This window comes from Homo sapiens, chromosome 2 (genome assembly GCF_000001405.40).
Source record: "Homo sapiens chromosome 2, GRCh38.p14 Primary Assembly".
Lineage (NCBI taxonomy): Eukaryota > Metazoa > Chordata > Mammalia > Primates > Hominidae > Homo > Homo sapiens.
Genome location: NC_000002.12, coordinates 6,074,950 through 6,147,038, shown reverse-complemented (window position 1 = coordinate 6,147,038; position 72,089 = coordinate 6,074,950). Strand labels below are relative to the sequence as shown.

General features: G+C 37.8%; 2 annotated features.

Moving 5' to 3' along the window:
* Positions 32,819–33,320: an enhancer, noted in NCBI's record as "NANOG hESC enhancer chr2:6253851-6254352 (GRCh37/hg19 assembly coordinates)". NCBI's record gives its function as "activates a minimal SCP1, AML or CMV promoter by ChIP-STARR-seq in primed H9 embryonic stem cells {active_cell/tissue: H9 hESC(primed)}" and the evidence as "EXISTENCE:reporter gene assay evidence [ECO:0000049][PMID:30033119]".
* Positions 53,550–54,749: an enhancer, noted in NCBI's record as "CDK7 strongly-dependent group 2 enhancer chr2:6232422-6233621 (GRCh37/hg19 assembly coordinates)". NCBI's record gives its function as "activates an origin of replication core promoter dependent on BRD2, BRD4, P300/CBP, MED14 and CDK7 cofactors, with strong dependence on CDK7, by STARR-seq in HCT116 cells {active_cell/tissue: HCT116}" and the evidence as "EXISTENCE:reporter gene assay evidence [ECO:0000049][PMID:35650434]".

Sequence of the window (72,089 nt, the reverse complement as noted above, 5' to 3'; positions counted from 1 at the left end):
AAGAGATGGGAGAGGGAAGTGTCCTGACACCATGCCTTGTGTCCACTAACACACTTAGAGGGCCTTTCTAGAGAAGGAAATCAGGTCATAGCCCAGAAGGTGAAGAAATAAGAAAACACTAAATAAATTGCTTAATTTTTCACTATGCATAGATGAGGTTTGCAAGTCATTATAATTTCCTTCTTAAAGATGGAGTAACTCTGAAGCATCATAAGATTTGGAACATGCAGAGGATGGCCTCTGGGTTTCCTACAGTGTCTTATCTAGTCCTCTCAAAAACTCCATGTGCTAGACTTTATTATCTTAGTGCTTCTGTATTAGTAAAGATTTTGGGGTATGCTCAAGGTTCAGAAACCCAACCAGACCTCCAGAAATATAGAGAAAATTTGAGATAACAAGGGAGAGCAATGTGCTGATAAGCTCCAACGTCACCAGGCTCCTTTCCTCATCTCTCATGCCTATGTCTCCTTCCAGGTCAGCCTCATTCTCTCCAAGTAGCTTCATAAAAAGGTTGAAAAAGTGGGTTTTAGCAAATGCCAAAACTCATATCTCAGAGCTCTGTCACCAGAGAAAAACTGGTTTCCTCACTTCACCTTCTTCAATTCAGAAAGGTCCTAGGCAGGGGCCTGTCTTGTTTGACTTGGGTTCAATCTGGTTCTTAGATGAATCAACTTTTATGGAGCCAATATATATGCAATTAACTTCAGCTATTTTCTCATGCTGGCATAGGATGAAAAAGAAAAGAAAAGGAGAAGAAAGAAGAATAGGAGGGAGTGGGGAAAGGAGAGACATTAATGGGTATCCTCCTAGCCATTTCATTGACTAGGTGACTCAAGGGAGTCTACTGCAGGAGTCTTATCTTCCCCAGTTAGTCTTGGGGGCTGTGGCCCTGTCAGGAAATGGATATCTTTCCAAGCTGAGTCTCTACCACATCAAAATATGATTTTTAAAGCAGGATTTTCAAACACAAGCCAACTCATTTATGTAATGGTCACTTGAAGAAACAGCTGTCTTTTCCAGTCCTGGGGGAAATTCTGTCTATGTTGGATTTATTGATAAATACTATGTTACTATATAATTTGGAATATAAATATTGGTCTTTTTAATATATTTTAAAGACAATTCAAGGAATTTCACAATTTATACTACATTTTTTCTTACACGTGGCCTTTGAAACTTAATTTTTTGAAATCCATTTTAACAGAAAATAGATTAGTCATTGCTTAGGCTGAGTGGATGGGAGGATAGGTGTGGGGTTTGTTTTTGAGGTGATGAAATGTTTTAAAAATGACTGTGGTGATGGTCGCAGGTATCTGTAAATATATTAGAAACAACTGAATTATAAAATTTAAGTGGGTGAATTATAAGCTATGTTATTTATATCTCAATAACACTGTTTTAAGAAACTTAATTTGTTTTACTAAATTAGATGCTATGCTAGTATAGAAGAATGGGGTCAAATACTCAACTGAGTGGGTCAATAAGTCACCGACAATAAGACATGGTAGGGATATTAAGAATAGTGAAGGACATTGCATATCATTATGACAACTAAGTAGGGAAATCATTAATGAAACATTTCCTCAATGATGCAGGCATGAAAATGGATCTTATTTCTTTATTGATTAAAGATTTACTAAGTGTCTTTTAGCTAAGAGGAAACAAAGGCCTCTAGGAATAGAAATACCACGAGTCCAGGCTCTGCCATTCAAAGTTGCCCTAAATCCCCTCCTATGTCTTCTCCTGTTCTACACGGCAAATGTCCTCAAGCTAAAGTGATATTTGGGAAAACAGGATTGAAAGAATGAATAAAAGGCTGAGTACAGGAATAAGTATATGAAACCATGTGGGTAAATAGAACTGGGTGTGGAAGAAGAGAAAAATACTGTGACGTTGGAGAATGTGAAGGTCTTCTGGGCAAACTTCACTTCCTAAGTGTCCCAGGCAGTGCAAACCTTCACATTCAATATGCGCTAACTGAGGACAGTGTGTCTGGGTTGAAAGCACAACGGGGTGAGTGAGAGTAAAAGGCTGGGATCCTATTAAATAGGAGCAGATGGGAGGAAAACTGGGGCAGGAATTACAACCATAGATCTAAGGTGAATTGATTAGGCAAAAAAAAAAAAAAAAAAAAAAAAAAACCCAACGAAAAAAGTCACATGTTTTAAAAGGGGGTTACTATAAAGAAAGGCTTATGAAGACCCTGCTTCAGTCAGAGGAGTGGGAACTGTCAACAGGCCAGGAAAACAAACTAAGAGAGCCACGATAGCCAAGAAGTAGCCTGGCGCTGGACAGGAATGTGCAATTGCCATCTCTAAACTACCTAATGAGTCATAACACATGATGCTTATAAAAAATCATTGGAAGAGGTCACTAGACCATCGAAGACTGAAGGAACTATTTGGATTTTCTGAAATGAATACATAACATATGCAATTTAGAACCTTGGTAAATTCTGATGATTGCCTTTTTTTCTCTATTTTCTTACCATATACAAATTTTTGGAAAGCTTTAATTCTAAAAATGTTACATTAAAAATTACTTTCCCTAAGGTGCATCCAAACTTGTAGAAAACTAGGGTAATGGGCAGATCAAAATGGCTGGTGCATCTGGATGATTAAAGTGAACAGTACTGTTTTGTCAACACTAAGTCACAGGAAACACAGAGAAAGGGGAAGAGAGGTAGATTCATTTTGTTATTGGTCTCAATCCATTATTTCTCCCTTTTTCTGTTCTCTGAGCTATTTCCCTTTGTGGTTCTTCTGAGTAAATAAGTAAATTTTCTTTCTTACCCCTTGACTTCTGATGGTCATATGACCAGCTTTGGCCAATAGAATGCAGTGGAAGTGATCATGTGCCTCAAGACCTTTGCCTTTCTACATGCTTGCTATAGTGGAACAAGCTTGAGCTCACCTTCTAGAGATGAGAGACATGTGGAACAGAGTTAAAGCTTCTCAGCCATCCAGAGTGGCCATACTAGATCAGTCAACACTCGGCAGACTGCCAGACATGTGGTTAAGCTTAGCCAAGACCAGGAGAACCACCCAGCTGAGCCCAGCCTAGGTCTTTGACTTGAAGACTGCTGAGCTAAATAACTGCCTATTGTGTTAAGACACTACATTTTGTGTTTTGTGTTATGAAGAGTTATTGCAGCAAAAAGTAGTAGCTGGCAACTAACTTTAGTGAGTATCTCAGATTTTTTCTGGTGCTATACTTGGCCCCTGCACTAGTGTTAGCTAAAACTATCGCTCTCATTGTCTATGTTCCACAAATAAGGAGTCCCATAGAAAGTAAACAATTTTTCCAGATCACTGAACTGGCAATACAAAAAAGATTTGTCTGACTACAAATCCGTGACTTACCTTTTTCTTACAAGTTTGTTTTCTACTTTGCTTACTTCTGTTTTGTAAAAATGATCATCTAAGAGAAAAATCATTTAAAAGCAAAAAGACTGAATTTCTAAGACCATTAGTATGTTTGTGCATGTTCTGTGCATGACTGTAAGCTCCTAGCAACTTGATTAAGCAAACTGTAGCACCAATAGCTTAGTGGGAGTGAAATAACATATTTAAAATTGGGCAAAAAGTGGCCAAGATTTTTGTGACCTAATTGTGTTCTGATAATTTTGAATGTCAGTTGATCACATACACAACCATGTGGGCCTATAATTGAAGAATTCTCAGATATTTCACATTTATACTATATGAAGTATGAACAGATCTGGATTCAAATCCAGTTTCTGCCACTGAAGGGCTGTATGGTCCTGAGCAATCACTAAACCTTAGGTCTTGTATCAACACAGATTGAACTCTACATTAAAACATAAGTAAACCTTATAATTTATCTAAAGTAGTCCAATTTTTACATATGACAGATAAGAAAACATTAAATTCTCGTTCTAAATAGTGTGGAAACACCCCATGCTATTGATTTCTTAGCATATCCAGTAAAAGACGGGTGCATGATCACTTCTTTACTGAAGTTGTAGACATCCTGAGAAGTACCTTGTTTCCATCTGTGACAATGGATGTGAGATGAGAGTGGCTTAGAAACCATGACATATTTTGTTTCTGCACATTTTTAGTCTGGTTATCTGTAACAAGTTGGCTGGTGCTTTTGCAGGCCTTAGATCACCTTCTCAATTCTTGGCCTGGCCCTTTCTTCTTCAATTCCAGGCAAAGCTGGAATGAATTAGGGTAGGAGTGTGTGGCATTCTCTCTGAGTCTGATTCTTTTTCTGCTGGTGTAAGCCAGTGGTTTAACCTTAATTTAATCTCACTAAGCAGCACTTTACCAATGCAGGATTAGCTTCCTTTTTGGAAGAAAAATTTCAAAGTTTCCATAACTAATAATAAATGGAAGTAGCATGAGAGTCACATACAAGTCTATTTTACAGGATTATCTTTCTTTTAATACCATAAAATATTGGAAGGAGAAGGGACCTTAAAGACAAGCTTGTTCAACACTTTCTGTAGAGGAGAAACTGAGAACCAGAGAAGGAAATGTTATTTCCAAGGTCGTAGAGTAACATGAAAGTTGGGCAGGGCCACGCAGCAGATCTCCTAACCCTGAAGTCAGTTATATTCCCTACCATATGCTGCTTTCTTACTCTCCATCCCTCTACTGGGCTCTTCCAGAAGAGCCCTCCATTAAGATTTTTTGATTGGATATCTGTGAGCTTTCACCAACTTCTCTTAAGTGGCTCATATAATGTATATATGTCATAGTATATGTATATAAGTATATACTCTTCTATGTTAGTTTTACGCTGGCCAAATAATGTGCCTCGCCTTGTCTAGAAGGTGTTACCAGGAGGCCTGGGGCATTAGAATTCCCTTATTCATTTCTTATTGTAGACACCTAAGAGATGTCTATTCAATAATATATTGACTTAATAAATGAGAATTTTATTCTCTGGTAACAAAATGGAATACATGGTTAAAAAACCATTGGTGCATTAAAAATTTATATTTATGTTTTACACATGGCCATATGTGAGGGTTAATACTGATTGTCAACTTGATTGGATTGGAGGATGCAATATTGATCCTTGGTGTGTCTGTGAAGGTGTTGCCAAAGGAGAGTAACATTAGTGTCACTGGGCTGGGGAAGGCAGACCCACCCTTAATCTGGGTTGGCACCATCTAATCAGCCACCAGCAAATATAAAGCAGGCAGAAAAACGTGAAGCAATGAGATAGGCCTAGCCTCCCAGCCTATGTCTTTCTCCTGTGCTGAATTCTTCCTGCCCTTGAACATCAGACTCCAAGTTCTTTGGTTTTGGGACTCGGACTGGCTCTCCTTGCTCCTCAGCTTACAGCCTATTGTGGGACCTTGTGATCATGTGAGTTAATACTTAATTAAACTCCTCTTTTATATATATATATATGTATATATATATCTTATGTTTTATCTTAATTAAACTCCTCATATATATAATAGGATATATGTATTATAATAGGATATATATATATATGTCATTGTGTATCCCTCCTCCTCCTGCCAAATGTATTTACTTTTCAACAAGTATAGTGTATTAGTCAGGGTTCTCTTAGAGGGACAGAACTAATAGTATATATATATATATATATATATATATATATATATATATCTCCTATAGGTATCCTATAGATAGTGTATTAGTAGTCAGGGTTCTCTTAGAGGGACAGACTAATAGGATATATATATATATTAGTCTGTCCCTCTGAGAGAACCCTGACTAATACACCATACTTGCTGAAAAGTAAATATATTTGGCAGGAAGAGGGGAGATACACTATGACATAAAACTTTAGGCCATTAGGAATTCCTAGATCTGACATTTGCCTCAGAGTTTTTTGCCCATCCCTTCTGACCTGATGCTACTGTAGCTTTCAATGATCAGAAATAGGAGATGTGAAACAAAGTAAGACATGGAGCCGCAAGTCACCTGACAGAGTGAACACAAAGCCTTTCCCGAGAAGCACACTTAACACAGTTCAGATAAAATTTCAAAGAACATGGACTCATAACCAAGAAACTCCAAATAAATGCAGAAAGAGAAAATATCAGAAAGGAAATAATAACAATTAGAGCCACAAAAATGATAGATACCAGAATAATTGGCTATAGAACATAGAATAAGTACATAAATTTGGGCAAGAAAATAAAATAATGCTTTGAAAATTTGATAAAAGCATAAGAAATTATCAGGAATTCCTCTAAAGTTTCCAAAAATTTAACCAAATTCAATCTGAAAATATATGTAATATTAAGCATTAAAGATGTGATAGAAAGATTAAACAAGATAAGACCCAGCTGAAAAGAGAATTAGTAAATAGGATGATAGTTCCGAAGAAGTTATAGATCCAAATAAATAAAACATTGAATTGAGAGAAACAACAAAAAAAGAAAAGGCTTAAAGGACATCATTGAGATTAAAATGGGAAAACACAAATCAAACCTAGTTAGAATACCAAAGGGAAATAATATAATAAGATAAAAGAAATACTCAAATAGCAAATGGCTGATTATTTCAAAAATTGATGGAAGAAACCAATCTTCAGAGTTAAGAAAATCAACATATTCCAAAAAAGATGAATAAAATAAAATAAACATCTGTACACATTGTAGTGATATTGTAGGACGTTCAGGCCAAAAAACGTTATTAGAATATGCTGGTTTGAAATATAGATTATCTGCAAAGAAATAACAACATTAAAAATAAACATTATATTTCAGTTATACTGAAAACTGTCCACTCAATAACAAAAAGTTTGGCCTAAAAATTTCTATGGTTATTTAAGCAAGAGTTTACCAGTTTCTTAAAAAGTTAAACATAATGACTAACATATATAACTTAGCCATTCCCCCCCTCCAAAAAAATGGAAAACATATGTCTCCACAAAGTCTGCTCACAGTTGTGCAAACAACTTTGTTTGCATTTGCCAAACACTGAAATAAGCCAAACATTCCTAACAGGAAAATGGATAAATAAGTGATAGTAAAGACACACATAGAATACATTAAATGCTACTAAGGGGAAAAAGCGAAACTAATGATACACCTAAGTACAAGGACAAGTCTTCAAATTATTATTCTAAGTAAAATAACCATAACTGCAAAGAATAAACACTGTACAATTCCATCTATTAGATATTCAAAAAAAATACAAACTATCTATAGTGACAAAAAATAGATGCAGTGTTTTCCTGAAGTTGGACCTGGAAGATGTGGATTAACACTGTATAATTTCATTTATTCAACATTCAAACAAAATAGAAACTATCTATAGTGAAGAAAAATAGATGCAGTCAGGCATCTATTTTCCAGAAGTTAGGCCTGGAAGAACACGTGGATTGCAAAGAGGCCAAAAGGAGCGGTTTAGGTACTACATAAATGTTCAGAATCTTGATTGTGTTGGTAGATTCACATGTATGTATATATGTGGCAAAACTCACCAAATTGCCTGCTTTCGATATAATTAGAATTCAATAAATTTGTATAAAAAGACATGACTATTTAAATACAAAATCGTTGCTTTGTGTTGTAGAGTTTAGTATGTGTGTCTATGTAAGATATGCCTACACAAACTCAAGTAAAGAAAGGAGTGAATTGTCTTAGTTCATTTAGTGTTGTTATAACAGAACACCTGAGGTTGGGCAATATTTTTAAAAGAGACTTATTTAGTTCACAATCCTGTAGCACAGGAAGTAGAAGAAGAATGGCACCATTGGCTTCCGGTGAAGGACACATGCTAGATGGAAAGGGGAAGCAAACCCAAGTGAAGAGAAAAAATTCAAAGGTCATCCTGGTTTTCTAATAACACTCTCAGGAGCTAGTGCATTCCCACAGGAACACGTCTTCAGGGCAAGAACTTACTCACTCCCTGAGAATGGCACCAAGCCATTAATAAGAGATCCACCTCCATGACCCAAGCACCTCCCAACAGGCCCCACCTCCCAGCCACACTGGGGACCAAACTTCAACATGATTTTGGGTGGGAACTAACAAATCATATCCAAACTATAGCATAAACCTATACCATTGCAAGATTTCTATAACTTATATATACTAGTGTCAAATAATTTAAAATAAAATTAATAAAAATCGTAAAGTACTTGGGAATAAGTTTAGCAAAAGTCTAGGACTTCAACATTAAAAAAATGGAAAATATCATTGTGAGAAACTGAAAAGTACATGAATAAATGGAGTGAGAATTAATGTCATGACACCTCTTAAACTTTTAATTTGAGTTTTTCTAATGACTAATAATATTGAGCATCTTTTAATATACTTATTTGCCATCAGAATATCTTCTTTGGCAAAATGCCTGTACAAATATTTTTGACTTTTTTAATTAATTAATTTGTGTGTGTGTGTGTGTGTGTGTGTGTGTATATATATATATATATATATTTTTTTTTTTTTTTTTTTTTTTTTTTTTTGAGACAGAGCCTCACTCTGTCATCCAGGCTGGAGTGCAGTGGCCTGATCTTGGCTCACTGCAACCACTGCCTCTGGGGTTCAAGCAATTCTCGTGCCTCAGCCTCCTGAGTAGTTGAAATTATAGGCACATGCCAACACACCCAGCTCATTTTTGTATTTTTAGTAGACTCAGAGTTTCACGCTGTTGACCAGGCCGGTCTCAAACTCCCGACCTCAAGTGTTCCACCCACCTCGGCCTTCCAACCTTCCAAAGTTCTGGGATTACAGGCGTGAGCCACTGTGCCCAGCCATTTTTGATGATTTTTAAATTTGTTATTTTTTATTGCTGATTTTTGAGAGTTTTTTATATATTAGAGATACAAGACCTAGATCGGATATGTTTTGCAATAGTTTCTCCCTGTTTGTGATGTCTTTTTAGTCTCTTAAAAGCGTCTTTCAAAGAGCAGAAGTTTTTAAATGTATTCTTCTATCTATCATGCTTTTCGTATCATATATAAATTATTGTCTAAAAATTCTTGTCTAACTGGAAGTCTATGTTTTTTTCAAGAAGTTTTGTAGTTTTAGGGTTTACATGTGAATCTATGATATATTTTGGTTTAATTTTAATTATGGAGTGATCTGGGCATAGAACGAGTTTGCTTTCATTTTATTTTTTTACGTGTAATGTGCAATTGCTCGCCACTATTTGTCTAAAAGTCTATGTGTTCTCCATGGATTTGACTTTGCAGCCTTGTCAAAAATAAGTTGTCAGTGTACATGTGGATCAATTTCTGAACTATTTTCTTTGCCATTGATGTATGTGGTTTTTTTTCTCCAATTGTACACTGCTTTGATTACTCTAGCTTTATAATTCTTGAATCTGGTATAGTCCATTAACTTAGTTCTTGTCTTTAAAAATTCTGATTCCTTTTCTCTTTAATATGAATTTTGGGATGGGTATACTTTTATGATTTGTTACATGAGAACAGAGCACCACCCTGAGGAGAGCAATTATTCCTCCCTATTGAAGCATGACCTTCCGTGTCCTTGACCCAATGCACTATGAATCTTGAGATTTCCTGCCTGGCTGGTGGGAACAGGCATTGTCTCTGGCCGTGTGTGAGTACTGGAAACTGTTAACTTCATGCTTTTGGTGCTTCATTCCTTTGCCTTGATTGGTATCCTCACATGCATTTGCTGATCTATGCTCAGCTGTTGGTTTGAGGGGACCTTCTGTAGGCTTTTGGGATTCTGCTTCTGTGCAGCTGTCTCCTCTCCAAAACTTGTCCTTGAGAATCTGAACAGCTAAGGTCTCCCCAGATTTCCAATGTGTTTTAAAGTTGACACTGTGTTAGCATTTAATTGGAGAAACATACTTTTTCTTAGTGGCCATCTAAAAAGTATATATTACAATAGGATTTATATTAAAGTAGAAAAATAATGTAGTCATGTATTATTAACCCTGGTCAGATGCCACCTCCTCTGTGAAGCCTTTTCTACCAGCCGTAGTTCCTTGCAGTGCTTCCAAAGCACTTAGCAACTGTATTAGTCTATTCTCACGCTGTTAATAAAGACATACCTGAGACTAGGTAATTTATAAAGGAAAGAGGTTTAATTGACTCACAATTCAGCATGGCTGGGAAGGCCTCAGGAAACTTACAATCATGGTGGAAGGGGAAGCAAACAATTCTTCTTCACAGGGAGGCAGGAAAAAGAAGAATGAGAGCTGAGCAAAGGGGGAAGCCCCTTATAAAACCGTCAGATCTCATGAGAACTTACTCACTACGACGAGAACAGTATAAGCAACATGAGGGTAACCTTTCCCATGATTCAGTTACTTCCCCCTGGATCCCTCCTCCCACAACACATGGGGATTAAGGGAACTACAATTCAAGATGAGATTTGGGTGGGGACAGAGCCAAACCATATCAGCAACTGATTTATACTTTGGAGAAAGTGGAAGGAGAGGAGAAAGGGAGGGGGAAAGATGGAAAGAGGGAGTAAAAGCGGAAGGGGGAGCCCACGAATATCTAAACTCTGAAGTATCTTTTTAAACACTTTTACCCCTAAGCATAATTTTTAATGACTCTGGGACTTCTTTTTTTTTCTTTCCTATCAACTCTTACCTACTGACTATAACCTTTAGCCAGAATTTTACATTATTTAACCAGCAGTTAATGCAGAATAAAAGGTGAATTTATAAAGTATTTAGTCCTTTGGAACTTGAGACAATGTTTAGACTACCTTTTTAAACTATTCTCATTACATGCACAAGCAAATTTATGACCAAATGGAGGACTAAGAAAAAATCACTAGTGGCTTGAAAAGACATTTTGCAAAATTTTGGGAACGTTCATTTACATCCATTTCATTTAAGTGTTTCTTAAATTAGTTCATTTGGTAATACATTATTCATCAAACCAGGTTATAAAGTGTACTTGAATATCTTAAGTATGTATGTATTTGATATGCAATCATAGTCTTCTGTATCTTAGAATTCTCACTCAGCCCCCACACCTCCATATTCCCAGTGATCCCATGAGGTTTCATGGAAGTTTTGGACTTTTTCTAGTAGTTGAGCAGTAATAATAACACTTAGTATTTACTGAGCACTGACTTTGAGTCAGGTACTATTCTCAATGCTTTCCCTGTACTACTTCATTTAATCTGAGCTATCCCTAACCCATTTTCTTTTTTATCTTCCAGTGTCTTTGTTTTTTCATTTTATTTTTCCATAAGTTATTGGGGTACAGATGGTATTTGGTTACATAAGTTCTTTAGTGGAGATATGTGAGAACCTGGTGCACCCATTACCCGAGAAGTATACACTGCACCATATTTGTTGTCTTTTATTCCTCGCCCTGCTCCAACCCTTCCTCCCAAGTCCCCAAAGTCCACTGTATCATTCTTATGCCTTTGCACCCTTGTAGCTCCCACATATCAGTGAGAACATACAATGTTTAGTTTTCCATTCCTGAGTTAGTTCATTTTGAACAATAGTCTCTAATCTCATCCAGGTCATTGCAAATACTGTTAATTCATTCCTTTGTATGGCTGAGTAGTATTCCATCATATATATATATATATATATATATATATACACACCAGAGTTTCTTTATCCACTCATTGATTGGTGGACTTTTCGGTTGGTTCCACTATTTTGCAACTGTGAATTGTGCAGCTATAACCAGGCATGTTCCACTATATTTTTTGAATAATGACTTCTTTTCCTCTGGGTACATACCCAGTAGTGGGATTGCTGGATCAAATGGTAGTTCTACTTTTAGTTCTTTAAGGAATCTCCACGCTGTTTTCCACAGTAGCTGTACTAGTTTACATTCCCATCACCAGTGTAGAAGTGTTCCCTAATCACCACATCCATGCCAAAACCTACTGTTTTTTGATTCTTTGATTATGGTCATTCTCACAGGAGTAAGGTGGTACTGCATTGTGGTTTTGATTTGCATTTCCCTGATCATTAGTGATGTTAAGCATTTCTACGTATGTTTGTTAGCCAATTGTTTATCTTTTTTTGAGAATTGTCTATTCATGTCCTTAGTCCACTTTTTGATGGGATTGATTGTTTTTTTCTTACTGATTTGATTGAGTTCTTTGTAGATTCTGGATATTATTCATTTGTCAGATGTACAGATTGTGAAGATTTTCTCCCACTCTGTGAATTCTGTTTACTCTGCTGACTGTTCCTTTTGCCATGCAAAAGCCCTTTAGTTTAATTAGGTCTTAGCTATTTATCTTTGTTTTTATTGCAATTGCTTTTGGATTTTTGGTCATGAAATCCTTGCCTAAGCCAATGTCTAGAAGGGTTTTTCCAATGTTATCTTCTAGAATTTTTATAATTTCAGGTCTTAGGTTTAAGTCCTTAATCCATCTTGAGTTGATGTTTGCATAAGGTGAGAGATGAGGATTCAGTTTTATTTTCTTACATGTGGCTAGCCAGTTATCGCAGCACCATTTGTTGAAAAGGGTGTCAGAATGCAGTATACAGTTAGGCAGCTATGAAATATAGCTTTGTGAGGAAAACTGCAAGTTGATAAAAGGGAAACATACTTTTGTAAAATTTGAATATATAGATGGATCTTTACATCAGGCATTTCACCTAGGCCTTGCTGAATTATTTACACTTCACTTGTGAATGTCCATTGAAGATGAATGGCTGTCCAGAGCTGAGATTTTGTCCTAATGATAAGTACATAGTACACAGTGGGTGCTAAATTAATGTATCTTGAAATGAATCAGTCTTTCTAGTCCAATAATCATTTTAAAGTTAGTCTGTTCTAGGATTTATCAAGCTGGTTTGGACCTAAGAATGATATGTGGTGACTTCTCACCTCATTTCTTCCTCTAACTCATAGGTCAACAAAGGGATTTTGTGAAACCGAAAAGTCCAGGGTGTTTATCTGGCTTCAGCCTGAACGAAGTCAAAATGTTTAAATGTTGTAATATTAGTGCTCTGCTTCCTTCTGTTGCTTGACTGCTGACAAATTCAGCTTTTTTTTGGCTCCCTGAAGGAGAATTTTATCTATCTGTCTTGTCCGTTTGTCAGCATCATTAGCTATTGTCTTAGTCAGTTTGGGCTGTTGTAACAGACAACCATAGACTGGGTAGCGTATAAACAACAGCCATTTATTTCTCATGGTTCTGGAGGCTGAGAAGTCCAAGGGCAGATTAGGTGTTGGCAAGGCTCCAGTTCCTGGTTTGTAAGTGGCCGTCTTCTCACTGTGTCCTCCTTTGCCCATTTTCTGATGAGAAACTGGAAGCACCATTAAGGTGTTGACAAATATTTGCATAACTAAATACAAACCCAGGGTTTAGCAGAGGCTTCCTGGCTTACAACACTGGTGTCATTACCACTGGATGATATTACTATGAGGGGTTTTGTTTGTTTTTGTTTCAAATGTAATGTAGATTTTCCTGAAAACTTAAAAACAAAGTTTTGCCAAGACAAAGAAAAGCATTTTTTTAGCCATCCATTCATAATTTGCTTTAGATCTCAACAAATGGGCCCAGTTTGTGTATTTGTATTTGAATACATGCGAGAGTCTATAAAATACTTGGTTAAACATTTCCACTGCTCTTTGCTTTTCTGACCTTAATTTTCAATCTCTCTCTCCCTCTATCCTTCTTTCTTTTTCTCTATTCTCTCTCCCTTTCTTTATTTCAATCTGCACAACGATTTCATTCCAAAATGAATGTCGAATTCTAGGTTCTTACGCATAAAATAAAATATAAAATAAATATTTTTAAAACTTTAATGTCAAAATTCTGGCATTGCCTTTGATGTGGCCAGAATGAGTCTCTGATTTTCTATCCAGACCCTTCCCTCCCCCTCCGTCACAGGGCATCCTGTCCCTCCCCCTCCGTCACAGGGCATCCTGCTTATGAATGCACATTCATATTCTCGGCTGGGGAAATATTGCCACAGCTCAGGTACCCACTGGGCTTTTCTTTGCTTTTGACAGAAGTTATATAGAGTTTATATTTAAAGAAAGAAAAATGAAAGGTTTTTCTGAATTTCTACAGAAAATGTTGAGCTTTTTCAATGTTCCACTCACACTGGAGCTTCTTATAGAGGAGCCTAGTGATATCTTTTGCAAACAAAGGAAGCTTTTGGTGGTGCTCTTAATATGAAGGTCAAGGTTTTATTTATATTCACATTCAATTCAGAAAGAATAAAAAAATCAATACAGATATGAAGCTGGTATACATTGTCCACAAGCCCTGGTATTTTTAAATGTGACACAAAAAGGCACATGCAAAGGGAAACTGCTGAAGAAGGATTTGGCTCACAGACACTCATGAAACTCTACACTTTGCCACCAGTAATCAAATATAGAATCTGTTCTAGTTACACTTCACTACTTCTGATACACTTCAATTTATTGATTATTTTCTCTGGTGAATGCATTAAATTAATAGTATTAGAAATAGAGGGACTTCCAATACTGGTTCTTCTTTTTAGCCATTTCCCTGTTACAGAGGTCAGAGGGTTTATGCTATGTGCATTTAATGAGACTTAGAGTTGCAATGGATCAGGAATGCTCCACGGTTGAGGAAGCCAATGATAATGCCTAGCAGTGGTAGATTTTGGCTCTAATAGCAATGGCAAAAAAAGGCCGAGGCCCTTTCACTGGTCACATGTTCCTTTGCAATGACATCTTTCAGACTATACCTGCATGGTCCATTAAGCATATTGAAAATGAGACAGAATCCCTCAGCCAGGCAGAATTCTTTATCCTCTTTTTATCCTTGGATTTTGACTACAAAGAAATCTTAAGGATATGGTAAGAATTTTCTATTTGTCTGTGGATTTGCCTTCTTCCTCTCTTTCTGCCACTAACCTCAAAGTAACATTATTGAAATTGGACATACTGCACACACAAAGCCATGTGTACACATGCGAGGTGTGCTTATATTGTCAGATATTTTGGCTGTTTTTTTCTGAAATAGTATTGTTTTATTTACTAATTTGTAATTGACAAGTACAAATTGTTTATATTTGTGGTATACATGATTTTTGATATATGCATACGTTGTTGAATGGCTAAATCAAGCTCATTAACATATTCATTACCTCACATGCTTTTTGTGGTAAGAACACAAAATCGACTCTCAGCAATTTTCATGTATACGACACACTATTATTAACTATAGTCACCATGTTGTACAATGAATCTCTTGAAATTATTTCTCTTGTGTAACTGAAATTCTGTATCCTTTGACCAACATCTCCCCAGTCTACTCCCCATCTTCTGTCCCTTGTTAAAATAGTATTTAAACTGATGGGATAGATGTGTGTGCTTGTGTGTGTGTGTCTGCGTGTCTGTGTCTGTGTGTATAAATATAGAAAAGGGTAGGAAATGAAGTTATTTGCCATCATTGTAGCTGTTCAAAACAAAAGCAGTTTTGTGATTAGTTGGGGTCAAAAATACAAATAGATATTGGCAGAGGCATCTCTCCCTCGCTCAGGGCAACGCTGGTCAGCTGCAAGAGGGAACGAGAAAAACTTCCTGTTTCCCTGGGAAGGAATCAGTGGGCCCAGGAGAACAGGTCTCTCCTGACTCCCCTGTCTCTGTGAGGTCCTTGCCAGGCCCAGCCCTGAGCAAAGAAGAGCAGAGCAGTCTGTGTACCAGGCAGCTGAGCCCCGCAGAGCAGCAATGAAGGCCCTGGGCTCTCCTGGCAGGCTCCCGGACAGCCAAACAGGTCAAGTTCAGAGAATGTTCACACAAATACTTGGAAAACAAGAATTAAGATCCTTTATCCACGGTAATCCCCAGTGGGAAATACGCCAGAATCTGAGCAGAAGGTAATAAAATAAAGGAAGCCCCCTAATCATCCACATTTATTGGCTCAGATATGAATCGTGGTTCCTGGACTTCTGACTGTTGCATAGCTGCTTCTGACGTGGATGTTGTCAGAGCCAGAGCGTTGGCCTATTGAAGGCACAGTGGAAAGATGAGGGTGGATGGAATAACAACTCAAGACGCTACTTGAAACCATTAAGGTTTATGAGCACGTTTTAATCTAATACATATTAAAATGATTATATTCTATTTTATCTCATTATAAATTTAGCTTATTTTTTCTCATTGTAAAAATAAATAATAGAAATTTTTGACACTCCAAACTATTTTAAAAAAGAAAACTTTACATTTTATCATCAGAAGAAAACTACTGTTAACATTTTTATAGTTACATCTAGTCTCTATCTGTCTCTCGTCATATTAACATATATCTGACGGTTATCTCATGGTGAATGTATCATTTTTGTGCTATGCATTTTTCATATGGCATTATATTGTGAACAATTCCTAGTTTACAAATTGTTAATGAACATTGTATTCAGAGACTGTGTACTATTGCACCCTTTGGTGAAAGATAATTTTTTAAATTATTATTCTTTAACTGAAATATTAATTTTTTTGTGATATCTCCAAAAATATCAATATTTAAGACTTTGAACATAAAATCCTAACTTACTCCTACAACAATTTTTCTAGTTTAGACTTCTACCAGCAGGATGCCATCGTCAACATACTCTCCAATATGCTTATATTTTATTACTATTATTTATTTTTAATTGACAAAAATGTATACATTTATCATGCACATCAGGCGGTTTTGATACATGTGCACATTGTAGAATGGCTAAATCAAGCTAACTGATATCAGTCTTACTCTATATACTTACTTTTTTGTGATGAAAACACTGAAAATATACTTTTAGCAATTTTCAAGTATAGAATATATTGTATTAACTACAGCCACTGTGTTGTACAATAGGTTTCTAGAACTTATTCTTTTTACCTAACTTAAATTTTGTGTACTTTAACATGGATCTCCTAATCCCTGCCCTGCCCACAACCCCTGGTGACCACCATATTACCCTCTACATCTGTGAGCTTAACTTTTCTTTTTGTTTGTAGAGACAAGGTCTCACGATGTTACCCAAGCTGGTCTCAAACTCCTTGCTTCCAGCGATCCTCTTGCCTCAACCTCCAAAAGCACAGGGATTACAGCCATGAACCTTGGCAACTGAGCTGGATTTCTTATTTTTGATACGTGAGAAAATATATTTGAAGCTGTGTATATGAGTAAGAAACATACTTCATGTTTCCACAAACTTTCTAAAAATCTGTGAAAGTAAATGTTATTTACATATATTTATATAGGTACATATCACAAATTTATACCATAAACTTTTTTTTTTAATTTTTTTGAGATGGAGTCTCGCTCTGTTGTCCAGGCTGGAGCGCAGTGGCACTATCTCGGCTCACTGCCAGCTCCGCCTTCCGGGTTCATGCCATTCTTCTGCTTCAGCCTCTCGAGTAGCTGGGACTACAGACGTCTGCCACCACACCTGACTAATTTTTTGTATTTTTAGTAGAGACAGGGTTTCACCATGTTAGCCAGGATGGTCTCGAACTCCTGACCTCGTGATCTGCTCATCTTGGCCTCCCAAAGTGCTGGGATTACAGGTGTGAGCCACCATGCCCGGCCACCGTAAACTTTTTTAACTGTTAGTTTTATTTTTTGAGAAAAATTAGAAACATACGGTTTTATAGCTATATAGACCTTATATATAATTGAATTTGTAGCCTATCATTATCATATTCTAATTTACAACTCTAGGAAAATTACCCAGCCTCTCTGTACCTCAGTTTGTTTATCTACATAACAGTGGTTGGATATGGATTTTGGGGGATGATTAAATGAGTTACCTGTGGAAATGGCCTCATGGTAAATAAAGACTATTCATAGTCATTATTTTTTTTTCCCACAAATCAGAAAACTGAGGACCAGAGAGGCTAGATAATTTTCTTAGGAAAATGTAATCCAGAAATAGATATTCTGAATTATATTCTTGTGATTTCTCTATTCCCTGCATGAAACATCTAGCAGGCCAAAACATAGTTTATCTAGGTAGCTTTCCTCCACCCTAATACTGATAATGAAAAATTGACTTACATCTTACAATTTCAGGCCTTTATTTGTTTGCAGATCACATAGTCCTATGGAGAAGGTGTTTTTATTTTGTGTTTTTGTTTGGCTGGTTGGCTTACATGTTTTCTTCTCCCTGTTAGGCTTAGTAGATACTTAGCTAGGAATGCATTTCTGGAAAATAGTAACTAGACCTGCAGTGTGACCCCAAAGGCCCAGAATAGGAACCTGCACTGCCAAGAGCATGGAAGGAAGTAAAAATCTGTGTTTGCTCTTCTCAGGTGTCAGAGTCAGTTGTTCCTGAAAAATACACAGCAATCTCAGGCCAACTGACTATTGTCTATGATTCAAGATCCCTCCTTTGCCTCCAGGCTCTGAAAATACATTTTGTTTATGTGACAGAAACACAAAAACTGGGAGGAAATGAAAAATTACAAGTCTGTACAGAATAAGCCACATCTTGTCAACTCGCATAGAATATGCTTTCGTCTCCTTCGTGCGCTCTTACAGTTGAAATTTTACATTATCCATGTGATTATTTGATTAATGACTCTCCTCCAGTCTATAAACTCTATGAAGACAGTAACCATGATTCTTAAAGTAATAATTTACTGGTGATCCTCCGTATCTACTCCTTCATCAGCAACAGTACAAGAATTAATAAGCAATGGCCTAAAAGTATTTATTCATTTATTAAATACATTGTAAGTGCCTGGAGAGCGAAGGCCATTTTGTACTTCTGTGTATTTCTTTGAACAATATTAGGACAATGGAAAGGGCAGGAGTTGCATGTAGCTGAATCTGGCTTTGAATCTCTGCTCCTGCATTTACGGGCTGTCACTGAAAGATACATGATCTTTTGTAGCTTTAATATTTTCATCCTTAAAAATGAATTATTGATGATGATGATGATGATAAGAACAACCCCAAAATTTCTTCTGAGAATTAAATGACTCTGCAAAATTGTTTATCCCACCTTGTAGACACCCAACAAATGTTACTTTATTTTCTTCCTGCATGGGGCTTGGCTTCTTTCTAATCCTGTGGCCTCAGAATGTGCTAAAATACTAGCAGACTGATACACCAAGATACACGAGTCAGAGACATTGCAGTATTGGCCAAATCTCATATTGTTTTCCTCCTAGTCTCATAGTTGGATTACATTTTCCATTATCTCTTGCAGCTCAGAGGCCACAAGACTGCATTATGATGACAGGACATAGATAGAATTGTTTTACATGCATTTCAGTATGTCCAAAGCAGTCCTTATTCATGCCTGTGTTCCCGGCATTATTATGAGCACTGTGCTTTTAGCTCTCAGAAGTGTCCCAGTTTGGATGACAAATTATACGATCACTCTAGATAGACAATCATTTTCAGGCTGGGCGGTAAACCTTCCCGTACTTCCTCCCACTCTTTCTCTTTACCCAACTGCAGTCCAAGTGTGGTGGATCCTGAGGGGAAGCCTGACTCCCAGGGGATGTGGAAGCAATCCTATGTCCCTGGATGACTATGGAGCAGCCACTGTCCCCAACCCACATTGGACTATATATAAAGTGAGATATAAATAAAACTTCTTTTTGTTGAGCTTGTGAAATTTGGGGATTACTGGCCATAGCAGCTAGACCATGTTGATTCACTAGACATACCTAAGTATAAAAAAACACAGAAAATATATGAGGATTTATGGCCAAGTAAAATATTAAAATTTCAATAAACTTAACTCATCCACAAAAGAAGCTCAAGGAAGAAACACAGAACTAATGCACACACAGGTATACTTTAATATGGTTTATTTTTAAATTTATTAATGTGTCTTTCTGAATTTTCAGAAGGATAATTATTCCAGCTATACATGTTCAGGCAATAATTGTGTATGCTTTAAAAATCTCATTTGATCTTAAATTTTACAGTTTCTCTCAATACTCTTTCATAAACTTGATAATGAAGATTTATAGTTATGCTTTTAGTCTGTTATACCTTTGCAAATAATTTTATTTCAAGGTAATACAAAGAAAATCTCCAATGGTGTTAATGTCATCTTTACTAGCCAACAGTAAGTATTCTGTAGTAAATGTCTGTGAAATTAAAGTGCTTTTCAAAATTCTATAAAATTAAATGAATACAATTTGTACATAGAACTTTATGTAAAAAGATACACCTTCAATTTACACAGAATAGTTAAAAGCTATGTTTTGAAGATTTCATTCCCAACATTTACCATCGTGACTTTGCAATGTTGGTAAAACTAGTTAATGGGTGAAATCAAAGTGCCTTTATTGGTCCAACCTCATTTCCTATCTCTCTTTCCAGATAATTGGCTTGCTAAGATCACACAGTCAGTCTTTACCGGGGCCAGGCCTGGAACGTGTGGTCTTACTGAATTCCTGACTTAGATGCTTGTTCTTCATCCTCCACACCTCTCTAAATGAGCTCAGGCTTTATAGTGCACAACACTTTGCACGTTGAAAAGCACTTATTTATTTACTGCTTATTCTATCATCTCAACAATTCCATAGCCTAAGTAGAATGCGCATTTGTGATGGTGAATTTGATGTGTTAACTTGTCTGGGCTAAGGGGTGCCCATGTAGCAGGTAAAACAGTATTTCTGGGTGTGTCTGTGAAGGTGCCTCCAGCAGAGATTAGTATTGTAATTAGTGAACTGAGTCAAGCAGGTGGCCCTCTCCAATGTGTGTGGGCATCATCTAATCCATTGAGGATCTGAGTAGAACAGAAAGGCAGAGAAAGAGTGACTTTGCTCCCTTTGCATAAGCTGAGCCATTCATCTACTCCTGGACTGGAATATCTGTACCCCTTATACTCAGGCCTTCAGACTCAAACTAAATTCACCATCCACTTCCTGGCTCTCCAGCAAGCTTGCAGACAGCAGATTATGGGACTTCTCCGCCTCCATGTGAGCCAATCCCTATGATAGATCTCATTTACATATAAAATCTCTTGTTGGTTCTGTTTCTCTAGAGAATCCTGACTGATATGGTATCATTACCCCAACTTCTACAGATAAAACTAAGACATCTCGCCACGTGACACACTTGTGACCCCTGCGGATGCTTCCTAATGACAGAGCTGGCCATGCAATGTCGAGCTACATGTGCTGACTCCCAGCAATTCCTCCTCTGTGCCTCACTGCCCCTCCCCTACATGCAGCCCTGTGTGCCTTCCAGCCCAAATTTCATCCATTGATTCTAAAATGACACATTAAACATCAACCAACAAGGGCAGTAATCCTCAGGGTAATGCTTTTAAGTAGGAGTGGGTCTTCTGAGACCAATTCTTTTAGTTAAACTTCTCAATTTCTCTAACCCCAAAATTTATAACATTGCTAAGACCCTTTCTGCAATGCAGGCTCTGGCTGTTTTGTTATATAAACTAGAAGCAGAGACTTTTCTTTGAATCAATTAATGATGATGAAGGATCTCCTGATATTGATTGAGCCTCTGAGATGGATGAGGGGGTATGAGTAAAAAATCCCTCATGCCTCCCATGATTGTTGGAAAATGTAGACATATCCTTCTCATGCTGCCCTCTTCACCCCCTCAGCTTATTAAAATTAATGACTAAGTGTGTGTGATGGTGGCTTGACCCACCTCTTTGTGAAGTGTACGCACCATGTTTTCTACTGTGCTTCTGATGGTAATTCTTCAGTTAAATAATTCATGGTAAATTACAGAAGTAATAGTATTATTGTTTCCTTTATTATGAAGGAAGAAGAGATTTACATAAAAATTATAAAAGGCCAAGGGAAAGGTTATCAGTTATTTTAACTGAAGAAAAATTATATGGTTCATTGAAAACACTGAAATAATAAAAAGTAGATTAATTATCAGCTACAACATTGATAAATATGCTAATATCAAATAAATACGTAAACCTATTGCAATCATGCAGACAAATTAGTTTCCAAAAGTCAAGATCCAAAGCAATTTATGTGCAATTTTATCAGTTGGAAGCTATAAAGAATAAATATTTTATTTTGGGGGTCATATGAATTGGGCAAAATCAGAAAAAAATGAGAAATATTGCATCACTATTAGGTGCATAAAGAAGAGAGATAGACTTTGCCTAAGATCTATGATCTAGGTAGATCATGCCAAAAGTAGTCACATTTCCTTGGCCCAGAGTTGAGGATCACATGTGATAATACATGAAAGTCCTGTGAATGTGAGAGTGAAAGGGGAACGCTATACAAATGGGAATTATTCACATTAATATCAAAACTTCAATTTAAGAATATATTTGTAAAATCTTGTGTTACTTGGGAATTTTCAGAATTTTATTTTATTTTACTTTTGTATATTTTTTATTTTTCAGACGAAGTTTTGCTCAGGCTGGAGTGCAATGGGCGATCTCGGCTCACTGCAACCTCCACCTCCTGGGTTCAAGTGATTCTCCTGCTTCAGCCTCCTGAGTAGCTGGGATTAAAGGCACCTGCCACCATGCTCAGCTAATTTTTGTATTTTTAGTAGAGATGAGGTTTCACTGTGTTGGCCAGGCTGGTCCTGAACTCCTGACCTTAGGTGATCCACCCACCTCAGCCTCCCAAAGTGCTGGAATTACAAAATAAGCCACCGCCCTCGGCCAAATTCCAGAATTTTATAACTAATCTTTGTAATCAAGTTACATAATTTTTCTATAAGCGGAGCGCAGAGGCTTTCTGTTTTCTCTACCATTCCAGGCCCAGGCTTACACTGGAGATGAAAAGTGAAACAGCTATTCTTTGTTTCCTTTTTATTGATTTGTTTATTCATTCATTTATTTTTAAGTTTTAATTATTATAGGCACATAATAGCTATATGTATTTATGTGGTATATGTAATGTTTTGATAGTCGTACAATGGGTAATGTAATCATCACAGGGTAATTGGTGTATCCAGCATTTGAAGCATTTAGCATTTGCTTGTGTTAGGAACATTCCGATTTTATTCTTAGTTATTTTAAAATATGCAATAAATATCTTGAATTAAAACGTATTTCTGTACCTTTTAAATCTAATTCTGCATTTTCTTGGCATTCTTGGTCTAAGTAGATGATAACCATTTACACACATTACCTGCTTCTGTGTGGTGCAGAAATCAGTGATTTTAATGGGAAGACAGAAAGAAAAGAAGAAAAAGACAGAAAGGAAGAAGGAAGGAAGGAGAAAGAAAGAAAGAAAGAAAGAAAGAAAGAAAGAAAGAGAAAGAAAGAAAGAAAGAAAGAAAGAAAGAAAGAAAAAGAAAGAAAGAAAGAAAAAGAAAGAAAGAAAGAAAAAGAAAGAAAGAAAGAAAGAAAGAAAGAAAGAAAGAAAGAAAGAAAGAGAAAGAAAGAAAGAAAGGAAAGAAGGAAGGAAGGAAGGGCAGAGGAGAGGAGAGAAGAGAAGAGAGAGAGAGGGAGGGAGGAAGGAAGGAAGGAAAGAAGGAAGGAAGGAAAGGAGGGAGGGAGAGAGAAGGGAAGGGGAAGAAAGGGAAGGGACAGGAAAGGAAATGAAAGGAAAGGAAAAGAAAAGAAAGAAAGGAGGGAGGGATAGATGGAGGGAAGGAAGGAAGAAAAGAGGGAACTAGGGAGAAAGGGAAAGGAAGAAAGATGAGGGCAAGGAAGGACTTTCTAAGAAACAAGCACGTTAATGCAATAAATTGATAACTCCTATTTAGTAGCAGGACAGATTGCCTTTGCCCATTACTGTCCTGTAACTTTTCAGAAGAAAAGATATTGTGAAGCAACCTTGTACAGTGGACAACAAGCCATCAGTTGAATGTTTGGAATGTCTTCCAGAAGTTGGAGTCTGGTCAAATCCTCCCTGACACGTCTGTTACTCTACGCTTGGTTCATTTTAATTCCCCTTGCCATCAATACACACGAGAATTTCTGTAAGCTACAGAAAGCCTCCAATGCTTCTCAGTAAGACACATCTGTTAAAGTTCTCAGGAAAGATGCTGACTGCTATTATGAATATTCCATGGGAAAAATGCTTTTATTAAAATATCACGTAGGTGAAGAGGGTACTTTAATCATCTACTAGGGTAACTTTGTATAAATTTCCTATCTTAATTCATTATATTCAGCAGTTCCCCTTTTTAAAAATTATTTTTAAATACATTTTGTTTTAGACCAGTTTTAGATTCACAGAAGAATTGCAATAAAAATGCAGAGTTTCCATATACCCTGTAACATTTCCCCTATACTCCACATCAATCATGCTACACTTGTTATATTTAATGAACCAAAACTGACACATATTTATTAACCAAAATCCATTCTTAATTGGTTTCCCTTAATTTTTGCCTAATATCCTTTTTCTGTCTCACTATCCTATACAGGATACCATATTACATTTAACCATCATGTCTCCTTAGGCACCTCTTTTCTGTCAGTTTCTCAGAATTTTCTTGTTTTTGATGACCCTAACAGTTTCGAGGAGGGTTAGATAGGCATTTTGAAGAATGTCCCTCGCTTGGGATTTGTCTAATATGTAAATATATTTATTTATTTATTTATTTATTTATTTATTTTTTCTTCTTATTTTTTTAAAATTATACTTTAAGTTCTAGGGTACATGTGCACAACGTGCAGGTTTGTTACATATGTATATATGTGCCATGTTGGTGTGCTGCACCCATTATCTCGTCGTTTACATTAGGTATATCTCCTAATGCTATCCCTCCCCCCTCCCCCTACCCTACGACAGGCCCCAGTGTGTGATGTTCCCCACCCTGTGTCCAAGTATTCTCATTGTTCAATTCCCACCTATGAGTGAGAACATGCGGTGTTTGGTTTTCTGTCCTTGCGATAGATTGCTCAGAATAATGGTTTCCAGCTTCATCCATGTCTCTACAAAAGACATGAACTCATCCTTTTTTATGGCTGCATAGTATTCCATGGTGTATATGTGCCACATTTTCTTAATCCAGTCTATCATTGTTGGTCATTTGGGTTGGTTCCAAGTCTTTGCTATTGTGAATAGTGCCGCAAGAAACATACGTGTGCATGTGTCTTTATAGCACCATGATTTATAATCCTTTGGGTATATACCCAGTAATGGGATGGCTGGGTCAAATGGTATTTCTATTTCTAGATCCTTGAGGAATCGCCACACTGTCTTCCACAATGGCTGAACTTATGTAAATATATTTTTAATGATTAGATTGTGATTTTTTTTTTTTGTACAGAAGACCATGGAGGTAAAGTGTCATCGTTATCACATCATATCAAGGGTACGTACCACTAACACTACTTTTCATCAATGATATTTGAGTTTGATCACTTGATTGAGGTGGTGTTTGTCAGGCTTCTCACCTGTAAAGTTGCCCCACCCTTTCCTTTAGAAAGAAATGACACACACTGAAGAAATATTCTAGAGGGATTGGTTCCAGGACCCCCTAGTATTTTTGTAAGATGTATTTCTGAACTGTTTTCCCTTCTTATACTATCTTTATTTAGTTTTGGTATTAGGGAAAGTTGGATTCATAAAATGAGTTAGAAAGTGCTCCATCTGCTTTCGTTTTTTGAAACACATTGTGAACAATTGGTATCATTCTTTTTAAAGTATTTGGTAGAATTCACCAGGAAAACCATCTGGGCTGAGTGCTTTCATCAGGGGAAAATTATTACTTATTAGTTCAATTGCTTTAATAGAGATATAGGTCTATTCAGATTATCTATTTCTCCTTGTATAAATGTTGACACTTGGTATCTGTCAAGGAATTACTCCATTTCTTCTAACTTATACAATTTGCTGATGTTTAGTTGTTCAAAGTATTTTTTATTATAATTTGACACCATATGTTCAGTAGTAATGACACCTCTTTCATTTGTGATATTGGTAATTAGTGTCTTCCATTTTCTTTTCTTGATTAGCCAAGTTATAGAACAACCAATTTCATTAATTTTTTTTCAGAGAGTAGGCTTTTGAGTTGTATTTATTTTCTTGTTCTTCTCATTTTATCAATGTCACAATTTCACCAAGTTCACTGTTGATTTATGCTCTAATTTTATTTCTTTTCTTTCGTTTACTTTAGGCTTAAATTTTTTTTTATCCTAGTTACCTAAGGTAGAAGGGTACTTTGATAATTTTACATTTTTCTTCTTTTCTAATATTTACATTTAAAAACATAAATACACTGGGTACTTTTGTGCATCGCACAAATTTTGATGTTTTATTTTTATTTTCTTTTTTTCAAAAAATTTAAACTTTGGTGTGTTATTTATAAATATGCTGTCTAATCTCCAATATTTTGGAATTTCCCAGCTACCTCTCTGTTTTGATTTCTAGTTTAATTTGGAGAAGATATTTATTCTGAGAACATACTTTGTATGACCCCAGTGCTTTTAGATATGTTAAAGTGTGCTTCATGATCTAGAATTTGGTATATTCTGGTGACTGCATTATGCAAGCTTAAGAAAAATGTGCGTTCTGTCGAATGAAGTATTTTATAAACATCAATTACATCAAGTTGATTGATAGTGCTATTTAGTTTAACTATATTCTTATTTAACAGGTCAACTACTGAAAGAAGCATTTTGAAATGTTAAACTGAAAGACTGGATTTGTCTATATTTTTCTTGTAGTTGTATTAGTTTTTACCTCATGTCGTTTGACTCTGTTGTTAGGTTTATACACATTAAGAAATGTAAGGTCTTCTTGGAGAATATATCTCTCAACATTTTTAAACTCTTTTTTATTCCTCATCATTTCTCATTCTGAATTCTGATTTATGTGTAATTAATGTAAGTACTCCAGCTTACTTTTGATTCATTTTAGCATGGTATACCTTTCTCCACTTTTTACTTTTATGATGAGTTTTTATATTAAAAATAGGTTTCTTGAAGACAACTATTGTTGGCTCCTGTTTCCATCTTTGATTATTCTGTCTTTTAATTGGTGAGTTTATACAATTTACATTTATAGAGATTATTGATATATTTAAATTAATAACTGTAATTTTATAACTGTTTTCTCTTTCTTATACTTTTTATCTTGTTTCCTCTTTTTTGACTTCTATGATTTTAGTAGAGCATTTATGATTCCATTTTTTCTTCTTTCTCAGCATAACAATTATTCTTTTCAAAAATGTTTTCAGTTATTGCCTTAGAGTTCACATATACATTTTCTACTAATCTAAGCCCATCTTTAAATAATGCTATACCACTTTATGTGATATGCAGATACCGTGTAACTGAGTAGTTCCAATATTTTCTTATGTCCTGATGACATTTGTATAATTCATTTCACTTATCTATATGCTATAATCATCCAATATGTGTTTAAATTTATCACTTTAAAAATCAGTTATACCTTTTTTATAATTATGGCTATTTTGTATTACTTCTGTCTTTTAACTTTTGGATGGGAATCAAAACTGATTTATATACCACCATGAGAGTATTATAGTATTTTTATTTGTTAATATATTTACCTTTACCAGTGAGTTTTATACTTTCATATGTTTTCATGGTGCTGTTTATTTTCCTTTTGTTTCAAGTTGAAGAACTGCCTTTAGATTTTTTTGTGAGGCACATCTAGTCGTGATGAACTCCTTCAAGTTTTGCTTGTCTGGTAATGTATTTACTTCCTTCATTTCTGAGCAAAAGCTCTGCTGGGTAAATTGTTCTCGGTTGACAGGGGTTTTTTTGTTTTAGTTTTTAATCTTTCAGCACTTTTAATGTAATACTCACTCCTGGCCTGCTAGATTTCTGCTTAGAAATCTGCTAATTATTTTATGAAGCTACCTTTGTGTGTAAGCTTGCTTTTCTCTTGCCACTTTCAAAATTCTCTTGCTTTTCTCTTGGCACTTTCAAATTCTCCATTATATGCATACAGATAATTATGTTTGTACATATGTATACGTACATACAAACATATGTATACATTATGTTTGTATGTACGTATACATATGTACAGTACACAATTACATGTATATAAATTATAATATGTATGTACATAATTATATATGTGTATAATATACAAACATAGTATAATATTTTTTGGCGAAGTCCTCTTTGTGTTGAACCTTTTGGGAATCTCTGAGCTTCATTTACCTGGATGTTCATATCTCTCACTGAGTTTGGAAAATTTTCTCTCTTCATTTCTTTAAAAAAGTTTTCTATCTCTTTCTCTCTTCTCCTTCTAGGATCCCATAATGCATATATTTGTTGTTTAATATTCTCTCATAAATTGCTCAGTTTTTTATTTTTAATATGTTCTACTTTTTTTCTCCTGTAACTGTAGAATTCCAAATGTCTTTACATTTGCTGATTCTTTCTTCTGCTTGATCAAGTCAGCTGTTGAAATCATGTAGTAATTTTTTCAGTTTAGTTATTGTATCCTTCAGCCCCAGAATTTCTGTTAGTATTTTTTTTTTTTTTTTTTTTTTTGAGACAGAGTCTCGCTCTGTCGCCCGGGCTGGAGTGCAGTGGCGCGATCTCGGCTCACTGCAAGCTCCGCCTCCCGGGTTCAAGCCATTCTCCTGCCTCAGTCCCCAAATGGCTGGGACTACAGGCACCCGCCACCATGCCTGGGTAATTTTTTGTATTTTTAGTAGAGACGGGGTTTCACTGTGTTAGCCAGGGTGGTCTTGATCTCCTGACCTCATGATCCACCCGCCTCGGCCTCCCAAAGTGTTGAGATTATAGGTGTGAGCCATCGTGCCCGGCCTAGTATTTTTTTATAGTTGCTATCTCTTTTGTTGATATTCTTATTTTGTTCATGCACTGTTTTTCTGATTTTAGTTAATTGTCTATATGTATTGCCTTGTAACTCAATAATTTTTAGCACACTTATTTTAAATTCATTGTCAAGTTATTCATAAATTTTTATTTCTGAGGTTGATTATGGTAGATGCATTTTTTCCTTTGATTGAGGCTTTAATCACACTTGTAGCTTTTATTTTCACATAGTTTTGATGTAAAGCTTGGTAAATTTTAATGTATTAATTTTTCTCAATTTTTAAAATATTTTTTCTTTATGTTTCTTATTTAAGAAAATTTTCCCTTCCCCAAAGTTACAAGTATTCTTATATTTGTTTCTAAAAGTTTAAATGTTGCTTTTTAATGTATTTGAAATGTATTTTTTATTATAACATGAAACAAAGCTTCAATGTTGTGTTAGTTCATTCTTACATTGCTATGAAGAACTACTTGAGTGATATGGTTAGGCTTTGTGACCCTACCCAAATCTCATCTTGAATTATACTCCTCGTAATCCCCATGTGTCAAGGGAGAGACCAGATGGAGGGAATTGAATTATGGGGGTGGTTCTCCCATGCTGGTCTCATGATAGTGAGTGAGCTCTCATGAGATCTGATGGTTTTATTAGGGTCTCTTCCCTCTTCACTTGGAACTTCTCCTTCCTGCCACCTAGTGAGGAAGGTGCCTTGCTTTCCCTTCACCTTCTTATATGATTGTAAGTTTTTTGAGGCCTCCCCAGCAATGCTGAACTGTGAGTCAATTAAAACTCTTTCCTTTATAATTAGCCAGTCTCGGGCAGTTCTTTATAGCAGTATAAAAATGAGCTAATACACTGAGAGTGGGTAATTTATAAAGAAAATAATTTTAATAGTAGTTTTAAATGACTCAGTTCCACAGACTGTACAGGAAGCATGTCTACGGACATGTCCAGGAAACTTACAATCATGGCAGGAGGTGAAGTGGAAACAACAACATCTTACATGGCCAGAGAAGGAGTAGGAGAGAGCAAAGGGGGAGGTTCTCCACACTTTGAAACAACTAGATCTCATGAAAACTCACTCACTATTATAATAACAGCAAAGTGGTAATTACCCCCCATGATTCAATCACCTCCCACCAGGCTCCTTGTCCAACATTGAGGATTAGAATTTGACATGAGATTTCATGGGGACAAAAATCTAAACCACATCACTCTGCCCCGACCCCTCCCAAATCTAATGTTCTTCTCACATTGAAAAATACCATAATCCCTTCTCAACAGTCCCCTAAGTCTTAGCTCATTTCAGCATTAACTCAAAAATCCAAGTCCAAAGTCTCATCTGAGACAAGGCAAGTCACTTCTGCCTATGAGTCTGTAAAATAGAAAACAAGTTAGATATTTCCAAGATGCAATCAAGGTACAAAAATTGGGTAAATATACCCATTCCAAAAGAGAATAATCAGCCAAAACAAAGGGGTTACAGGCCCCATGCAAGTGTGAAGCCCAGTAGGGCAGTCATTAAATCTTAAACCTCCAAAATAATCTCTTTTGATTTCATGTCTAACATCCAGGCCTTATCTTTCATCTTCTTTGGAGGCCTCCAAAATCTTCTGACATCTGAGCATTACCCAGTTCCAAGTCGCTTTCACAATTCCAGGAAGCAATTCTCAACTTCTGGTACTGATTTTCTGTATTAGTCTGTTCTCACGTTGCTATGAAGAACTATCTGAGACTGGGTAATTTATAAAGAAAAGGGTTATTGGCTCACAGTTTTGCAGGCTATACAAGAATCATGGCTGGGTGGCCTCTGGAAACTTTTATGTTGAAAGGCAAAGGGGAAGCAGGCACAACTGACATAGCCAGAGAAGGAGGAAGAGAGAGTGATGCAGGAGGTATTACATACTTTTTAACAATCAGATTTCAGGAGAACTCTCTCTCTATCATGAGAATAGAAAGGGGGAAAATAGGTTCACATAATCTAATCACCTCCCAACAGGCCCTTCCTCCAACAATGGGGATTACAATTCGACATGAGATTTGGGTGGGGACACAAATTCAAATCATGTGAAGTGTTATATTTTCTTTGGATAACCATTTGTCTTATAAATTACTGAGTCGATCATGCTTTCCCCACTAATTGGCAATATTAACTCAATCATATTGCACATTTTCATATACTTGAGTCCAGTTCATGATAATTCACACTGAGAAATAAATGGGATTTTTCTCACTTACTAGGACTTAATATTTAGAACAACTTGTTTTAAATTTTATTTTCATTTATAATCAGAAATATATATTATGTCAGAACAACAGTTTTCATCAATTTAATGTCTGATGAATTGAACACAACTATATTATCTAAAAAATATAATCTATTTTATCATGATGAACTTTCAATAGGGCAAATATTATAGACAGAAAAATTGATTTAAAACTCATTGAGGTGTCATTTTACTTTTGAAAGCTGAGAAGATCACTGCTAAATGTGGATTTATTTTTTATTTTATTTGTTGAAACTTTTTCCAAGTGAGTGATGTTCTCCACTAAGTAGACTGAGAACTAGTAATAATGACAACAATGACTGTAAGACAATATCTGACATTTCTTGTTATAGAGAAAAGAAGACGGAAGGGATGGAGGAAAAAATAAAGAGAAAAAATTGGAGGAAGAGACATAAGGAAGAACTGACTTAAATAAATTTATCTTTGTAACTTTTGTATTTGTAGCTTTTATAAGATTAAGTTATGTAGGGAAAAAAAAAAAAGATTTGACCTCTCTAAGTATCCTCAAGGGACAAATTTCCCAGTGGTAGCCCATTCCTGGGCAGTCAAGAAGAGTGAGAAGTCCGAGTATAGAAGCAACTCCTTGATGTCCTTCCACTTCATACAGCCCTCTACCATCATGGAGAAAGACATGTTGGAACAGATGTAACTTAGGTTGGAGGAAAAGCACATTCTCTGAACTTAGAAATATTTTCTACATTTTACTTCTTACCTTTTGCTGAAAAATAGTGTGTTATTTTGTTGCTGTTTTTATAGTTATGGTTGTATGTAACCCAACTAGTGAGAATGTCTCCCTGATAGATGCTTGTTACTTCACTTCAGCTAAATTTAAAATAAGCCTGTTTATTAAGGCAAAAAAAAAAAGAAATTGGCAACATTGATCACATAAGGTAAGTTCTTAAGACTTAGTAAATAGTTACTGGGACAACTGATTCAACAACATATATAACCAGGTTCGCTATTGAGTGATGATACTATGAAATGCAGTAATATGAAAAAAAAAGAAATGAATTAGAAGCCAGAGAGGTAACCAGATACAACAATGGTATCTGGTAAACCATAGCTGACAGGAGCATTTATACTGATTCATTTTTAAAAAAGGAATGAACTTACTAATACATTCATACAGAGTGATGAACAAGTAGAGTTTTAGAACTACTGAGATGGTACATGGATGGTATTTTGAGGGTAGTGACACAGCAAATATTTATGCCCCTGTATGCATACCAGCAAGAAATAAACACGAAATTCAAGGGGGTGTATAAGTAGGGGGCTAGAGAAGCTATCACATAAGGTTCATATAAGATTAAATTGTATAGCTGGGCTAATTGAAATTATTTGGAAAACACACAGAAAAACATTCTACAAACAAAAGACAAATCTTTAGAAAGAGGATGACTTTTTAGCCAAATAGCTAATCAGTCATTAAACTCCACCAACATATCGCGGTGATTACTGTATGCCCAGATGATTCATACTTATTATACTTGTCTCCAATATGGTAGTGCCTTGGAATGGGAGATAAAATAAAGAAAGAATAAAAATCTAATTTGTGGTAAAAGCAATTTTCCAAACAGCATTTCATGGTAGACTTGTTTGCAAGAGATGAGCATTGTTGTTAAACATAGTAATGCTGGCTTCCCTTACTCAACACTTACTATATTTGACAAGAGTTTGATCTTCTAGACATCTTCCCATGATGAGTAGATTTTAGGAGGTTGATGTTGCAGAAATCCAGACTGATCCATCTAAGCTCCTTTATGTTTCTGGCACAAATTCAATTCTGGGCTTCAGTTTTATTTTTGACACTAATCTTGGAGTTCGTAAAACATGATTTTATGAAATCCCTAAAATATATGTAAAATAATCATCTATAACCTATAAACATACTAAAAATGAGTATTTGCAGAAGCTCAGGTACATAAACAACTCTATGCTTTCTAAGGAAAGGAATAGACAGATACTATTATCCCTTTTCCTGATGTTGAGTTTAGTTTTAAATCTAGCTGGAAATTGGAAATATAGTCACACACACAAATGCTTATAATTAGAAAAAATAAACATCAAGTTTAATATTCTTAATTTAACATTAAAGGTGACGTGTAGCAGAAAAAGCAGAGTTGAGCTCAGAAACCTCTAGACTCAAACCTTGTTTTAATGCCTGTAAACTCTATGACTTAGTTGAGCTCAGAGTGTCGGATTCTCCCGTGAATAAATAGGCCTATTGTGAGGGTAAAACAAGACCATCAATGTGAAGTCTATTGAATAGTTCAGCATACATGAGTGACACTGCCCCACTGTTCTCATTCTTCCCTGGATTCTATATGGCCTCGTTAGTGTTTAACATCCCAACTCACAGCCCCATTTGCACCCAAATAAAGGACAGATACAGGAATTAGACAGTTGAAAGGATTTATTACCAATGAAGGCTAGGTGGCAAGATTTGGTTAACATATAACCATAAGGGCTTGCTGGCACTACCTGCCTGATGCCCCTCCCCTGAGTTAAATTCAGATCTTCAAATTGCCCAATAGGCAAACTCAGTGGGAAGGTTTAGATCTGCAGAGTAGACACCCATATGAAGGAAGAATGTCTCCCCCTATCTCAGAAGGAACTAGAGGAAGAGTCTAAGCTCTTCAATGCTTAAAGTTTTATAGAGTGATTCTCACCAATTAAGAAAAGAGGACCCAAACCTGTTATCAGCCAACCAATTAAGATTAACTCAGTTCTTCTTTGCAGGGAAGAATGAGTAAGGAGTGGAAAGAGGCTTAGAGGATCACTCTGATAGGTGGCCATCTGTCTAGGCAATGAATGAAACAAAAACTGAATCATTCTTTCCATTAAGCAGGCCCCAGTTTCTTCAATACATGCCGTTTATTCTCCTTCTTCTATTCTCTACTCATTTTTATACCAACCTGAATTCTCTCCTACTTCCTACTTTTCTATTCATTCTGCACTCTGTATCTAATTACAGCCCCCTCTCATTCATTCCCATGGTTCCGATTCAAATTGTATCTTTCTACCTATTTTTTGTTTGTTTATTAGTAAAAAGTATTTATAATCCTTATTACATCACAACTACTCATGCGTAACAACAGTGATCAAAAGAGCTTACATTTACTGATGATTCACCCTGCGCCAGGGACTATACTATACTTTACATGCACTAATTCATTTATTCTCCACAATGCCTTGTGATTTAGGGGTGTACTTTTGGGTTCATGTTGAGGTAATCAAGGCTTATAAATGTGAACTAAGCCCAGGGTCCTGAAGGTCTGACCCTGACTGGACAGTGCAAACTTGCAGTCAAAGGCTTGGAGGATTGCCTTCTGATCCACTCCCTCCTTGTGAGGATGGGGTACACTGTTGTTCAGATGAACATGTCAGGACTGCAGTTAAACAGCTTGTGTTAAGCAAGAACATGTGACAGAAGTAACACAACTGGCAAAACAGTCTATAAATTTTTAAAATTCATTTCACAAATAAGTTGCACCACTAGAACTGTGTCACATTTGCCACCAGAACTACGTAATGAGTGCCTTAAAGAACTTCCTCCCTCTCCACTGGTGGGTAATTAATTCTGTTAATTTCGTAGACCTAAATCACTGTCTCTGTTTTGTTTAGTATTGCTTGTTTTAAGAATTAGTCTTACATTCAGAATCATAATTAGTAAGTCAAGTGTTTATCAAAATATCAATATTGGTTACTCAAGGTTTTCTTAAATTATTTTATTTCTGCCAGGAATAATAAGCAAATTGAATCTGTCGTGATCATAATCTACCTGTATGGTGCCAAACCTGATCTAGTTACAGTCAAAGCAAGAAAAAAATAATGCAATAATTTGAATCACTGTTAAACAGTTCACACGTGTTTGTTGTCTATCCATTGCCCTAGAATTTTTGAGAATAAAGAGAGATAGAGAAAAGCAGTATATGCTAATCATGCTATGTGTCTTTCCACATACTTCATTGCCCAAGAGGGGAGACTAACTAAGGCATCTTTAATGACAGATTCTGGGCAGCTGCAAGATGTTTTTTCTATACACTAATTTATGCAGCTAAGAGATAAGTAAATTAATCTCCATTATCAATCTACCAGATAGCAAGAGTCAAACCCGAAACACCACTCCGTTGATGCAGGAAGGAAATCATCCTTATCACAGATTGCATGCTTTTTTGTTTTTTGTTTTTTAATGGATCCAGGTGCACCCATGACAGATTTTGGCAATGAGAATTATTTCCAACCCCAGAAAACCTGCCAGTTTCTGCTGCTTACTTCTGTTCATGCCTCTTGATGAGGGGCAATTGCTATGAGACAAATTACATTGTCTGTAATCTGGTCTCCTTCCCCATAGCCATGATTCATTCTGACAAGGAAAGTTTAAAAGCAACAAGTAAAATATGATAAACAATATCCATCATTGCATAGGAGAGCCTGGCTAAAAGCTTTCTGTCATTATCAATAATACTGTTTAGTTTTCAGCCTCCCCTTGTATTGCATTAGTGGCAAATGTGAATTTCTGTGAGCAGCAAAGGTCCAGTTTGGGCTACCTGTATGATTCTCGTTTCAAGTGAAACTGTGCCCAGTACCCTTCCAATGGTCCTTAATGCAGCCAACGAGACCCAATAAAGGTTAGATATGGCATAAAACTGATGGATGCAACCCAGAGTTCTCTCCTCAACTCTCACTTATTTCTGACTTGATTTACCTAATCAGCTCCTCGTTCTTGTTTCTGAGAAGCTGACCTGAGTTTTCCTTGCATACCCTTGTGTGTGTGGTATTTCCTGGATTTTTCTAACATTGGCTTTTACCTTCAAATAATGCTCTGTCCTGCTCTTTTAACTCTTGGGGTCCCAGATACCACAGAATGCAATGTTCCACCCAAACCTACAGAAACTCACCTCTGACCCCAGAAATGCAATAAGATTACATCAGTTATAGCCACCCTTTAAAAGAATTTTGCAGTGCATGAGGTTTACATGTGCAATACAGACCTTAAAAGTTCTTGGTTGAAGCATTCACAAAACTTGTATATATTAAGAAATATTATTGTCAACCCACTATGCTCTTGTCCATTTTTAATTTCTTCATTGAGCAGAATTTCACATCTCATCCCCAATGAACATTTCTATTTTTTATGGTTGAGTTTCGCTACATTTTTTTTTTCTACACACAAGTTACTTTTCTTGCAAAGTAATTACCACATCATTTACTTGGTTCTTAGAATTAAAAAGTGAGGAAGTCACATCCAGAGAACTCAGCCCTGGAGTCCAAACTGGAATCCATTCGGCAATAATTATCAGAGATCATGATCATCTCAATAGCAATTCTTCATAGTTGAAAGAGCAGATTAATAAAAAGAGAATATTAGGAGGACTTTTTTCATAGTTTCTTATTTTGTTTATGAGGCCATTGAGGCTTAAGAATGGTGAAAGACTTATCTAACCTCCCAATATCACACAGCATATAAGGGCCAAATCTAAGTATTGAATTACTAAGTTCTGATTCCAGTGTAGGTCTTCTTATGATGTCATAAAACAAATCAATATTTCAAAAAAATGGTTATTTTTAATACCTCACCCACTTCTTATAAAACAGACAATACCTGTCCTGCCCACTTCACTGATTCACTGTGAAACTATAAGATAAAATAATATATATGATAGTACTTTGTAAATGGTGTATCCTTATAGACATACATGATATTTTTATTATTAATGTGGTAGTTGTAGGAGTAGTCATAGTAGTAGCTGTTCTTGTTTTAGTAATATTAAAATCACCCCAGATTTTCAATATGACTTCATTATGTAAACCTTCATTGTTTATAAAATACTTCTATATTTTACCACTACAAAAAAATGGAAAAGTATGATCATTTTTATTTCATTAAAACCTGCTTGAAACCAATGTTTTTACATTAATCTATAGAAGCGCAATTTCTCTTCTTCCTGACAGAATCAATTGATAGATGCCCCAACTTTTCAATGCCTCCTGCATTTCTTGGTAATAGCTCCCTGGTCTCTCTCTACCATTTAGTTTTTGCTAACTAGCAAACCACCCCAAAACTCAGTGACTAAAACAGCAGAGAAGTGTTATTTACCACACTTCCATGGTCAGTTGGGAAGTCATTCTTATCTTTATCTCTGCAAGCAGCTGAAGATTGGGCTGGACTGAGTGGTTCAGCCTGGCCCTGCTCACATGGTTGGGGTTTGTAGGCTGCTTGGTCTGGACAATATCAACAGGAACAACCCAGTCGCCATGGCCTCTCATCTTCATCTTCATGAACTAGCCTGAGCTTCCTTCCAAGTTGCTCTCAGGGATTCAAATGCAGCAAAAGGAGGCAGGACCCAATAGCAGATACTTTTCAAGTGTCTATATCACTTTTAAGTGCTCTATTGGCCAAAGTGAATCATAGATCAAGCCCAGATTCAAGGGTGAAGGCATTCGTGTTGTCATGTTTGCAAACAGTCTACCACATTTGTTCATGTCTCTGATACCCAGAGGACTGCTTGAAAGCAGCTGTTGAGTATTTTTCTCGTGATCATTCCTATACAGGGCAATGTGGGGCATGCAAGGAAACATCACATCTGGAGCCTGATCTTGTAAAGACAAAGTATGCATAAAACAATTAGAGATTGAAGCAAAAGAAAATGGAATAAAATGATGGCTACTCTGGAACAGGTCAATATTCAATAAAAGAATCCAGAAAGTTAAACTCAATGGGGGAACACAGGGATGACTTTTTGTTAAATATTTATGTTTTATTAGACTTTCCCTACGTTTTTGTATGGCTTTAGCCTGACTGGTTTATTTGTGAAAGAAAACGGTGTGTGTCTGCATGTGCATGGATATCTGTGTGTGTATAGATGTTTCCTTCAGACACTGTCACTCTCCTCTTCAAAATGTCTACACTGCACTTAGTGTCAAGCCACTTCCATGTGCATAATCTCCCTTGATCCTTACAGTAGGCATGAGGAAAGCATAGTTTCCATTATGCAATGGAGAAATGGGCAGAGAGGAGACCCAGGGAGCCAGCTGGGAGGCTTGCTAAAGAGTCTGAAAGGAAGGGGAATTTCACTCTTGTGAGGTAAGGACTGCAGGCATAATTTCAGGAGAGGAAGTCAACATAAAGTAAAGATCACGGTGATTAGTAGTGCATTTACTCAGCAAATAGGTATTGAGTGTCTACTGCCATCTCTAACAACATAGAACTTACATTCTAGGTAGAAAGGAGACAATAAGAAACTAAAAAAAAAAAGATATTTCTGGAAAAGAATAAGTACTATCAAGAAAAATCATGATGATATGATTAGATAAAGAATTACAAAGCAAAGGTGTATGTCCCAAAGTAGATGGCGGGTACAGTGATTTGCAAACACAACACATTCAAAAAAGCCAGCTTTGCAGCTACTCACTGTGTGACTTGAGTAAATATACTTAACTTTGACTTTGTTTCCTCATCTATAAAACAGAGGAATTTGTAACCAACCTAGTTTCTTCCCAGAACTTTTTAGGGATCAAAGAGATAATGCATTTAAATGCAATTCACAGGGGTTATGTCAGAACCTAGTATCATTACTATTGGTGGTATCAGTGTGTGTGTGTGTGTGTGTGTGTGTGTGTGTGTGTGTGTGTGTGTGTGTGTTGTTCTTTTTTGTAGCAATCACAGTGGAAGCAAAGTTAACAAAGGTCCAACTAAAAATAAGTTAAGACCAAAACTCTGGAGGGAAAGCAATCTGGCAAAGTGTAGCTCTCAACAACAGTTAAGCTGAATTCAGGGCATTGAGAATATGGAGCAAGATTATTCACAGTTGACTTAAGTTAAAAAATAGGTGGCATCCTTCTCCAACCCTGCCTGGCCTTCCAGCCTTTCTGAAAACCTGGGAGTTTGTGTTCCACAGAATGATACATGTTTTTGCCATTTATGCCATGATTCATTTTTTTGGTCTCTGGTGTCCTAATACTGCCGGTCAGAAGGATTAGAACTTCAGGTTAATTTGGTGTCAACGTGTCCTGCATAGATATTGTTACATACATAACAGCCAAAAATAGCCTTTGAAGGGATGAGGTACAAAAAATATCTAAGATAGGAGATTATATCTTTCTTTTACTCTTGGTATCCCATTGATGTGGAAGCCGCAGGAATTTCTCCTGACTTGACAGAAAAGTAGGTTAGCCACTGACTCTTTTACCTGTAAGTCTTAGACTTCGGTGAATTTCTTTTTTTAAAAAATGGCAATGTGAACTGTGCTCAGTGTTCATAACAGCAAACATTTACTGTGCATGTAACCTATTATGTGTCATGCACACCTTTTTTTAAAAATAATTGTTATTGTGTATATTGAAGGAATGCAATGTGATGTTATAAGATAGATATGTACAGTAAAATTGTCACTATAAAGGATCAAATAACATAACTAAGGTCTCACCTAGTTATCTATGTTCCCCTCTGTGGCAAGAGCAGCTATAATCTTTAACCTTTCTGAGACTGACCATTCCCAGAAGGAAAGCATGGAGGGAAACACTAGCACTCTCCAATTGAATGGAATATATGAAATAGCCCATGAACAGTGCCGGCACCAGGTAAGCACAGTGGGGTTTGTCATTATGGTTTTGGTCATCGTTTTTGAGGCAGTCACCAGTGTTTCACACTCTCTGGAGGATCATGAGAGAGGCTCTTGCACTACTGAAGGTAGCACAGCCCCTTTCCAGCACCACACTTCCTGCCTCATGGGATTGGCCATATTTGGGAGTAATACTATACTAATGCCTCAAATGCTTCTTACCTGTTCCTGGGTACTCGCTCCCCTGCCCACAGAGTGTCTCATTCCATGTTAACTTTCAGGCATAGGAATCGAGCCACATGTTTCTGATACTGATAATAGTATAAGTGCCAAAAGAGTATCAGAGAAGTCAAATGCTGGGACTTATGTTTACATAACTTTAGGCCATTACGATGATCCCAAGAAAATTTCAATTACACAAAGTTTATGTTCTAGAGGCCTTGCGGCTATTAGAATACAGTTTATACCTAAAGCAAATATAAAACACAGAACTCAGTGACTTGTTAACATGTATGCTCTGAACTAAATCATTCCTTCACAAAGCACTTGTGCAATGAAGCAAAAGCCCCTTAAAGACATAGGATCAGGGAGATGGAATCATCTCTCAGCCGTCTGGGGCACTGGCATCCCACTGCTAGGATGGTTGGGACTGTAATTCTTAGACCACCTACTGCTAGCTTATTACACTCTATTTTAAGTTTGGTTATTATTTTACTGTAACTCAGTTTCTTTCAACCCAACATGTGGACGAGTTGCATGATCACTGTCAATGATATCAAGACCTACTAGATTTGACAAGAAGCAGAGAGAATGGCCTAAACCCAGTAGTTTTACAGTGCTGTGAACTACAAGAGGGCTCTTAGCACTCTGCGGTTGAAATGCGGGACGTGTGTGTGAAACACACAATAAGTGTGTTTAGTTATCGTCAGTGAGTCAGGAAAGGGCCCTTTGAGGAGACGACACTGAGTCAGGCATTGGAAGAGGCATGTAACATTTGCAGATTTCAGGAAAGCAGAAAAGACAGGCAATTTTCACAGTGGGAACAGCAAAACACAGAACCATGGGTGTGGAAGTTTACACTTATTTAGGAGAGAATAGTTTTCTGTGCCTGCAGCAGGCGTTTTTTGGAAGCTGGTAAGGGAAGGAGCTGTAAGATACAGGAAGGGAAGGTAGAACCTGTGCTGTAGATCAGAGTGAAAGACCTCAAGGCACGGTCAGGTTTGAATTCTAGCATGTAAGTGACAGCGAATGGGATGTTAGAGGATTCTTCACAATATCCACTTCATTCTGACGTAAATTCTTATGAGAAAGGGTTGCTCTGATTTGTAGAATCTGCTCACGTATGCTGATCTAGATTGATCTACACGTTTCTGGGAATGTATTGAACAGCGTCCAGATAGTGGGTCTAATTAGGGCTGAGATCCATTGGTGAAAAAAATCCCTCAATAAATTATCATCCTTTCTAATACCATCTTGAGTTTATATAGCATTTGTTTCTCCCAAGTTGTTCAGAACACTTCACATATACCATTGCATTTTTCCTAATGTTTCCAAGACATAATTAGGTGCATGTATCACTGCGCTTATTTTATAAATATTGACATCTGACATATTGATTACAGAATCTGCTTCAGATAACATGGCACCACAACTGTTATCAAATGACACATTATTATCAGTCATTTTGCATACAAGCAACCATGTAAATAGAAACATTATAAGCAGTTCTCTGTAATTGATTTCATACATTGAATATTTTCTCAACTCTATAGTTTTAAAATAAATTACAACACAATATACAAATTTTCAGCACTACAGAAAAAGTATAAAAGAGAAAAAGAAATATTACACGTCTCATTGTTAATATTATGAGATCATTCTTTTGTTTTTTGTTTTGTTTTGTTTTGTTTTGTTTTTTGAGACATAGCCTTGCTCTGTTTCCCAGGCTGGAGTGCAATGGCACGATCTTGGCTCACTGCAACCTCTGCCTCCTGGGTTCAAGCAATTCTCCCACCTCAGCTGCCTGAGTAGCTGGGATTACAGGCAACCACCATCATGCCTAGCTAATTTTTGTATTTTTGTAGATACAGGGTTTCACCATGTTGGCCAGTGAACTCCTGACTTTAGGTGATCCCCCTTGGCCTCCCAAAGTGCTGGGATTACAGGTATGAGCCACCGCACCCGGCCGAGACCAGTCTTTAAACACTGTTCCTTGCAGTGGTAACAGAGTCGTATTACTTCAGGGCCCAATAAGGTGAAGTAAATATGGAAGTAGCTGGGTGCAAGTCAAGCAGCGACAAAGTGGCTGTGAAGAAGCAGAAATGGTAGACCTTGACTAAATGCATTGGGATTTAAGTTAGAAAAACATCAGTCCCAGCTATTCTGGAGGCTGAGACAGGAGAATCGTTTGAACCTGGAAGGCGAGGTTGCAGTGAGCCAAGATCATGTCACTGCACTCCAGCCTGGGCAAAAGAGCAAGACTCTGTCTCAAAAAACAAAGCAAAACATCCAGAGCATTGTGTGGGACAAACAATTACCATCTGTAGATAAATTTGGTCCAGTAGGTGAGTTTACAAGTCTTGCCCATGCCTGTTCGTTCATCAAGCTATGAGATTAGATAAGCAAACAGACAGTAGATAAACTGACATACAGAATAAAACAATTTTATGAAAATGGGATCATGCTGTATTATTTTAATGAAAATTACTGAAATTAACTTCCAATGTAAGAGAAATTTTTTAAAAAAACTAAAAACACTCTGACTTTTACATTTTCTAAACATTTGTTTTCCCCCAAAAGACTTTACATTTAATAAATTTGATTAATTAAAACAATCAAAGGAAAAAAACATATTAAGATGGCAGATGGGAGTCGGGACTAGCTTGCAGCTCTTACTGGGATGGACAGAGCAGCATGTGGAGACCCACCATGAACTTTTGCTGCAAGAACTACTGCAGGAATATACTAGGAAAGTTGAGAGAATCCACATACCCTTTGAGGGAACTGGATCGCTGCTGCAGGCTCCCTGAGACACTGAAAAACTGCAAGTCTGCTTGCTTTCTCAATGCAGTGGCTCATAGTCTGGGGCAAGTTCTCAGCCCTGGCCACCAGCTTCCTGCAAATACACTCAATGCTGTTGGGGTGGCACAGTGGGAGTGAGACTGACCTTTAAGAATGCAGGCTGCATGGGAGTGGGGTGAGGCCTGTGACTGCTGGCTTTCCTCTACTTCCCTGGCAACATTTATGACTCAGCAGAGGCAGCCATAATCCCCCGGGAACATAATTCCACTGGACTGGGAACGACATCGCCATCCCCCCACAGCAGCCACAGCAAGCCCCACACAAGGAGAGACTGAGCTCAGACACCCTATTTCTGCCCCCACCTGGTGGTCTTTCTCTGCCTGCCCTGGTAGCCAAAGACAAAGATCATAATCTCCTGGGATCTCTACGGCCCTGCCCACTCCTGGGAAACCTGAATACTTGCCCTAGGGCAAGTCTGCATCTTCCCTATAGGACAGCACCTGATGTACTCTTGAAAGCGCCACCTCCTGGCTGGAGGCCAACCAACACAAAGGCAGTGTACTAAACAAACAAATACATAACCAATAACCCTCAGAGAGTCCACTTCACTCCCCTGCTACCTCCACCAGAGCAGGTGCTGATATCCACGGCTACAAGACCTGAAGATGGATCACATCACAGGACACTTTGCAGACACTCCACAGTACAAGCCTGGATCCCAGTAGCTCAGCTGGGTGGCTAGACCCAGAGGAGCGAAAGCAATCACTACAGTTTGGCTCTCAGGAAGCCCCATTCCTAAGGGAAAGGGGAGAACACCACACCAAGGGAGCACCCTGTGGGACAAAAGAACCTGAGCAGCAGCCCTTGAGTCCCAGATCTTTCCTCTGACATACTCTACCCAAATGAGAAAGAACCAGAAAAACAATTCTGGTAATACGATAAAACAAGGTCCTTTAACACCACCAAAATATCATACCAGCTCACTAACAATAGATCCAAATGCAGAAAAAATCTCTGAATTGCCAGAAAAAGAATTCAGAAGGTTGATTATTAAGCTAATCAAGGTGGAACCAGAGAAAGAGGAAGTCCAACTTAAAAAAATAAAAAAAAAAAAATGATACAGGATATGAAAGAAAAATTCTTCAGTGGAATAGATAGCATAAATAAAAAGTAATCACATGTTAGATACTAGTTCTAAATTTCGTTTCAAAAAATCAATACGTCAGTATGTTCAATTATTTGCCTTCTACTTTTAAACTGAACTTCCTCATAAAGCAAACTTTTTTGATTACCTGCTGCACACTGACTCATTCTGATTACCTACTCCACCCTAACTCATTCCTATTACCCACTCCACCAAGACTCCTTCCAATTATCTGCTCTGTCATAACCATTTTTCCCGCCAAACCACTCACCCCATCACTCTCTTTAAATTAGCCAAACAAAATTAGTTTAGCCTGTGCAGTCTAACCCTAGCCAATAAAAACACAACAGAGCAACAGAGGCCACGTTCATCAGGGATAAGAACCCCTTCCCCTCCCTTGTCCAAGTGTGTGCTCACCATTGCTCTATCTATAAGGGCACACTGTTCTGTAAAATTACCTTGCCTTGCTAAAAATTAAAATATATATATATTCTAGTACTATTTCTTTTGTGGCACCAAAATTTATTTATAACATCACAACTTCTAGAAATCAAGGATACACTTAAGAGAAATGCAAAACACACTGGAAAGTGTCAGCAATAGAATCAAACAAGCAGAAGAAACAACTTCAGAGCTGGATGACAAAGCTTTTGAATTAACCCAATCCATCAAAGATATAATAAAATAATTTAAGAAATGAACAAAGCCTCCAAGAAGTTTGGGACTATGTTAAATATCCAAATCTAAGAATAATTGGCGTTCCTGAGGGAGAAGAGAAATCGAAAAGTTTGCAAAACATATTTGAGGGAATAATCAAGGAAAACTTTCCTGGCCTTGCTAGAGATCTAGACATGCAAATACAAGAAGCTCAAAGAACATATGGGGAATTCATCACAAAAAGTCATCATCTAGGCACATAGTCATCAGGTTAGCTAACGTCAAGATGAAGGAAAGAATCTTAAGAGCTGTGAGGCAAAAGCATCAGGTATAAAGGAAAACCTATCAGATTAACAGCAGATTTCTCAGCAGAAACCCTACAAGCTAGAAGGGTTAGGGGTCTTAGTTTTAGCCTCCTTAAACAAAACAATTATCATCAACCAAGAATTTTGTATCCAGTAAAACTAGCTTCACAAATGAAAAAAAGATACAGTCTTTTCCAGATTAACAAAAATGGTGAGAGAATTCACCACTACCAAACCAGCACTACAAGAACTGCTAAAAGGGGCTCTAAATCTTGAAACAAATCCTCGAAATACACCAAAATAAACCTCCTTAAAACATAAATCTCACAGGACATATATAACAATAACACAATAAAAAAAATCAAGGTATTTAGGCAACAAATAGGATGATGAATAGAATAGTACCTCACATCTCAATACTAACATTGTATGTAAATGCCCTAAGTGCTCCATTCAAAAGATACAGAATGGCAGAAGGGATAAGAAATTACTAACCAAGTTTCTGCTGTTTTGGGGAGACTAACACATAAGGATTCACATACACTTAAGATAAAGGAGTGGAAAAAGATATTCCATGCAAATGGACACCAAAATTAAGCAGGAATAGCTAGTCTTGCATCAGACAAAGCAAACTTTAAAGTAACAGCAGTTTAAAAAGACAAACAGCAACATTATATAATGAAAAAAGGACTATTCCAACATGACAATATCACAATTCTAAATATATATGCACCTAACACTGGAGATCCCAAATTTATAAAACAACTACTACTTTCTTAGTTCTATAAGAAATGAGATAGACAGTAACACAGTAATAGTGGGGGACTGCCATTGACAGTACCTGACAGGTCATAAAGACAGAAAGTCAACAAAGAAACAGTGGGCTTAAACTATACCCTATAACAAATGGACTTAACAGATATTTATATAACATTCTACCCAACAACTGCAGAATATTCATTGTATTCATCCACATACAGAACATTCTCCAAGATAGACCATATAATAGGCCACAAAACAAGTCTCAGTAAATTTAAGAAAATCAAAATTATAACAACCACTCTCTCAGACCACAGTGGAATAAAATTGTAAATCAACTCCAAAAGGAACCCTCAAAACCATGCAAATACATGGAAATTAAAAAACCTGCTCCTGAATGATCATTGCATCAACAATGAAATCAAGATGGAAATTTAAAAAATTATTTGAACTGAAAAATAACAGCGTTACAACCTATTAAAACCTCCGAGATATGGCAAAAGCTGTGCTAAGAAGAAAGTTAATAGCATTTCTACACCAAAAATTCTGAAAGAGCACAAATAGAATCTAAGGTCACACCTCACGGAACTGGAAAAACAAGACAATCCAAATCCAAACCCAGCAGAAGAAAATAAATAATGAAGATCAGAGCAGAATTACATGAAACAGAAGCAAACAAAAAAAAATACAAAAGATGAATGAAACAAAAAGCTGGTTTTTTGAAACGATGGATATAATTGATAGACCATTAGCAAGATTAACCAAGAAAACAAGAGGGAAGATCCAAATAAGCTCAATTAGAAATGATATGAGAGATATTACAGCTGATATCACAGAAATACAAACAATTCTTCAAGGCTACTATGAACTTTTTTTTTTTTTTAAATGAGACAGAGTCTCGCTCTATCGCCCAGGCTAGAGTGCAGTGGCGCGATCTCGGCTCACTGCAACCACCGCCTCACAGGTTCATGTCATCCTCCTGCCTCAGCTTCCCGAGTAGCTGGGACTACATGTGCCCACCACCATGCCCAGCTAATTTTTTGTATTTTTAGTAGAGATGGGGTTTCACCGTGTTAGCCAGGATGGTCTGCTATGAACACTTTTATGCACATAAACTAGAAAGCCTAGAGGAGATAGATAAATTCCTGGAAACTAGAAAGCCTAGAGGAGATAGATAAATTCCTGGAAATATACAATTCTCCTAGATTAAGCCAGGAAGATATAGATCTCTGAATATACCAATAACAAGCAATGAGATTGAAATGGTAATAAAAAAATTGCCAAAACAAAACAAAGTCCAGGACCAGGCGGATTCATAGCTAAACTCTATTAGACATTCAAAGAAGAATTGGTACCAATCCTATTAACACTATTCCAAAAGATAGAGAAAGAGGGCCTTCTCTCTAAATTATGTCATGAAGTCTGTATTACCCTAATACCAAAACTAGGGAAGGACATAACATAAAAAGAAAAGTGCAGACCAATATCCCTGGTGAACATAGACTGAAAAAATCCTCAACAAAATATTAATATTAGAGAACTGAAATCAACAGAATATCAAAAAGGCAATCAACTGGCCGGGTGTGGTGGCTGACGCCTGTAATCCCAGCACTTTGGGAGGCCGAGGTGGGCAGATCATGAAGTCAGGAGATCAAGACCTTCCTGGCCAACATGGTGAAACCCCGTCTGTACTAAAAATACAATAAAATTGGCTGGGTGTGGTGGCACTCACCTGTAGTCCCAGTTACTCAGGAGGCTGAGGCAGAAGAATCTCTTGAACCCAGGAGGTGGAGGTTGCAGTGAGCTGAGATCGTGTCACTGCACTGCAGCCTGGTGACAGAGCAAGACTCTGTCTCAAAAAAAAAAAAAAGGTACTCAACCATGAACCATGATCACGTGGGTTTCATAGCAGGGATGCAGGAATGGTTTAATATATATAAGTCAATAAATGTGATACACCACATAAACACAGAATTAAAAACAAAAATCACATGAGCATCTCAATAGATGCAGAAAAAGCATTTGACAGAATCCAGCATCGCTTTATGATTAAAACCCTCAGCAAAATTGACATAGAAGGGACATACCTTAAGGTAATAAAACCCATCTACAACAAACCCAGAGCCAACATTATACTGAATGAGGAAAACCTGAAAGTATTCCCTCTGAGAACTGGAACAAGACAAGGATGCTCATTTTCACCACTTCCGTTCAACACAGTACTGGAAGTCCTAGCCAGAAGAATCAAACAAGAGAAAGAAATAAAGGGCATCCGAATCAAACTGTCACTGTCTGCTGATGATATGATCGTCTACCAAGAAAACCCTAAAGACTCATCCAAAAAGCACCTGGAACTGATAAATGAATTCAGCAAAGTTTCAGGACACAAAATTAGTGTACACAAATCAGTAGCTCTGCTATACACCAACAGCAACCAAGTTGAGAATCAAATCAAGAATGCAACCCCTTTTACAATAGCTGCAAAAAAATATAAAATACTTAGGAACATACCTAACCAAGGATGTGAAAGTCCTCTAAAAGGAAAACTGCTAAATACTGCTGAAATAAATCACAGATGACACAAACAAATGGAAACACATCCCATTCTCATGGAGGGGTAGAATCAATATTGTGAAAATGACCACACTGCAAAAAGTAATCTACAAATTCAATGCAATTTCCATCAAAATATCACCATCATTATTCAAAAAAAAACTGGAAAAAAAAATCCTAAAATTCATACAGAATCAAAAAAGAGCCCACAAAGCCAAAGCAAGACTAGGCAAAAAGAACAAATCTGGAGGCATCACACTACCTGACTTCAAACTCTACTATAAGGCCATGGTCACCAAAAAAGCATGGTACTGATACAAATATAGGCACATAGACCCATGGAACAGAATACAGAACCCAGAAATAAAGCCAAGTACTTACAGTCAACTGATCTTTGACAAAGCAAACAAAAACATAAAGTGGGGAAATGACACCCTATTCAACAAATGGTGCTGGGATAATTGGGAAGGCCCATGTAGAAGAATGAACTTGGATCCTCATCTCTCACTTATACAAAAATTAACTCAAGGCGGATCAAGGACTTAAATCTGAGACATAGAACCATAAAGGCTCTAGACGATAACATCAGGAAAACCCTTCTAGACATTGGCTTAGGCAAAAACTTAATGACCAAGAACCCAAAAGCAAATGCAACAAAATCAAAGATAAATAGATGGGACTTAATTAAACTAAAAAGCTTCTTCGCAGCAAAAGAAATAATCAGCAGTGTTAACAGACAACCCACAGAGTGGGAGAAAATCTTCACAATCTACACATCTGACAAAGGAGTAATATTCAGAATCTACAAAGAATTCAAACAAATCAGCAAGGAAAAAGCAAACAATCCATCAAAAAGTGGGCTAAGGACATGAATAGACAATTCTCAAAAGAAGATATACAAATGGCCAGAAAGCATATGGAAAAATGCTCAACATCACTAATTATCAGAGAAATGCAAGTCAAAATCACAATGGGATACCACCTCAGTATTGCAAGAATGGCCATAATCAAAAATGAAAAAAAAAATAGATGTTGGCATGGAAGTAGTGAAAAGGGAACACATATGCATTGTTGGTGGGAATGTTAACTAGAACAACCACTATAGAAAACAGTGTGGAGATTCCTTAAAGAACTGAAAGTAGATCACTGTTTGATCCAGCAATCCCGCTACAGATACTTGGTATCTACCCAGATAAAAAATAAATCATTATATAAAAAAGATACATGTATGTTTATAGCAGCACAATTTGCAATTGCCAAACTATGGAACCAGCTCCAATGCCCACCCATCAGTGAGTTGTTGAAGAGCACGTGGTATATATACACATACAATGGAATAGCATTTAGCCATGAAAAGGAACAAAATAATGGTGTTTGCAGCAACCTGGATGGAATTGGAGACTATTATTCTAAGTGAAGTAACTCAGGAATGGAAAACTAAACATCGTATGTTCTCACTCATATGTGGGAGCTAAGCTATGAGGATGCAAAAGCATAGGAATAATACATTGGATTTTGGGGACTTAAGGGAAAGGGCTGGGGGTGGCAGGAATAAAAGACTACACATTGGATACAGTGTACACTGCTCGGCTGATGGGTGCACCATAGTCTCAGAAATTACCACTAAAGAACTTATTCATGTAACCAAGCACCAACTGTTCCCCAAAAACCTATTGAAATAAAAAAAATTAAAAATTAAAAATACTCTGAATGATAGAGAAATAAAACAAATAAATAAAACAATAAAACAATCAGAAGTTGCCACTATTATATTTCAATTTAAATCTTTGTTTCAATTCTACACGGTATTAGTTTATCATATAATATTGTAAATGAAAGAAATTACCCTCTTGCATTCCTCCCTTCCCACTTCCTGATTCTAAAAATTATATTTAGTTTGTATTTTATTAAATTTACATTTAGTCTTATAGCCAGAATTGTTCACATTTTTAAATATAGCTCACATTTTTAAATTTAATTGATTCATAATCACTGATTTTTTTCCAAAATGTCTTTTTTTCATTTTTTTTTTTGTTGATTCCTTGTTTGGTTGGGTTTCATCTTCATCAAGGCCAAACAGTTCTCGTCCATATGCTGCCATTATACCTGACTGGCATCTTAGGTGCATATGAGAGCACTGGGTCCCTTTCTTGCCCTTGGGATTTCATTAGAAGTGCCCCACTGTCTGCTGCACTAAGAACAACACACGTTCTTTTTACCATTGCATCTCTGCTTATCTTTTTAGGGGTTAGTTATTTATTAAATATATACATATATATGTATATACTTTAAAAGAACATATGGAGTTTTCATTCCTTAGGTATATTCATGTTTGAGGATATCTTCTTGTTTCCTTTTCACAATAAAAAATTTCCAACTGGGCATGAAATTATCTTGGCTCACTTTTTCTTTCCCTAAAAAATTAGTAGAAATAAATCAGTTGGCAGATTTCTGGCAGTGACTGTTGCTGCTGAACAGTATGAGATAAGACTAATTTCACCACTTTTAGGAAGCTTGATTTTTCTGCTTGGTTTACTAAAAAAAATTTATTCTTTCCCTTCCTTCCTTCTTTCCTCCCCTGCAAGCTCCTTTCCTTTCTTTCTTATTTTCTACTTTCTGGACTTGTTCTATTCTGCACAGAATTAGATTTTAGATTAATCATTTTGTTTCATGAAAAACACATGAACCCAAATAGGGACCAGAATCATTTATTTAGCAAATTATTTATTTAGTATATTTTAATATGTATGCACAAACATGCCATAAGAAGTAAAAGCCAGAGCCTTGAACATAACCTACATTTCACCGTCTAGTTTCTCCATCTCATTCCCATGACAACCCCATGGGAGACAACACACATTACCCCCGCCATGTTCATCATTCCTTTGTGTGCTTTCTTATCTAGGTTTATTATGCCAATATTTTTGTATACATTATCTTAGTTGTTTTAAACTTTACAAAAAAAAGTGTTTCTACAATCTTTTTGGATTTACTTTATTTACTTATATTTATATTTCTAAATTTCATCCACATCATTGTTATTTACCATTATTAACCACATCACTGTTATTAAACCATTTTGCTGTAACAGTTATTATAGCTCATTCTTCTATTTTCTTTGAATACACTTCAAGATTGTTGGCAGATTTTTACATTTTACAGAGTCCTGATGTGAAAATTCATGTGCCGATTTTTAAAAAATTATCTAAAAGAATGAGTATATAATTATTTTTCATTGTTTTCTTGGCTTACATTTTCTTGACCACTAAGCACTTTGATATCTTTCTATATGTTTATTTCCTATTTGTGTTTTGTGTTCTGTAAAATACTTGTTTATATCTGCCCATTGTTCTGTTGAATGTTGTGCTTTTCTTATTGCTTTGAAGTAATCTTTCTAAAATTGTTTAATTTTTTATCATCAGTTGCAAATATTAAAAATGTTTTTTTCCACTTTGAAATTTGTCTTTTTACTTTTTAGATCCTGTGGCTCTAGTAAAACTTTTTTGAAGGAATTTGCATCTTGATTATGTTGTTTTATTAGCAGCTGAATTTAGCAAGGTGTAGCTGAAAACAGACAAATTAAAGAAAGAACCAGTTTATAAGCAGAAATAAAAGAGAATATGGAAATCAAGGCCTTGTAGTTTGGAAAATCCAATTATTTCTACCCCCATCCCCCAGTATTGTATTGCTCAAGGTTCTACACAGAAACACAACAAAATCTCCCTTGCTGTACTGTCACTCTCTTTCTTTGTCTCTCTCTCTCTTGCTTTCTATCTACATATATGTATATACATATATAATGTATTTTGTACATTATAAACATATTTGTATACACGTATAATGTATTTTATATATGAAAGATAAACCCTTAAGGAAGATAAAACTCTTAATGAAAATGGCCTTAATGAAGATGAAACCCAAGCTAACAAGGATTCAACAAAAGAAGATATTTTGGGAAAAAATTCAGTGATTATGAATCAATTTAAATATTTATGTATAAGTGTATATATACACACACATACACACACATATTTATATACATATATACACACAAAAATATATCTTAACTTTTCATCTCATATTGAACTCAAAGTTTCATGTAGGTGCAGGATTGCTATAAGAAAGGCATATCTATACATTATAATCTTAGTCAAGAAAAAGAAAAGTCATTGCATGACAACTTAAAGCAAAAGGAAGATGCAGAAATTAATGCCAGCAAAGGATAGTTTGATAAAGTTAGAAAGAGATTTGGCTTAAAAATTTTCATGATAACAAGAGAATCAGCCTCTTCCAACCAAGAGGCAGAAGGCAAGTTCCCAGACTCCACTAAGAAAATCATTGAGGAGAAAGGACATCTGCTTGAACAGGTTTTCAATGTAGGCAAAAGGACTTATTTCAGGGGAAAAAATTAAAAAAAAACAATTATTAATAAGGAAAAGAAATGAGCACCAGGACTTAAGTCAGGAAGTCTACTGCTTTTGAAAATGTCCTTATCTATAACTCCTGATCCTTGAAGGGGAAAGATAAACATCAGGTGCCAGTCCTTTGGTTGTACAACAAGAAGGCTTGGTCAACAAGAAACTTATTTCTAGATCGGTTCTTTCAACAATTTGTCCCTGAAATCAGAAAGTAAATACCTTGCCAGTAAGGTACTTTAAAGATTGTTTGATATGGGACAATGCCCCCAGTTACCCAGAACCCCTTAAGTTCAACCCTGGTGGTGTCAAAGTGGCCTATTTGCCTCTAAACACAATGTCTCTAATTCAACCTTTAGATCAGGGTGTCATAAGGACCTTTAAGGCTCATGAAACACGGTATTCTGTGGAAAGGATTGCCAACGCTATGGAGGAGAACCCCAATAGAAACAACTAGTCATAAAAGTCTGAAAAGATTACACCACTGAAGAGGCCATTTTTGTTACTTAGAAAGCCATGAAAACTATCAAGCCTGAAACAACACATTCCTGCTGGAGAAAAGTGTGTGTGGATGCTGCACATGACTTCACAGGATTTACCACAGAGCCAATCAAGGATATCATGAATGAGATTGTAGATGTGGTGAACAAGGTAAAGGGTGAAGGGTTTCAAGGTATGGATCTTGGAAAAACCCAAGAGCTAAAAGCCACCACAGCAGAGAAACTAACACAAGATGACTTGATGAATATGAGTGCTTCCAAACCAGTGCCAGACAGTGAGGGAGAGGCTGTAGGGGAAGCAGTGCAGAAAATAAATTGACACTGGGCAATATGGCAGAGGGTTCAGACTATTCAAGACAGCTTTTGGCTTTGGCTTCTTTTACAACATGGACCCTTCTATGTTATTGGGAATGAAACTAAAGCAAACAGTGGAAGGATTGGTACCATATAAAAACATTTTGAGAGAAATGAAAAGGTAATAAATTTAGACGGAAATTACGATGCATTTCTGTAAAGTTACATCGAGTGTGCCTGCCTCCCCTGCCCCCCCTTTCACCTCCTCCATCTCTTCCACCTCTGCCACCCCTGAGAGAGCAAGACCAACCTCTTTCTTCTCCTCTTCAGCCTACTCAACATAACGATGATGAGGATGAAGACCTTTATGATGATCTATTTCCACTTACTAAGTAGTAAATACATTTCTCTTCCTAATGATTTTCTTAATACCACATTTTTTCTAGCCTACTTTATGTAAGAATACAGCATATAATATGTATAACACAAAATATTTCTCAGTGGACTATTTATATTATTGGTAAGGCTTCCTATCAACAGTAGCCTAACAGTAGTCAAGGTTTTAGGGACTCAAAAGCTATAAGTGGGTTTTCAACTTTGGGGAAGGTGGGATTGGTGCCCCTAATTTTTGAGTTGTCCAAGGGTCAAATTTAACTCATGTCTTTGTTAAAGATCAGACAAGAGACCAGAGGCAAGAGGATCAGGCATGGGGGCAAGCAAATGGACACATAAGACTGAGCAGGACGTAGAAAGAGTTCTGCATTTTACATCAATACCCACAAGAACAGGCACTGAAGAACGAAGTCAACACAATGCCGCATGCAGTAGATACCAGCTAGCCTTCATCATCTTGTACCTAAAAACCAGCACAAGAGCAGTGACTGTGACTGGGGTAGCAACCTGAGGCCACAAAAGAGCTAGACAGCACAGAGTCCACAGTGGAGACTGGGAACGGGCCAGCAGGGAGCCTGGGTCCCTGAGTGCCTGCACTGACCACACCGAACTAAGATGCTATAATGGGAGCTAGGGATGCATGACAATTTGTTAAATCACTGAGATTGAGAGGTCAGTTTGTCATAGCACCCATTGTTACTTACCTGAAAAACAAGGAATATTGCTGAACTCTTCTGCACGTGACTTGATACAGCACAAATATTCGTGACTCCTCGTCAGCAGAAAAATGTCACAACTCTGGAGCCTTTGCTCTGGACCAAGAACTTGACATATTCCAGTGCGACACATGATTGCTTTTGTGTTACTTCTTTCACAAGATATTAATTAGCCCCTGAGGAAGAAGCCATAAAGTGGCTTATAGCTTAATGTAGTAGCACTTTGACTCTTCATGTTGACCAGAGCACTGATTAATTTTTTAATTAGTCTTACGACTTCCTTATTGAAATATATGTTACCGAATAGTAAGTAGTGACTACCAGCAAGCTTCTGTTTCTTAGAGGGAGGGTTACCAGGCCTACAAGTTAAGACAAAGCTGCTGAGCTTGCCACACAAAGCCTTCAGGACTGGCTTCACTGAATCACTCCAGCCTCATCTCTGGATAGACTGCTTTCATTTCACTCTTAGACAATGATAGCATGGGAAGTTTTTAAACCGTATAACCTTGCTTTTGCATTACCATGTCACTGCCTAGTTGGCGTCTTCTGCCTGGAATCACTTTCTTCCCACTGGGAGCCCCTTGAAGATTGCCTTTTTGTTGCCCCAAACAGCTCAGGATTCATCTCTGCCGTGAGTCCTCTGAAGTTTATGTATAGTTTGTGTTGCATTAAACCCACTGAAATGTAATTAAGTTGTGTACAAGTCTATTTGCCCAGAGTCAGGATGGAGGAGTTTGATAACTCTGCCTTTTTACAGCCCTCTGTTCCCAGCATGCAGCTCTGACCTCAGGAAAAGCAGGAGTACATAGGGGACAAAGGCAGTTGGGGAACTGGGACTTTGGACTGTGAGGTTAATTTGAGTTATCCTACAACACCTTGAAAGTCTTTGTGGACATGGCTATCATGGAGGGGGTTGACGATATGAAAGTAGGAGGAACAAATGGAGTTTTCTGAAGAAAAGCTGTGAGCATAATTTTGTGACATGAACTTTAAAGATGGAATTGAGAGAAGGAGGCGAGTCCCAATGTACACTTTTTAAACCCTGCTTTAGTTCTTTAGTGACTTATCGGCAGGAGTATTAACTTTTGCATTTCTATAAAAAATTAGCAGATATCTGGGGTTTGGAATTAATGAAATCCAGGTGAGAAGCAGATGTGAATTTGTCCTCGTCACTTACTGTGTGATGGTCAATACAGATGTTCAAATGGCCGCTCTGTGAGCCTCAGTTGCCTCTGCCAAATGAGGAAATACTGTTGTCAATCTCACAGCGCTCTTCTGCAAATAATGAGTGTTAAGAAGTGATAGATGTAAACACTGGCCTGTAATAGCTGTGTAATACAATAAGAGCTCAATGTTGTGGATAAGTTTTTCAAAACTGCGACTTGAAGCCAAATGACATATAAGCAAGCCAACCTATCTATTAGCTAATTGATAGAAATAAGAGTTAGGTTCCTAAGGACTATTTCTGGTCACAAAAACATCACCAAACATCTAAAGAAAGACTTGAAACACTTCTAATATTAAACAAATAAATGTGAGCTATAGACACATTTAAGAAAGATTCATATAAATGGATGATTATGTATCTGCTTATTCTCGTTCAAGGTCATAGGTGGCTGGAGCCTGTCCCATTGGCTCAGAGCAAAGGGCAAGAATCAGCTCTGGACAGGTCATAGCTCCATTGCAGGGACAATCACATCCAACCACACTCACTCACACTGGGACCATTGAGACACACCAGTTAACCAAAGGTACACATCTTTGAGATGAGGGGGGAAACCAAAGGACATTGAAAGAACCCATGCAGACATGGAGAGAATGTGCCTACTCCACACAGAAAAATGCCCCCCAAAAGAATCGAATTTTTTCTATCAATGTTATAACAAAATGATGCTGAACAAAATGACTCTGTGTGAGGACCTGCTGCACATAACAATTATTGTGATTGCCATTATTTTGTATAAGTAATATTTATGAAATATCTTACAGCCATACCTTCTACCTCTGTGTTATGGTTCTCTTGGATGCATATTAGAGTCATATTTACTGTTAACATTTTAAATAGTGTGAGATAACTCTATACAATTCATGGCATAGTGTCAGAAAAAAAGCATTGATTAAAGAAAGAGCTAAATCCCAATGCCAAACTTCCCAGTGATCATTTACATGACTTTGAAAATGTAATTTCTCATGTCCAAGGCTGGGTCTTTGCAGCAGAATTCTCTTCGTAAGACTGAATGCCTGTGCCAGTGCTGGAAAGGGCAGGAATGTCCTCCGTATGCATGTCCTGGCTCCTCTCTCTCTCCTTCTTTTTATAAAGACACCACTGTTACTGGCACTCTTCTGTTTATAAACTTTCTTGGTTTTGTGTCCCCCGCAGAGTCTTTGATATGGTTTGGCTCTGTGTCTGCACCCAAATCTCATCTCAAATTATAATCCTCACATTTTGAGGGAGGGAGCTGGTGGGGGTGATTGGATCATAAGGGTGGTGTCTCCCATGTAGTTCTCATGAGAGTGAGGGGGTTCTCACAAGTGCTAATGGTTTAAAAGTGTTTGCCACTTTCCCCCTCTCTCTGTCTCTCTCCTGCCACCATGTGAAGGAGGTCCTTGTTTCCCCTTCATCTTCCACTATGATCATAAGTTTCCTGAGGCCTTCCTAGCCATGGGGAACAGTAAGTCAATTAACCTTTTTTCTTCAGAAATTACCCAGTCTCAGGTAGTTCTTTATAGCAGTGTGAAAATGAACTAATGCAGTGATATGCATGCAGTTGTCAGCCCAGCTGAGCTTCCCAATTGTTTCCAAGATGTCCCTTCCCTCTCCAACCCTCTCTATATAAACCCACCTTACTAATATCCCAACACACAACCTCCCCAGCCTAGCTTTGCTGCCTGTACTGAGACTATATTATTTACTCATTCACAAATCTTCAAACTTTAACCCTGAGCTTTCTTCGTAGCACAACTTAATAGCTACCTTTCTATTCTGCTTTTGCAGATCCCCTAATGCCCTTTACATTGTTTGACTGTAATTTCTCTTCTGAATGGAGCAATGCACTTAACGAACCTCAATGTTCTGTATTTTATATTAATTAAAGAACACATCTTGTCTCTCAGATATTAAGAAGTGGGGAATATAGATTTCACTCTCGTTCATTTCTACATCAGACCTTGTATGCAGTAGACACACAGTGAATGTTGCTGAATGAGAAATGAGAGATAGAAATGGAAGCCAAGGGTTTTGCTTTCTTTTGGTTTCAGTTTAATTTTACTTGCCCAGCTGGTTAGAAGACATTTTAAATGTGAACTTCACCTGTAAGGAAACACAGTTCAGCACAGAGAAATTCTTATTCACCTTAGTCCTCCACAGAGCTTTCCCCCAAGCTGTGATTCCTCTGCAGGCAATTTCGTGTCAATACATATGCAGTAGGGTTAGTACAACCCAGGGGAGAATGAGATTTCATCCCCCCAGGGAAGCAGAGCAGGACGCTGAACTATGTAAACATCCCACCCCTCATTTATTATTATTATTATTATTTGAAGAAATTTCACCAAGCTATTTCAGATCATCCAGATTATTTCTTTGAAAATTTTTGTATTTTAGCTCTGCTGTTTTCTACTTTATGTCATTTACTTTTATTATTTTATCCACATTTTATACATTGGAGATCAGATTGTAGCAATAATAAGGAAATCTATTTATTTGGACCTGGAGGCAAAATTCTGAATATATATTCTTCTCTAGTAGACCTCAACCATATAGTCTTTTCCTAGAAATGGTTTTATTAGATTTCTTGGAAGAAAGCAGAAAAGATTTGCTGAATTACATCTCTAAGTCATGATCAGACAGAGAGCGGTCACAACGCTTTCAGATGATGCATGCGCTCAGAGGACCCATTTACTATCTTTCCTGAGGCCAACAGATATATTCTGTGTTTTTAACTGATATCTGAAATAACACATTTTTCTTTTCTTTTCTTTTGAGATGGAGTTTTGCTCTTGTCACCCAGTCTGGAGTGCAGTGGTGTGATCTGGGCTCACTGCAACCTCCACCTTCCGGGTTCCAGTGATTATCCTGCCTCAGCCTCCAGAGTAGCTGAGACTACAGGTGTGGGCCACCACGACTGGCTTATTTTTGTATTTTTAGTAGAGATGATGTTTCACCATGTTGGCCAAGATGTTCTCAACCTCCTGACCTTGTGATCTACCCTCCTTGGCTTCCCAGGGTTTTGGGATTACAGGCGTTAGCCACTGCATCAGCTGACACGTTTCTTATTCAAATAGAAAACCTTAGAATATTTTAGCCACTTATTTTTATCTGTAAAATAATAACACATATTAAGAGTGCATGAGTACACACAGATTTCACTCATGTATGTGAATGCATTGGGTTCCCATGACAGCCTCTGGAAGGAGGGTCTCTGCTGTGTTATTTTCCAAGATTTACAAAGGTTCAGGAATGTTAGGTGACTTTTTCCAAATTCTAGTGACTTATGAATGCGCTACAAGTAGACCCTGATTTTATGAATCTTAATCTATGGTTCTTTCTTTGTGCCACCCAGTCTAAAAGCAGCCACATTAAGAATCAGAAAAAAATATAGACTGATTTATACCCCATTGTTCCAGGTCTCTCTCTAAGAATTTGATCCAACAGGTAACAGCAAAAAAAAGTAAACTTTTGTTTATGAATTGTCAATTATGCAGGAGTGGCCTTTGTCTTCTTTAAACATAGTCTGTCTATAGTGTGTTATTATAAATCTGCTAGTATTACCTAAATTTCAAGACATTTTATTGTTCTCCAGTACCAACATATTAAAAATCCAAACTTCTCACAATCTCTGTAGTAACTGCCTCCAATTTTCCTTGGATTGGCTGACCCTTGTCCAGTCATCGTTTTTAACCCTTGATCCCCCAGTCCTAACTCTCCAAAACACACAAGCCACACTGTGGACACATTAAACCTCTTGTAGCACTGAGCATTAGGCCTTTTAAGTCTCTGAGCCTCATTATGAAGAAAGCCTGAACTAGGGGGAGCTGAAGCTGGCATATGTCAGGATGTTTAAACCTGTGGTTCCAATTCCTGGAATTATTTAGCCAGTCCACAAGGAAAGAGGAGGTATAAAGAAGAAAAAGCCCAAGGTGCACGCAACTCTCTGATTAGGGAGGGTTCAGCAGCTGCCATCAACTTTCCTCCTTTATCTCAATTATCAGCATAAACTTGACTGCCACCCACAGCTGTGAGGACTCCTGGGACATGTTTTCTTCTCATTGTCTTTGTGCCTTTCTTCCAGTATGAGAAAAAAAGTTACCAACAGATATTGGGAAATGACTAGCAGTTTCCTTACTCAACTTTTGGGAGGTCAAAGCAGAATATCATAATCAAATGTAAGACTGAGGATTCTGCTAGCCACAGGAGAAAGGACTGGGGGACACATGACATTGAAAAGAGAGCAGCAAGCATTGGGAGATACATTGAGGAGGCAGTGTAAGAGCTAAAGAAAGAAGAAAGAAACATGAAATGTGGCTCAACAGTCAAAGATAGATTTATTTTAGAGAAGTAAACCTGAGAGGGGCTTCTGGTTGATTTCAGTTAGGAGTGCTCTCTCTTTCAGACTAAGAACATAGATTGGTTTTAGGGTGAAGGGGCTTATCACAAGCTTGGAATGTTTCTGTGTGGGGGAGAAGTTTATGGCAGAGTTGGAATGTTTCTGGGAGGAGGGGAGGTTATCCTGTACCTGACATCTTTCCAGCTGGAGGGGAGGTTGTCTCGGAGCTGGCATGTTTCTGGTCAGGGAGGGGTTTGGAATGTTTCTGGTTGGAGATATTATTTGCGGTTTATGGTCATGCTGTCCTTAGCCATAAGGATGATGCCCTTTTGGATTCAGGTTGGTTTTGATCAAGGAAACTTAAAATGGCATACTTGTCCAAGATGGTGATGCTCTTGTTCCATCAGACAAAAGACACAGGGCTGAGTGAGGGACAGGGAAGCACTGTGAGGATGCCCAGGCTTCCACTTTGGCGACCAGGATTGCTTTCTCTTATCTCTTCCTACGTATTCTTCTGGAAATCAACTGCGTTTAAGATAACCAAGGAAAGTAATTGTATTTTCTACCCACGAGCTCATCCTGGTGCTCCTGTGAAGAACTCGCAGCATCACCCAATACCACCATGTTTACCAAGTGCCCTGCCACACACTCTCCAACAGAAACTCAGCCTTGAATTTCTTAATGCCATCTGCAACTCACTGCTTATGAAGGAAATGCTGACGTGCACCCACTTTGTGTCAGACACGACATAAGGGTTTTGCATGGAGTGGTGCACACGAAACACTCTGCACTTAACTTTCTTGAGCTCTATGTCTTCATCCTTATCTCATCAGTTAAAGTAACTCAGCTACCAAATTCATGAGTTTGGTCGCCTCCTGAAGCTGCCTCTGCCTGGCTCCTGGGCCAGTGCTTCTGTTGACTTGTGAACTCAACAGGTGGCTTCTTGGCCTATTGCATGCATTTCCTCAATGGCACTACTTGAACAAGAACCCCCAAATATTGAGGAGTCCAGCAGGGTCAGGCTCAGAGGCTGGACACGGACAATGCTGATGGGTCATCCCTGATGGTAGCTGTGGAACTTATAATGGGGCCATTGAGGATGAGTGAAACCCAGTTGCGAGTTGGAGACTGGTTGTGTAGCTCTTCCCTCCCTCCACCTTGGTTCCTCCCCTTTCCATACAGCCAATGGGAGATTTTTTCCCCTGAAACTCTCATCATTCAGAATCATAGTATTCTGTGTTTATTCAGGGTTGCTCAGATTGGAACTGCTGCCAGAGAGTAGATAAATACATTTATATTAAAATAACTGTGCCTGGTATCGTAGGTTTGGTGCCCCTCCTAAGACAACAGTGTATTAGTCACATTAATAAAACTCTAATGGCTGGGCATGGTGGCTCACGCCTGTAATACCAGCACTTTGGGAGGCCAAGGCAGGTGGATCACGAAGTCAGGAGATTGAGACCATCCTGGCTAACACGGTGAAACCCCGTCTCTACCAAAACACAAAAAAATAGCTGGGCGTGGTGGTGGGCGCCTGTAGTCCCAGCTACCTGGGAGGCTGAGGCAGGAGAATGGTGTGAACCCGGGAGGCAGAGCTTGCTGTGAGCTGAGATCGCACCACTGCACTCCAGCCTGGGCAGCAGAGCGAGGCTCCATCTCAAAATAAATAAATAAAATAATAAATAAATAAAAAATAAAACTCTAATGATAGATTTGCAGAGACTTGAGGAGCTCAGTGGGGAAGCTATCTCATAAAACGCACGTGAGTTGTTTTCACCCATTCCTACTTCTTGCTCTCATCTTTGCAGGTTTCTAACCCTGCTTATTTTATGTACATTTTCTGTATTTACCAGTATTCTCATGCGTTTGTGATGCCAGGCCCAGTGTTCACTCCTAGACAAGATTCTGGTGTTTTTCTCACAGGCTCATTCCCTGGGAGATAGGAGAAACTTCTCTGCTGCCTACGCTGGCCTGCTGGGGATAGAAGGAGGGGATGAGTCCATTCCTTCCAGCTGGGCCAATCACTGAGGACAAGGGGAACAGACAGGACCTGGCCCAAATTGGATGTAGGACCCTTCTCTGTCTCCCGCCCCATGCTACCAGACCCCATTCCCCCAACACACACATCAACTGTGCTTGGATGACACAGCTCTCACATCCTGCCCTGAGGCATACGGTGTACACGCTGCTGTGGCATCCTCTATGGGTCCTGGGCCACTTCAGCATCATCGCAATTCTAGCACGTGGACACTTCCTACCTCAGATACCCATGAGCTCAGCTCCTCTGCCTGAGGCTTTCTTGGGCACCGTTGCAGCTACCTGGGCAGCAGAACGCACGAGCACTCTCATGCACCAGCAGCTAGGAGTGTGGACACTGGGGCTCAGTAAGACAATTCAGGATGTGTTCCACCGAGCTTCTCTGAGGGATCGAGCCCCACGGCCACCCACTGAGGCATGCAATTGGCTCTCTCTCTTTTTCCCAAGGCACACAGTTGGCTCTGTCTTTTACCTGTGCTTCCTGAGATCACTTGGAAACCGCTACCTGCCTCCAAGTCCTTTCATCAGGCGTTTCTCTGGGGGGATCCAACTGAGAAACTTGTGAACCTGTTGAGCAAGCTAAGAAAAGAGTGTCCTATTCTATTAGCTCCCAACCTGTAAATTATGGCAAAGAATAACTGAATAAAAATATATCAAAGGCTGAAGAGTGATTAATGTCTCACACTTGTAAACTACATTTCCAACAAATGTAATTGTGAATAATAAAATTAAAAGTGACTCAAAACATTACTGAATTTATTATGTTTAAGTGGAAACATTTTAAAAGTCTGTATTTTTGTATTTCATATTAAAATTAGAGTTTCTGAGGAACTGCCAAAGTGATTTAATGAGGGAAAAGATAATTTTGTCAACACATGTTCCTGGAACAGGTGGAAAAAATACTATCTACCCTTACCTCAATTCCAAATAGCTCATGAATATAAATATGACAACTTCAATGATGAAGTTTCCAGAAAAAAAACATAAAAGAAAATCCTTATAGGGTAGGCAAAGATTTCATAGGTAAGAACTGAATGATAACAAAGAAAAGGTGTTTACCTTTGTCAAAACTCATCAAACAGTGCAAATAAAAAATTGTAAATTTCATTGTAGATAAATTATACTCAATAAATGTTTTGGATAAAAGTACACTTACTGTTACTTAGTTCACAAAATATTTTCACATCTATGAATATAATTGAGAATGATTCATAGTTCTTTGAAATCTCTTAAAAAGAAACTAAAATGATACTACTAAAAGGACCAGTCCTCACTGGGTCCTGTCCATCTCTCCAGCATCACCTGCTGTTGCATTATTGCTTTTCATATCTGTCTTTCCTAATAGCTACATTGGGAAATATCTAATAAATTTATATTAAAGTAACCTGTATCCTGTGCATTTAGTATGATTCCTGTACACACCAAGTGCTTAGTAAATGCTGAATGACTGAAATCTCATGAATAAGTATTCACATAATAGAATTGCATAATTGGATAGAATTGTCGAGATGCAGGTGCATATCTAATATCTATGCTGACTCAATTGGATGAAAGAATATAGTTCTAAGAGGATGTCCTTTATGAAAAAATGTCAAAGAAGGAAAGATAAAACTATGAGCTTCAATTAATATAGATAACTATTGCAGCATTATCGATAATAATCATGGGAACAACCTGAGTGTTCATCAATAGGTTAGTGGATAAAGAGATGGCAGTATATATGTACAGCGAAATACTATTCAGCCTTACAAAGATGGAGGCTGTACCAGTTGAGACAACATAGATAAACCTGGCAGACATTATGGTAAGCAAAATAAGCCAGACACGGAAAGAAAAACACTGAATGATGTTACTTTTGTGTGCAATCCAAAAAAAAAAAAATGGAATAAATAGGAACAGAGAGTAGAGCAGTGGTTACCAGGGTGAGGAGGGGAGGAAATGGGGATATGGAGATCAGAGAGGACAAACTTGCAGCTGTGCAGGATGAATAAGCCTGGAGATCTACACACAGCATGGGGTCTATGGGTCATAATACTCTATTGGATACTGAAAATTTGCCAAGGGAGTAGATGTTGGGTGTTTTCACTGTGTGCATGCACACACACACACTCACACGCACACACAGTGTCTTCATGAGGTGACAGATATGTTAATTTACTTAATTGTAGAAATCACTTTTTATGTATTTGTAATTGAAACATCATGTTGTATACCTTAAATATATACAAGAATACAGGGACAAATACAAAGAAATTTAAAAGGCTAAATTAATGATTAGTGCTCTGAATCCACATTTTCAGAACAAAAATCTGTGCCCAGTGCCATCAGGTGTTGCTGGTTGGCACAGGGAGTAGAAACAGTGGCATGGCTTCCCATTGAGAGCCTGTGCACTGCTGATGGTGGATAATTAAAAAATTAAAATCAAGACATGGGAGACTATTGCAACTTGGGAATTATTTCTCTTTGTCACTGGGGTTGAGATCCAGGAATTGTGTGATCTCTGCCTGTCAGTCAGTCAGGAGCATTTCCTGGAGGCCTGCTGTGTGGGGAACACTTGATTAGCTACTGTCAATTGGCTCATTTACATATTTATCAGAAATTGAGAGTATCATGCCCTTTTCTATTTGTAAGACAAATAAATCATTTACTTCACAGCCTCATAGAGACACTACTTCAGACCCTGAATATGGGAAGCTGGTTTGTATTTATTAGATAAATATTCTGTATTGGAACAGAATACGAAAGAACAAGTGATTGTTCTGCCCAAATGGCCTGTAAAGTGAATTTCCATGAAGCGACTGGAGAAAATAAAACACAAGACAGAGTTGAGTGGCTGGATTGTTTGACACGGATAAATGCATTTTATATGTAGAGAGGGGAAAAGGCCTCTACTGTACAGGCAGGGGAAGCAGAGGGATTTGTGCGGAGGGGAGAGACTGAGCAAACTTTCTTGTGCTCTCCCTACATGCCTTGTCTCATGCTAGACAATTTGCATCTGTGAGTTAATTGAGTATTTTATATAACAATGCAGTATATCTTGTGAGATGAATATCCCATTTTTAGAGGAAATAAAACTGGGGGTCAGACAGGTTTAAATAAATTTTCTATCATTATTTAGCTAGCAGGAAGCAGTAGCAGCATTTGAATGTGGATCTGTCTATTTTCAACTGGGTGACAATTTTCAATTTGCTGACTAAACAGCCATTAGAATGAAAAACAGGACCACATATCTGGGGAGGCTTGGAAAACACAAAATAAATAAATAAATCAAAATTAGCAGGAAGATAAATTATAGTAGTGGCTGGGTTTGAGCAGTGTTAAAATGAGATTCCATAAGAAGGGAAGGCATCTGTCGAGAGGTGGCCTAGGACTCCAGACTGAAAAAAATTAGATTGGATTTTATAAGCATTAGGAAACTGGAAGTTCCTAATCCAGAGGAATAATAAACTGACCCAGCCAAAGCAATCAGAATTAGTTGAATCAGCACCAATGGATTGATTCTGCATATAATCGAGGGAAAACAAAACTATTTAAGCCATCAGCTAAGTGTTTTCCACTATAAGTTACATAAGCCTAATTGGAAAAGATCATCGGTGTCACTGGTTTATGGTTCCTCCTATAGCTTCCTGATAATAGGAGTTTCACTTTCTCTTTTCCTGGAACGAGGGATTTAATCTTTGATGGGAAAGATCCAGAAGACCTTTGACTCCTAATTTAAATAGCCCCAAATTGGCGGCCATTCATTGTTGGTGGATGTAGCTGCCTTCACAATGGGGCATTTCACAGTCGCTCTCAATAGGGAATTCAGCTTTCTCAGGTCGGGAGAGGATGAATCAGATTGCACACTGCTCAGCAGGCTGAGCACAGCATCATGCCCCAGCTGTCATCCTAAAGAAGACCGGGGTTAGGTACCAATATGCACCAGGAGAGCGAGTTCTCCATTAGCCAGATGGAACTTCAAGCTGTTGCCAGAACTTGCTGTCTTCAACTTACACTGTGAAATGATGCACTGAGAGACAAAGGAGTGTGGAGCATCCGCACGGCCCTCGAGAGTCGAGCCGACCAACTCGATATTGATGTGACTCCCTCCTCCAAGACACGATAAACTTTTACCCAATGGTCTGTGAGGCCACCGCTGGCCATGGTTATCACATTCTGGCCTCCCTTGATTTCATCCGAACAATTTCTGAGTGGGTTGGCAAGACACATTCCCAGCTCTGAGACCCTGGATTGCAGCCAGGGCCATTGAAACTGCACACCCCGCATCTGGCATTCTTCACACATTGACAACAGTAGGAGGCAGGAGCAGCTTCTGTGTGGAATACGGAACCAGGCACCTCTGCGGGCAAGAGTGGGAGAGAAGGCACCGGGACCCGTGATGTGGAGAGCGGGAAGGGGCTTCTGGCTTCTGGGAAACACCAGGACAGCAAGCCCTGGCCTAGTGGGGCCTCTCCAAGGCAGGGTGGCTCGTTGAGTGGCTGTTCATTCCACCTTCCTGGAGCTCAGGGAGCTTGGATCCAGCTGGTGCTGCATGAGCAACCTCACTCTCTCCAGGAGGACCCAGGAAGAAATGGCATGATCTCGGCTCACTGCAAACTCAGCCTCCCGGGTTCACGCCATTCTCCTGCCTCAGCCTCCCAGGTAGCTGGGACGACAGGGGCCAGCCACCACGCCCAGCTAATTTTTTTGTATTTTTAGTAGAGACGGAGTTTCACCGTGTTAGCCAGGATGGTCTCGATCTCCTGACCTCGTGATCCGCCTGCCTCGGCCTCCCAAAGTGCTGGGATTACAGGCCTGAGCCACCGCGCCCGGCCTGACGGAGAGGTCTTTTAGATTCCCTTGTACAAATTAAAAATTAGTCTTAGGATGATGAAGGCCGAGCTCTAGAGAAGCTCTTGTGCACCCAGGTCACATTCTCTTCCATTCTCTCTTTAGGTCTCTCTTTTCCTCCTCTGTCCAACTCCCTCCCTCTCTGAATGTGTCCTTATCTTTCTTCTTTCCCCACTCATGTTTTCCCTAATTTTCTGTTCAACTCCCATTCTTCAGCTCCTATCAGTATGTCCCACAACTGTAATTTCAATCTTCTGTTTTTCTTTTGTATTTTTGACATATTTCAGACTCTTCAAAAACTGGCAAGAATGCTACAGAATTCTTGGATACTCTTTACCCAGGTTACTCAAACGTTAGCACGTTACAGCAATTGCCCTGTCACTCTAGCCTCTCTGTCTCCTACTTTATTTTTCTCTCTCATATACATATGCACATCTGCTTACATAATTTTTTCTGAACTATATATATTACAGTTGCAGACAGTTCATTTACTTCTAATAATTCAGTGTACATTTTCAAATATAGACATTATTTTTATATGCAATGTACAATTATCAAAATTCAAAAAGTAGTGATACTATTGCATTACATAATCAACAGAACTTATTCGGATTTCACCCACTGAAGAGTATAGGCCATTTATTTTTTAGAATCTCTCTCAGTTTGCATTAGTCTAATGTTTCCTTATGATTGCTCAGAATACTTATTTTTTGGCAGGAATACAACAGAGGTGATGCTGAGTTTTTCCTGGTGCACGCTATCAGAAGCCACATGCTGTCAATTAGTCTCCTCACTGGCAATTATAACTTCAGTCTTAACTTCCTTTGACTGAGCGCACCAGACCCACAGGCCCAGGTGACAAGTGAAAAGCTGTCACTCAAACCCCATATCCTCAGAGTGGCATTACTTGACAACCCAATGGAAAGGAGCCTCCGATTCCCATTGCACAGAGAATCACTATGATGGTAACAGATTTCATCTTTTGATAGTACTCATCTCTATCTGAAATTCTCCATTTATTTATTCTGTGTCGGAGAACATGACGTCTGCTCACTCTGTATCCTGAGTGCCCAGACAAGGAATCATTCATAGCAGGTGCTCAATACGTCATCTTGGAGTGAGAGCACCTTGACTACCTCAGCCCAGATGCAACTGAACCCACCAGCTCTTCCTCCTGCTTTCAGGTCCGCTTTGGTTCTTCTTCCCTGCAGTCAGTGCTCTCTCAACACAGGTTTACTATCATTCTAGGAACATGGCATAAAATTTCACACCACCCCTGAGCCTTAAGTTATTCTGGCTGCCTGGAGTGATATTTCCCATTTAACTGCTTGGCAAAGTCCCACTCACTTTTCAAGTTCTAGTGCAAATGTCAATTCTTCTGTGAAGTGAGCCCTAACTCCGCAAGGGAGAATTAATTTCTCTCATCTGCAATCCCATAACAGTTTATACATAATTAGAGTGTAGCATGTCGCCCATAACATACTGTTTAATCGCTAGGTTTCTTCTGAGTTCCTTAAGGTCAGGATTATTGTACATCTCCAACTCCAGCAACAGAAAATAAGCTTTTTTTCTTCTTTTTGCTAATAAAAGCTTCCACCCAGAAAATCAGCGTGGGTCTCCTCCAGTGTCTATGTGTTTTCTCCGGGATAGTCAGGCCAACCATCTCTCTCAGGTTTCTGATGGGATGTGAGCTGGCATTCCCCCACCCAGCCCTACCTTCATGATATCTGCTCCACTATTCTGGTACTGAAGAGAAAATTCCAAATTAGTCACTTTTTGGCTCAATATTTCAAAAACGGCCTCTGAGCAACACTCATTTTTAGCACTATTTATTTTGAGCTAAGGTGCTAATGGATTGAGTAACATGTTTGCCTTTCAGCAGGGGACAGCACGCCTTTACCTCAAAACGAAACTAATGGGGAAGCTTTGGAGGTGAGATGAGGTGCCTTTGAAAATGAGGAAAAACATATTTTAAAAGAAAGAAAATAAATACTCTAGGAATACTCTGAAGTCAGCCTCTGATTAAACTCAGGAATATACATTTCCCCACAGTAGATCAGCCTGGCTATATCAATGATTAAAAAAAAATACCACACACAATAAAAAGTAAAAAAGAATCCCAGCATAGATGACAAATAACGATGGATATTCATGGAGTGTTTGCATTCCTTAGCACCTTATGGTATCCCGAGTTCCCATACCCTCTTTGCCAGTGTTTGAGAGGTAACTATGCTGAAACCCATCCTCCCTGTTACCTAAGGGAGGGAAGGGCTTGTGCATGGGTGTTCATGTATGTTGCTGTACATACTTTGCTACATGAAACATGATGGAGGTCCAAAGGATAATTAAGAGAATGTCTTGGGTGATAAATAAATACATTTAGAAGGTAAGATACAGTTGACCCTAGTGTGTGCCAGGTTTGCTATTAACCAAAGCAACTAGCCTACTAGAGATTACACACGTGCTCTGCAGGTCTTTTTCATATAACAGTTCTTTGTTTAGGAGCTCCTCCCATTTAGGTGCATACTTGAGTTGTTTTTCCTGCTCATGCCTGTATCACTGGAGTCTAATTTCGGTTGTCTCTTCTTACAAGCTGAGGACCCTTTCTCTTCTTCTATAAGACGGGGAGAAAGGAACTGCTCTTACTAGGGACTGCTTAATCTCTGTTAGAATGTTAGAATATAACTGCCTGTTATGCCTGGGTGTAGAAACAGGGACTAGAGCCAAGTTCCAGATAACTAAGGTGAATGTGAAGGGCATGCATTTCCATATATCTGTTTACCTTCTTAAGAAAATGAGATTAGTGTGTAACAATTATCTGTTAGAATGTTTCAGAATGTGATTTCCAAGAGCTCTCTCTCCCATGTGGGGACTCAGTCCAGCCTCCAAACATCTCTTGATAATTAAAAAGTATGTTATCTGTTGCCAGTTTATTATAGCTGAAGTAAACTGAACACCAGTACTCCTAATCCCATCAACCCTGTCTGCAGGAAGCTTGAGGGGTCAGGAACTACTTCTAAAGCAGTGTTCTGGCAGGGCGAGGTGGCTCATGCCTGTAATCTCAGCACTTTGGGAGGCCGAGGTGGGCAGATCACCTGAGGTCAGGAGTTCGAGACCAGCCTGGCCAACATAGTAAAACCCCGTCTCTACTAAAAATACAAAAACTAGCTGGGTGTGGTGGTGCATGCCTGTGATCCCTGCTACTCGGGAGGCTGAGGCAGAAGAATCGCTTGAACCCTGGAGGTGGAGGTTGCAGTGAGCTGAGGTCCTGCCACTGCACTCCAGCCTGGGCAACAGAGGGAGACTCCATCACAAAAACAAACAAACAAACAAACAGACAAACAAACAAACTACTGTTCCAGTGACTCCACACACGCCCTCATCTACTCAGCAGCTGCTCACAGACAATTTCAGACCTGGCCTCCTGAGATCCTAAGGGACTTCTTTTCTACAAGAGGCTGACTTCTGAGTAGAAACCCGCACACATATAACCTACTTCACGTGAGAGGCTGAACAAGAGTCAGTTGTTTACTTTGAAACAGGAACACAAAGTAAATTAAAAAACAAAAACAAACCTTAAAGTGAAGGAAAATTTCACTTTTATTTAAATGAAAAATGAACTTCACTGGCTTGTAAATAAATGATTGTCCATGAGAAAAGAATGGTTGTTGTTTTTAATTGCATAGAAAATTCTGTGAGCTGGCAAACACATGCTCAGAGCGAAAGGTGCTATCAATTGGCTGCTGTGACCAGCACAGAGGGGAATGCTCACTCTGCAGTTATGAGACTGAAGCTGGGTGTGTGCAGACATGTCCAGCTTCACAACGCAAGAAACGCAGAATGTCCCATCATATGCCCGTGAGAAACAGGGCGAGTAATTTTAGAGATTTTATATCCATTTATGATGACCTTTTAGACTGGATTTATTCATGTGGAATTAGAAGAAGGTGAGAAATTTCAACAATAAGTTGAGCTTTTTTTGTACAGCTCTATGGGAAGAGTGTACACTCTCAAAGCTTAGGCATCATATGGACCCGTGTGTACACAGAGCCAGGACCACGTGGAAGAGGGTGGCTGGCTCTCCCCGTCCTGACTGTGGCAGCCCCAAACAAGCCCATATGACTGGAGGAACAAGAAAGTATTTATAATTGCAAGAGGAGTCTTTAAAAACAAGTGATAGTCATAATAAAGATGATACCACAGACTTTTAAAATTAATTTTTCCTCATTGTTCTTTACATAGTTTTATTTCCTTGTGCCCTGAGTTGATTGTTGAATCCCCTTACAGTGTCTTTGCTCTCTCTCTAACTCATCATCTTTCTTTCTGTCTCATTTCCCCCTCTTTTACCAGTGTTGGAAGAATTCCTAACACTGCAAGAAACCCACCTGTAAGAATCTTTTCAGAGATATACACAGTGACTTCTACAGATGTTTTATAATGAGTGATATTTCTTATTTTTTAAAAGATCAAGATTTTTTTTTACAAAAGATTTATTTAAAATTGCCATGATCGGTTTTTGCTTTAGGTGATATGAGAAAATAAGGATCCCAGTTTTCTTTAGAGGAGGACAAGATTTATCTCATGCACACCAGAACATCACAGAACCAGTGTCTTGACTCTTCAGGAGGTGCTCCTTTCTCCAGACTTTTAGTATTAAAAATAATCAAATACTGATACTGTCTTGCAGCACTGAAGCATAAACTTTAAAAATCTTTCTTATTGAAGTCATTATAAATTTCCTCTAAATAACTAAATGCAATATGTGATCCTGGAATTTATCTAGGACTGTGAAAACATTACAATACAGGACTTTATTGGGACAATTGACAAAATTTGATTATAGATTGTAAATTAGATAGTAGTTTTGCATTAATGTTAAATTTGCTGATTTGAATAATTGTCCAGGGATTATGTAAGAGAACATTCTCATTCTTAGGAAAAACACAGTGAAGTATTTAGTGGTAAAGAGACATTTTGTTTTCAACTCATGACAAATGGTTCAAAGAAAAAAGAAAAACTATCATTATACACACGCAGAAAAAAGTTGAGAAATCAGATGGTCAAAATGTAAATAATTGGCAAATCTGAGTAAGCAGTATGAGATTTTTGTACTTTTTTTGTAACTCTTTTGTAAATTAAAATCATATCCAGATAAAGACCAATTTTTTTTTTAAAAAGAAGATAGTCAAGGAGACAGTCTTACCATTTAATCAACAAGTAATACTTAAACGTTTTAAATTTATTTTCTTGGCTATGCCCTCTTTTCTTTTAGAAGCACATTTATAAGTTGGCTAAAAATGTAATTAAAACTGTGTAGAGATGTGCGTGTGTTTTACTCCCTCAAATATTGCATTTAAAAATAATATCTCCCTTTAGAAAGAGCCCTGTTTTGTAGAAATTGTAATAAAAACATTTGGAATAGCATAATATTTTGCCTAAGAATATGTTTTAGTTTTGGTCTTGTGCATCCACCCCCTCTCCCTCTTTTGAGTTGAAGATACATGATTTTGGTGTCTCCTCTGTTCATATTCACAGAGGACAAATAG